This window comes from Nerophis ophidion, linkage group LG27 (assembly GCF_033978795.1).
Source record: "Nerophis ophidion isolate RoL-2023_Sa linkage group LG27, RoL_Noph_v1.0, whole genome shotgun sequence".
NCBI classification, from domain to species: Eukaryota; Metazoa; Chordata; class Actinopteri; order Syngnathiformes; family Syngnathidae; genus Nerophis; species Nerophis ophidion.
In genome coordinates, this window is record NC_084637.1 from 25,692,789 (window position 1) to 25,756,693 (window position 63,905).

General features: G+C 40.8%; 1 protein-coding gene and 1 long non-coding RNA gene across 2 annotated transcripts in view; both read right to left on the minus strand.

The window, feature by feature from the left end:
- Positions 1-14,427: 14,427 nt before the first annotated feature.
- LOC133544346 (uncharacterized) lies at positions 14,428-60,461 on the minus strand. The gene is made up of 3 exons (XR_009804635.1): positions 60,407-60,461; positions 60,190-60,255; positions 14,428-14,575 (listed from the first exon to the last, which is right to left on the minus strand). It is a non-coding gene; the product is annotated as an uncharacterized LOC133544346 (long non-coding RNA).
- Positions 60,462-62,647: 2,186 nt separating this feature from the next.
- rnd3a (Rho family GTPase 3a) overlaps positions 62,648-63,905 on the minus strand; it is a 38,338-nt gene continuing 37,080 nt past the window's right edge. Inside the window, exon 5 of the mRNA XM_061889898.1 lies at positions 62,648-63,905. This exon is cut by the window's right edge and continues 2,488 nt beyond it. The gene's annotated coding sequence lies outside the window, so the exon portion shown is untranslated.

Genomic DNA, 63,905 nt, shown 5'->3' on the forward strand with positions numbered 1-63,905 from the left:
TTCATGACTGACACAAAGGTCAAAAATTGGCTGTTTGCACAATCAATAGCCACCTCACTGCTTTCTGTGTACTAATCAATATCTTCCAGCACACATGGCCACAATCGGTATGAATCAAGGAAAGTATTTCAAAAGAAAATCAGGATAAACGCAAAGTAATGGTGATGGAATGACCTTCCCCCCCAGATGCATGGACAGCTGTGAAACACTCCTTTTGATGGGAGCAGGAGATAAACTGAAGAAAAGACGGACAAAAACCCAAGCAATTTAGCAGTGGCACCTTCAAGGTCAGATAAGCTTGATGTGTCCTTTCCGTTGACGACAAGTGAGCGTTTGCGACACACAGGAAGATTATTCCTAAAAACGGTAACAATGGCAGCGAGTCACATATTGTGGATTCAGCACACTGGGATGCGGTGATGGACGGCACGGAGGATCCTGAGGTAAATTGGCTTGGACAGCACATTACAAAGCCTTGCGGCATGTTTTTAAAAGGATGGTGAAGGACGCAGAGAGGTTTGTGGCCAGGAATGCAAGCAGAATGAACGGGTTGCCAGGGATTGAACGTTGTTTAAAGGCCTACTGAAACCCACTACTACCGACCACGCAGTCTGATAGTTTATATATCAATGATGAAATATTAACATTGCAACAGATGCCAATACGGCCTTTTTAGTTTACTAAATTGCAACTTTAAATTTCCCGCAGAGTTTCCTATTGAAAATGTCGCGGAATGATGACGCATGCGCGTGACGTCACGGACTGTAAGGAAATATTAGCGCTGCACGACTCGCGGCTAAAAATTTAACGGCATAATTACACAGTATTTTGGACATCTGTTTTGCTGAATCTTTTGCAATTTGTTCAATTAATAATGGAGAAGTCAAAGTAGAAAGATAGAGTTGGGAAGCTTTAGCCTTTAGCCACCCAAACACACGGTGATTCCTTGTTTAAAATTCCCAGAGGTGAAACTTTACTATGGATCAGAGCGGTCAAGCGAACATGGATCCCTACCGAATGTCAACCAGCAGTTTTCGGTGACAAAATTGTGGTAAAAAGTCGGTTGAGCTTGCGCCGTCCATACAGCTGCCGTCGACTTCCTTCAGACACTGGCCTCAAGACACCCGTGGCCACACCCCTCCGACTATCAGGTACTATTAAACTCACTAAAACACTAGCAACACAATAAAAAGATAAGGGATTTCCCAGAATTATTCTAGTAAATGTGTCTAAAAACATCTGAATCCGTTCCAGTACAATCGCCTTTTTTTTTTTTCTAGTCCTTTGCTATCAATATCCTCAAACACAAATATTTCATCCTCGCTTAAATTAATGGGGAAATTGTCGTTTTTTCGGTCCGAATAGATTTTACTGCTGGTGGCTCCCATTAAAAACAATGTGAATAAGTGTGGAGCTCTGCAACTCGTGACATCACGCGCACATACTTCCGGTATAGGCAGGGCTTTTCTATTAGCGACCAAAAGTTGCGAACTTTATCGTCGATGTTCTGTACTAAATTCTTTCAGCAAAATTATGGCAATATCGCGAAATGATCAAGTATGACACATAGAATGGACCTGCTATCCCCGTTTAAATAAGAAAATCTAATTTCAGTAGGCCTTTAAGGATACTTCATTGGCCGAGGAACTTCTCTGCTGATTTCATGGCACCACAAAATGAAATTACTTCTTTATCTCCATCACTATTTTAGTTGTATTGTATTGCAGGCCTCATATTAAAGATGGGTACGGAATTCGATACTTTTATAGCAGTGGCTATGTTCAGCGATGTTCGATTTCAATGATTACTTCTCAAAATACCTCCACCTTTGTCACCACATGACCATTGCTGGAGAAATACTATACAGGAGCACATTTACACTGCAAAAAGTAAGTGTTCAAAGACAAAACAAAAATACAAAAATTAGGGGTCTTTTATTTGAACTAAGCAAAATTATCTGCCAATAGAACAAGAAAATTTGGCTTGTCAAGACTTTTCAGAACAAGTAAAATTAGCTAACCTCAAAGTAGCCAAAAAGATAAGTATATTCTCACCAAAAGCAAGTGCACTTTTCTTGGTAGAAAAAAAACGTTTGCTCAATATGTTGAAAAATGTTCTTAAATGAAGTAAATGCTAGTGCCATTTTTTTTGATAAAATGATATGCGCTCAGCATCACATTTCTTGAAACCAGCAAACTTATAATTAAAAATGTATTGTTTCTAATGGAAAGGCAACAAGGCAAGTGCCCGTTACTCTCGGGGGTCTCCTCGCCGCTTAGGCAAATCATATGGTCTAAAAATGCATTTTCCCATCGACAACATGACATCATCGCGCCAAGTGAGTGCTCTTTCAGTCAATTAGTGCGCAAGGATATATATATATATATATATATATATATATATATATATATATATATATATATATATGTATATATATATATATATATATATATATATATATATATATATATATATATATATATATATACATACATATATATACACAGCCCACTCCCCGGCCAAAATGATTTTAATTGTTATTTTGAAGAATGTATCTGCATGTGCATGAACTATTTCTGTTCAGAATTGTTGGAAATGTTAAATGTTTAAATAATAACTGTCCGTTTACTGTACTGTGCCAACAATACTACTACAAATGTTCTATTGTTTCATTGAAAATAAAAACAGCAAAAGTCCATTTGGCTGTCATCTGTTTTAATTATGAGACACAATTGTGTCAAAGTCATGTTTTTTTTTTTTCAAGCTTGAAATAAGAAATATTTGCTGTAAAAAAAGTAGTTTTATACTTGTGTTGATGACATAGCTTTGCAACAGTTGATATTCTAGTTTCAAGCATGTTTTACTCAATATAGGTCATCAAATCTCAGCAATAAGTTGTATTATGTTACTGAGATCATTTAGGCCAGGGGTCTCAGACACGCGGCCCGCGGGCCAATTGTGGCCCACGAGATGTCAATTTGCGGCCCCCACCTTGATATGAAAGTTTAATGTTAATGCGGCCCGCAAATGGCGCTTGACAGCGTTGTTATTTGGGTTCAAAATGCCTCTTTCAACATTTTGGGTTGCCTACCCCTGCGTTAGTGGATAAGCGGCAAATGAGTGAAAGCGACAGAAACGTTGCCATGAAGACGAGGGTTTTCTTACATGCCTGGCTGCAGTCACACCGCGACACCTGTCCGTCAGTAATAACAGTCCCCGATAACCTGGACCAATTCAAACCGTTATTTGTTTTCTATCGTTTAATTTGCATTTACTCACACAATGAACGATTCATATATTTCTGTATGATGCCGGACAACACTACGGGAGCTGTCACTTTTTTGCGCTCGCTATCCCGGTACTATTACCCGCCGACCGCCGTGTTGCTGTAGGGAGGAAAAGCGAAACGAAACACATTGCGGAAATGACATTATTCTCCGTGAGTCGGCTAAATACAAATATATTCCACAACCCCAAACATGTCTTTTTCAAAGCCTGCAGTGAAGAGAAATGTTAGTGATGTGCAAAGACAATTCCCGGAAAAGTGGAAAAACATTTTTTAAAGAATCTTTTCCTGCGGCCCAGCCTCACCCAGACTCCGCGTCCAGTGGCCCCCAGGTAATTGAGTTTGAGACCCCTGATTTCGGCCCAAAACACTTAAAACAAGTAAAAGACTAACATAAAATCTGCTTAGTGAGAACAATTATCTTATCAGACAGAAAATAAGCAAATTTGACCCTTATTTGAGATATTTAATCTTACTTAGATTTTAGTTTTTGCAGTGTACGCACTACAAAACGACCAAAAACTGTAACTGTTGAATATAGGTATCGTTTCCCAGGTATTTGGATTCAAGCGTGAAAATAGATATGGACTCACATTTAATGCCTATTAGTTGAATCCGTACCGTCACTGCAGTGAATGCACGCTGCCTGCATGACATGGTCTGACAACATCAGGGAGCATCCAAAGTGCTGTAACAATGTTACACTATTTATTTACGTCCGGCCCACACACAAACCCGATTAGCGTTTCTTGTCCTGGTGGAAACGTGGCTAGAGAAGGCAAGCAGTGCTATTGTGACAAGGATGCTACTTGGCTAGTATAGAAAACTCCACCATCGTCAGCACTTGTGTAGCTTCAGTTAATGGACGCAAAAAAACAAGCAGCTCACTTTCTGATTCACTTGCCCTCGACGGGGAAGTGCTTTCCTTTGTCCCCCGCTGGAGGCAACAAGGTAAACACATCCACGTCTGATTAAGTGAATAAGCCTCCTCCTATATTTCTTCTTGCTGCCTTGCACCTTTCCACTCGGTATAAATACAAAACCTGTTTCCATTTGAGTTGTGAAATTGTGTTGGAGGTAAACAAAAACAGAATACAATGATTTGCAAATCCTCTTAAACCCATATTCAATTGAATGCACTGCACTACAAAGACAAGATATTTGATGTTCAAACTCATAAACTTAATTTTTTTTTTTGCAAATAATAACTTAGAAATTCATGGCTGCAACATGTGCCAAAGTAGTTGGGAAAGGGCATGTTCACCACTGTGTTACATCACCTTTTCTTTTAACAACACTCAATAAACGTTTGGGAACTGAGGAAACTAATTGTTGAAGCTTCGAAAGTGGAATTCTTTCCCATTCTTGTTTTATGTAGAGCTTCAGTCGTTCAACAGGCCGGGGTCTCCGCTGTCGTATTTTACGCTTCACAACAGGCCACACATTTTTGATGGGAGACAGGTCTGGACTGCAGGCTGGCCAGGAAAGTACTGCACTCTTGTTTTTACGAAGCCACGCTGTTGTAACAGGTGCTGAATGCGGCTTGGCATTGTCTTGCTGAAATAAGCAGGGGCGTCCATGAAAAAGACGGCGCTTAGATGGCAGCATATGTTGTTCCAAAACCTGTATGTACCTTTCAGCATTAACGGTGCCTTCACAGATGTGTAAGTTACCCATGCCTTGGGCACTAATGCACCCCCATACCATCACAGATGCTGGCTTTTGAACTTTGCGTCGATAACAGTCTGGATGGTCCGCTTCTCCTTTGGTCCGGATGACACAATGTTGAATATTTTCAAAAACATTTTGAAATGTGGACTTGTCAGACCACAGAACACTTTTCCACTTTGCATTAGTCCATCTGAGATGATCTCGGGTCCAGAGAAGCTGGGGCGTTTCTGGATGCTGTTGATAAATGGCTTTTGCTTTGCATAGTAGAGCTTTAACTTGCACTTACAGATGTTGCGATGAACTGTATTTAGTGACAATGGTTTTCGGAAGTGTTCCTGAGCCCATGTGGTGATATCCTTTAGAGATTGATGTCGGTTTTTGATACAGTGCCGTCTGAGGCATCGAAGGTCACGGTCATTCAATGTTGGTTTTCGGCCCTGCCGCTTGCGTGGAGTGATTTCTCCAGATTCTCTGAACCTTTTGATGATATTATGGAGCGTAGATGTTGAAATTCCTAAGTTTCTTGCAATTGCACTTTGAGAAACGTTGTTCTTAAACTGTTTGACTATTTGCTCACGCAGTTGTGGACAAAGGGGTGTACCTCGCCCCATCCTTTCTTGTGAAAGACTGAGCATTTTTTGGGAGGCTGTTTTTATACCCAATCATGGCACCCACCTGTTTCCAACAAGCATGCACACCTGTGGGATGTTCCCAATAAGTGTTTGATGAGCATTCCTCAATTTTATCGGAATTTATTGCCACCTTTCCCAACTTATTTGTCACGTGTTGCTGGCATCAAATTTGAAAGTTAATGATTATTTAGAAAAAAAAAAAAGTTCATAAGTTTGAACATCAAATATGTTGTCTTTGTAGCATATTAATCTGAATATGGGTTGAAAATGATTTGCAAAACATTGTATTCCGTTTATATTTACATCTAACACAACTTCCCAACTCATATGGAAACGGGGTTTGTAGAAAACAGTCATTTTAGGCGTTTTCTGTTCCCAGTTGGACACCGCCGGACTGGATAGAGCACAGGTGTTAAACTCAAGGCACGGGGGCCAAATCTCGCCTGCCACATTATATTAAGTGGCTCGCAAAAGCCTGGAAATAATATGCGTTAATAAAATGCTTAATGTTTTCTTACTAAATATATGTTTTCTTTCCCTTTTGACATTAAAACTGATGTACTGCATACAATTGCATATCTTTTCAAATTCAATATTATTAAAATCAAATTATATTATGTATTTCAAAAATATTTTTTGTTAAAATAAAGATAAATACTGCACTTAAATATCTGCTTGACTTATGATTCCAAAACAAATTATACAACAAATGGTAGACTGTAAAATTGTCAATAGTTTTTCAATGCAAAGCAACTTTGGTACTTTTTTTTCCATATATAAAAAAGACACTAAAACATTTAAAAAAAAACAAAAACATTAAAACAACATAATATTTCGGTAAAAACAAAACAAAACTGGCAGCTCTGTTGCTTGAATTTTATCGCTAAAAACAGTGGTATTGTTTTTTCATTCCATTCCATCCACTTTCTACCGCTTATTCCCTTTTGGGGTCGCGGGGGGCGCTGGCGCCTATCTCAGCTACAATCGGGCGGAAGGCGGGGTACACCCTGGACAAGTCGCCCCTCATCGCAGGGCCAACACAGATAGACAGACAACATTCACACTCACATTCACACACTAGGGCCAATTTAATGTTGCCAATCAACCTATCCCCAGGTGCATGTCTTTGGAGGTGGGAGGAAGCCGGAGTACCCGGAGGGAACCCACGCATTCACGGGGAGAACATGCAAACTCCACACAGAAAGATCCCGAGCCTGGATTTGAACCCAGGACTGCAGGAACTTCGTATTGTGAGGCACACGCACGAACCCCTCTTCCACCGTGAAGCCCTCATTCTATTCCATTTATTACATTTTTTATATGCTGTAATAAAACACTGCTTTTACTGTAAAATTCTGGTGACTGAGCTGCCAGTTTTTAACTTAAAAATTGTATATTTTTTTTGCAGCTTATTTAAAAAAATACAATGTTAATGTATTCTATATATCCACATGTATATTCATGTATTACCCATTGTTAAAAGCGGCCCTCTCAGTGCCCCCATAACTGCGATGTGGCCCTCAATTAAAAGGAGTTTGACACCCCCGGGATAGAGCCACAACTCTGGTTCCCCTGACAGACGGAGGAGAGCCATTTTATTTGCCGCTTGCGGCGCAGCTTCACTCAAGTACCTTGTGGCTTATTTTCCTGACCTTGCACAAGATAGCCGTGACCTTGCCGTCCCGCTGCGTGTTGATTTCGAAATACTTCTTCTCCCTTTGTGAGTCCTCTATCACAGCTTATTGCTTTTGGTGCCATGGTAACAATATTAATCACAGTCCAGACATATTCTGACACCCTCTTGTTGTGATACGTACTGGCACTCTCACTGCCTGGCGAACACTTGCATTATGAGGAAGGCGGAGACAGACTTGGTTCCAGGAGGAAGTCTCAGCAATGAGACCACGATGTGGGCGTAGTCATCACAGTCCATTTCATAGTGGAATATCTTTAACCTTGATTACGGGCAGCTTGGACCAATGTTGATTCCTCCACTCAGTTCTAATTTCACTTCCCTTTTTACTTTCACTTGTCCTTTGTTTAGCTCGCGCCCCCCGAAGAATCGACTTATGGGCCAAAATTAAAATAACATTTCGCCCATCATCAACAGCCCTAATGTGAGACAAAAATCCCACATATCTTTCCTTTTTATCCATCCATCCATCTTCTTCCGCTTATCTCGGTTGGTAGAGTGGCCGTGCCAGCAACTTGAGGGTTGCAGGTTCGATTCCCGCTTCCGCCATTCTAGTCACTGCCGTTGTGTCCTTGGGCAAGGCACTTTACCCACCTGCTCCCAGTGCCACCCACACTGGTTTAAATGTAACTTAGATATTGGGTTTCACTACGTAAAGCGCTTTGAGTCACTAGAGAAAAGCGCTATATAAATATAATTCACTTCACTTCTCATCTGAGGTCAGGTAACGGGGGCAGCAGCCTAAGCAGGGAAGCCCAGACTTTCCTCTCCCCAGCCATTTCATCCAGCTCCTCCCGGGGGATCTTGAGGCGTTCCCAGGCCAGCCAGGAGTAAAATCGTGTTCCCAACGTGTCCTGGGTCTTCCCCGTGGCCTCATACCTGTCGGATGTGCCCGAATTACCTCCCTGACCAGATGCCCAAACCACCTCATCTGGCTCCTCTCAATGTGGAGGAGCAGCGGCGGCTTTAGTTTTTCCCACGCCCCGCAGTATCCTTCTGTTCCCTCGATACGAGATGTGTGTCTCGTTTCCCAGGACTTCCCCTGGATCACTTGTTGCTTCCCCAGATCTCGACCTCTCGCCTGCCAACGGATTTTGACGCCTCTCTCCTGCCCCCCGGCCACTCGCCTTCCCACAGACTTTCTAGCCAGCCTCGCCCTTGTCGGATCACCACGCTCTTCTCCAAACGCAACTTCAACACTTGCCGGCAAGACTCCCCATTTAAATAAATCAAATAGTCTTGCACCTACTCTTTTGGTTGACTACACACCTCACATCACATGTATTAATAAATACACCGAAGGCTAAACAGCTTCCCTGTCTCAATGCCGTCTTCTTCTTCCCTATACTGTTACATACATGAACTCGACGGTGAAATTGTAAGACAATAGAACTTGGATAACTCCTGTACCAAATGACAATTGATTTGGTTTATTACAAATCTTTATTACAATAAACCTTATAAGGTTTTTTCAGGTGTACTGGAGAGGAGGCTATGCCGGATTGTCGAACCTCGGATTCAGGCGGAACTGGTCGTGGAACTGTGGACCAGCTCTATACTCTCGGCAGGGTTCTTGAGGGTGCTTGGGAGTTTGCCCAACCAGTCTACATGTGCTTTGTGGACTTGGAGAAGGCATTCGACCGTGTCCCTCGGGAAGTCCTGTGGGGAGTGCTCAGAGAGTATGGGGTATCGGACTGTCTTATTGTGGCAGTCCGCTCCCTGTATGATCAGTGTCAGAGCTTGGTCCGCATTGCTGGCAGTAAGTCGGACACGTTTCCAGTGAGGGTTAGACTCCGCCAAGGCTGTCCTTTGTCACCGATTCTGTTCATAACTTTTATGGACAAAATTTCTACGCGCAGTCAAGGCGTTGAAGGGGTTCCGGTTTGGTGACCGCAAGATTAGGTCTCTGCTTTTTGCAGAAGATCTTGTCCTGATGGCTTCATCTGACCAGGATCTTCAGCTCTCACTGGATCGGTTTGCAGCCGAGTGTGAAGCGATGTAATGCCATCTCCGGGTTGGGGAGGAGACCCTGCCCCAAGTGGAGGAGTTCAAGTACCTAGGAGTCTTGTTCGCGAGTGAGGGAAGAGTGGATCGTGAGATCGACAGGTGCGGCGTCTTCAGTAATGCGGACGTTGCACCGATCCGTTGTGGTGAAGAAGGAGCTGAGCCGGAAGGCAAAGCTCTCAGTTTACCGGTCGATCTACGTTCCCATCCTCACCTATGGTCATGAGCTTTGGGTCATGACCGAAAGGATAAGATCACGGGTACAAGCGGCCCAAATGAGTTTCCTCCGCCGTGCGGCGGGGCTCTCCCTTAGAGATAGGGTGAGAAGCTCTGCCATCCGGGAGGAACTCAAAGTAAAGCCGCTGCTCCTTCACATCGAGAGGAGCCAGATGAGGTGGTTCGGGCATCTGGTCAGGATGTCACTCGAACGCCTCCCTAGGGAGGTGTTTAGGGCACGTCCAACCGGTAGGAGGCCACGGGGAAGACCCAGGACACGTTGAGAAGAATATGTCTCCTGGCTGGCCTGGGAACGCCTCGGGATCCCCCGGGAAAAGCTAGACGAAGTGGCTGGGGAGAGGGAAGTCTGGGTTTCCCTGCTTAGGCTGTTGCCCCCGCGACCCGACCTCGGATAAGCGGAAGAAGATGGATGGATGGATGGACAATTCTTTAGAACTGAATAAATGCCTGATGATTTTGGCGTATTCTTTTTTAATCACTCTGTACTTAAATTAAAGATGCATCAATAATCGATTTATAATTGAATTACCGCTCCTGAAACCTAACCCTAATCGAATCGTGAGGTGGACAAAGATTCCCACCTCTAGTGTCGAGCGCAGGGGTCGGCAACCCAAAACGTTGCAAGAGCCATATTGGACCGAAAATACAAAAAAGAAATCTGTCTGGAGCTGCAAAAACTGAAATGGCGTATATGAGTCCCATAATGAAGGCAAAACATTATGTAAGTGTCCATATTAGCTATAATGGCCTACTATCAAAATGACTTTAAAAGTTTTATATAACTCCTATAATGGAGGCAAACACATGATGTAAGTGTTTATAATAGCTATAATAGCCTACTATCAAAAGGACTTTAAAAGTCATATACAAGACTTATAATGAAGGCAACACATGATGAAAGTGTCTATTAGCTATATTAGCCTACTATCAAAATAACAATATGTCGCAGGCTGAAGCAAATCTTTGTTGACAGAAATGTTGAAATTTAAAGTGTATTCTACTCATTTTTACAACATTAGAAACCATTAGTACATTAAAGGCTACTCAGAAGGTGAGATAACTCTTAGAAATGACTGTTTTTAAATGGTATAGATGTGTGTCCAAGTTAAAGGAAACGGCACGCTGTCTTCTTCTAATGGATTTATTACAATCTTTGGCAAGCTAGGTAATGTTTGCTGTGGTCTGGAACAGCATGGTACACAAACAACTATCTGAAATGCAGCCAATATTACATACAGATAATGTGTCATGAGACATGCAAAACTACATTATATACAAATAGGATAAAAGTAAAGGATATTAAATGAGGTGAAATATACCTACAAGGCGTAATTATGCAATATGTACATACAGCTAGCCTAAATAGCATGTTAGCATTGATTAGCTTGCAGCATGCACTGACCAAATATGCCTGATTAGCACGCCAACAAGTCAATAAAATTAACAAAGCGCGCTTTTGACCATTCAGGCACAGCATGAAACTTTTGGTGGACAAAATGAGAAAGAAGTAGAGGAAGATTTGACATGCAAACAAACTGTTGCATCACAGTTTACACTGTGGTGAGTTCAAGAACTGCCAAAATTAGTTCGACAAAACGATGTTCACCAAATAGTCTCATCAGTGAAGCATACACACAAACATATTAAACAGTGGGCTTTCTAACAATTGGGAAGGTTTGTGTCATGGTTGTCCTCAAAAAAAAAAAAACATACTAAAACAAAACAATTATGTCCTCCCCAACTTTTTCCATTTTCAATCCTTTTTTTAAAAAAATGCTCCAGGGAGCCACTGCGGCGGCACTAAAGAGCCGCATGCGGCTTGAGAGCCGCGGTTTGCTGACCTCCGGTCTACTGGGACAGGCGAAAGTTAAGTCGAGGAAAATGTGGTAGTTTATAAATTACTTAATGTTTCTGTTTGGCACGGTAGTAAAAGTGTCAAAGCCGGTGGTCGAGAGCCACTGACTTATACGGATGGATTCCATTGCATAGTTAGATTTTTTTTCTCTCATCTGCATTTAATGGGAAGATCTAGGCTCCTTGCTTACTCAGATAGTCGTTAGGTGGCCCACCGCTTGGTTTAGTTCAAAAGTCACGTGACTGAATACAACCTATCAGGGTTACAGTGTGTTACAGACCCGAAAATGTACAAACCCCGTTTTAATAAGAGTTGGGAAATTGTGTTAGATGCAAATATAAACGGAATACAATGATTTGCAAATCCTTTTCAACCCATATTCAATTGAATGCACTACAAAGATATTTGGTGTTAAAACTCATAAACGTTGTTTTTTTTTTTGCAAATAATAATAAACTTAGAAATTCATGGCTGCAACACGTGCCAAAGTAGTTGGGAAAGGGCATGTTCATCGCTGTGTGACATCACCTTTTCTTTTAACAACACTCAATAAACGTTTGGGAACTGAGGAAACTAATTGTTGAAGCTTTGAAAGTGGAATTCTTTCCCATTCTTGTTTTATGTAGAGCTTCAGTCGTTCAACAGTCCGGGGTCTCCGCTGTCGTATTTTACGCTTCATAATGCGCCACGCATTTTCGATGGGAGACAGGTCTGGACTGCAGGCGGGCCAGGAAAGTACTGCACTCTTTTTTTTACGAAGCCACACTGTTGTAACAGGTGCTGAATTTGGCCTGGCATTGTCTTGCTAAAATAAGCAGGGGCGTCCATGAAAAAGACGGGGCTTAGATGGCAGTATATGTTGTTCCAAAACCTGTATATACATTTCAGCATTAATGGTGCCTTCACAGGTGTGTAAGTTACCCATGCCTTGGGCACTAATGCACCCCCATACCATCACAGATGCTGGCTTTTGAACTTTGCGTCGATAACAGTCTGGATGGTTCGCTTCGCCTTTGGTCCGGATGACACGATGTCGAATATTTCCAAAAACATTTTGAACTGTGGACTTGTCAGACCAGAGAACACTTTTCCACTTTGCTTCAGTCCATCTGAGATGATCTCAGGCCCAGAGAAGCTGGCAGTGTTTCTGGATGTTGTTGATAAATGGCTTTCGCTTTGCATAGTAGAACTTTAACTTGCACTTACAGATGTAGCGACAAACTGTATTTAGTGACAATGGTTTTCGGAAGTGTTCCTAAGCCCATTTGGTGATATCCTTTGGAGATTCATGTCAGTTTTTGATACAGTGCCGTCTGAGGGATCGAAGGTCACGGTCATTCAATGTTGGTTTTCGGCCCTGCCGCTTACGTGGAGTGATTTCTCCAGATTCTCTGAACCTTTTGATGATATTATGGACTGTAGATGTTGAAATCCCTAAATTTCTTGCAATTGCACTTTGAGAAATGTTGTTCTTAAACTGTTTGACTATTTGCTCATGCAGTTGTGGACAAAGGGGTGTACCTCGCCCCATCCTTTCTTGCATTTTTTGGGAAGCTGTTTTTATACTCAAACATGTCACCCACCTTTTCCCAATTAGCCTGCACACCTGTGGGATGTTCCAAATAAGTGTTTGATGAGCATTCCTCAACTTTATCAGTATTTATAGCAACATTTCCCAACTTTTTTGTCACATGTTGCTGGCATCAAATTCTAAAGTTAATGATTATTTGCAAAAAAAAAAAAAAATGTTCATCAGTTGGAACATCAAATATGTTGTCTTTGTAGCATATTCAACTGAATATGGGTTGAAAATGATTTGCAAATCATTGTATTCCGTTTGTATTTACACCTAACACAATTTCCCAACTCATATAGAAACGGGGTTTGTACAACCTACTGTAACTGTTACGCTTGTGTGGCATTGTAATGCCGGATTCGGTCCTCCGTGGATGCGTCAGCAAGAACACAGCAAAAAGGTAAGAACTAAGGGATTTATTAAACAAAAGGAGCTTTGAACAAAAACACTGATACAAAGAGAAAAACGCAAATAAAAGCGCTAGCATGGAAAGCTAGGACAAACAAACCGAAGCACAAAGGTACACAAAAGGAAACACAAAACAACTAGCGTGAAAGCTAGGAATAAAATAAAGCTTAGCGTGAGAGCTAGCGAAAACGAGAGTGAGAGACAAGTCATAAACAGATGTATGTGAACAAACTAAGATCCGACAATCAGTGAACAGAAAACGCTGGCTTATAAACAGGTGGTGATTAGTCAAGACAGGTGTGCTGGAAAAGAGAGTAGCAGCTGAAACTAATGAGTGACCATGGAAACGAACAAAACAGGAACTAAGTATGTCAACCGCAGAGTGATATAAAAATGGAACAAAAATAACAATATGGTGATGATCCGACCATCGGATCACAACAGTAACGACTGGTTGGCATAGTGATGCCAAATTGGTGCCTTCGTGGATGCGTCGACATGAACACAGCAACGGTAAGTTTAAATGATTTATTAAACTTAACAAAAACAGACTATGAACAAAATCACTGGAGCTAACAGACAAAAATAAACCAAGGGCGCTAGCATGAAAGGTAGGAATAGAAAATACAAAAACTATACTTGGCACGAAGGACACAAAAGAGTAAACAAAAACATTCAGCATGAAAGCTGGAATATCAAGTGGCTTAGCGTAAGAGCTAGCGAGAAAATACATACGGGTAGTAGACAGTCGTGAATGTTGCTCGAAGGCAAATTAGAGTCCCAGAAAGAATAATGAAAAGGGACGGGCTTAAATAGGGGAGTAATTAAAAAGTGACAGGTGTGCAGAAACCGTGATTAGCAGGTGGGATCAATGAGCAACCATGGTGACTGACTAAACAGGAAGTAAGAGTGTAGAACAACAGAGTGATACAACAACTGGAAGTATAAACCATATGTGGTGATCCAAGTAGCGGATCGCAACACCTACCAAGGTTACAGACCATAAAATGTATCATATTCATTGGATAGGAAGGAAAACGCATAAAAAAAACATCGCTGTCCTCATTATATCAATGATGTTACAGGACAATGGCCGGGATTCACACTCACATGAAAGTAAATATGCAACTTGACTTCATCAAGAGTCTGCTGTGCTGGGAAGATCCGCCCGGCGCCGTGATGAATTGGCTTGATGAGACGCTGCTGTGGCTCACTAAAAACAGATGTTGCAAACAAACAAGAGAAAACGAGTGTTATGTTCTTCCACTGCCTGGGGGGATGGGGGGGTAACAAGAATGCAGAGAAATAAACACTTGCCACTCATGTTATTGTTTTCATGCACACAATGCTCCGGTGTCATTGGGGTGTTTACAAAAAAGTCACATTGTCTGTGTCTCGTGTAATCTTATTTGGGTCAAAATATTAAGAAATAAAGTCACACGCTGACTGGATGTGCTTTCTTAGGAGCACCTCACATTATTCCTCGGTAGATAGCTTCGGGCTACAGCTGAACTCATCATCACAAGTGACACTGTCATGATGAGCAGTGACACTCACTGCTGCATAATGAGCGACAGTAAAGCCATATTTACCACGTCAGCGACACCCGCGTCACTCTGGGGGTATATCGTTGTGACACCACGGATTGGCACCCACACGCCACGGTGTCACCTCCAATTAGCCTGGTACAATAATCTGCTATTTGGATATTTTACATTTGCAATCATCACAGTCATTGTGATATAATTTCTGGCCTCTGGGAGCGCAGGGGATTTTTATTCCACTTTGATGAGAAAAAGGGGAACATCACATGCATACTTGCCAACCCTCCCGGATTTTCCGGGAGACTCACGAAATTCAGCGCCTCTCTCGAAAACCTCCCGGAAGAAATTTTCTCCCGAAATTCATCTGGAGCTGGAGGCCACGCCCCCTCCAGCTCAAACATGCACAGTTCAAAGCTTGAAAAAGGAGGATTGCAGGCGGATCTGACGGCATTTAAAGTCCACCCATCCATTTTCTACCGCTTATTCCCTTTCGGGGTCGCGGGGGGCGCTGGCGCCTATCTCAGCTACAATCGGGCGGAAGGCAGGGTACACCCTGGACAAGTCGCCACCTCATCGCAGGGCCAACACAGATAGACAGACAACATTCACACTCACATTCACACACTAGGGCCAATTTAGTGTTGCCAATCAACCTATCCCCAGGTGCATGTCTTTGGAAGTGGGAGGAAGCCGGAGTACCCGGAGGGAACCCACGCATTCACGGGGAGAACATGCAAACTCCACACAGAAAGATCCCGAGCCTGGATTTGAACCCAGGACTGCAGGACCTTCGTATTGTGAAGCAGACGCACTAACCCCTCTGCCACCGTGAAGCCCGGCATTTAAAGTAATTTTTAAAAACGACAGCTAATCCTCCTCCTTTTCGACCGGACGACCGCGGAGAATTAAAGTAGGAACACTCCGGAGGCAGAAGTTCATTAAAGGGGAACATTATCACAATTTCAAAAGGGTTAAAAACAATAAAAATCTGTTCCCAGTGGCTTGTTTTATTTTTCGAAGTTTTTTTCAAAATTTTACACCTCCCGGAATATCCCTAAAAAAAGCTTTAAAGTTCTTGATTTTCCCTATTTGCGACGCAACTGTCAATTTCCCTGTGACGTCATACAGGGCTGCCAATACAAACAACATGGCGGTTACCACAGCAAGATATAGCGACATTAGCTCGGATTCAGACTCGGATTTCAGCGGCTTAAGCGATTCAACAGATTACGCATGTATTGGAACAGATGGTCGGAGTATGGAGGCAGATAGCAAAAACGAAATTGAAGAAGAAATTGAAGCTATTGAGCGAATAGCTATTGACGCTATTCGGCCATAGCATGGGTGTACCTAATGAAGTGGCCCATAGCATGGCTGCCTTATTAGCATCGCCGGTAAAATGTGCGGACCAAACGATCAGGACTTTCGCATCTTGTGACACTGGAGCAACTTAAATCCGTCGATTGGTAAGTGTTTGTTTCGCATTGAATGTGGGTATCTAGTTTCAGATGTACATACAGCTAGCGTAAATAGCATGTTAGCATCGATTAGCGTAGCATGTTAGCATCGATTAGCTGGCAGTCATGCTGCGACCAAATATGTCTGATTAGCACATAAGTCAACAACATCAACAAAACTCACCTTTGTGATTTCGTTGACTTAATCATTGCAAATGCATCTGCAGGTTATCCATACATCTCTGTGCCATGTCTGTCTTAGCATCGCCGGTAAAATGTGCAGACACTCCGGCAAATTCAATGGGGGTCTGGCGGCAGATTTCTTGCCAGTGGTGCAACTTGAATCCCTCCCTGTTAGTGTTGTTACACCCTCCGACAACACACCGACGAGGCATGATGTCTCCAAGGTTCCAAAAAATAGTCGAAAAAACGGAAAATAACAGAGCTGAGACCCGGTGTTTGTAATGTGAAAATGAAAATGGCGGGTGTGTTACCTCGGTGACGTCACGTTCTGACGTCATCGCTAAAAGACCAATAAACAGAAAGGCGTTTAATTTGCCAAAATTCACCCATTTAGAGTTCGGAAATCGGTTAAAAAAATACATGGTCTTTTTTCTGCAACATTAAGGTATATATTGACGCTTGCATAGGTTTGGTGATAATGTTCCCCTTTAAGAGGGGCGGACTCACCGGCTCTCAGCCATGCTTCCGTGACACAGAGAAAGTCAAGTCCGCGGGAAGTGAATAAATCCTTCAGGATAAACGTTTTGTTCGTCGAAGATCTTGCGTTCACGAGACCGAACCTGGCGGGGGCCAGCACGTCCAAGGGCGCAGCTAATCCAGGTGGGGCCCGACACACAGCCCGCAAGTGGCAGGGGAGAGGAGCCACGAGGCGGGAAAGTAAGGCAGGAATCCGGCCAGGTGAAAAAGCTGCCTGAGACGTCGAAAAACCAACGTCGAAGTTAATCATATCAGTGGGAGAGGGTCAAAGATCCAACGGTGTTTGGCGGTCATACACAAGCAGTGAGCTGACAGAGACCAAAATAGACGCAAACAACACAAAAACGAACAGAGCCGACAGCGATAGACGGCAGGGCAAAGCACATACTGGCGCCATCTTCTGGAAACTCGGAAGTGACGTTACTCAAATAGTGAAAAGTAAGTCTTGTTGTGTTTTTTTTTAGTAACCAGCAAGCACAGTACAGTTAGTAAAACAACTGTGTTTTTATTACTGTGTATTTGATAGGTGCCGTCTGAAATTAAACTATTTATTTTATTTATATATATAATAAAATAAATATATATAGCTAGAATTCTCTGAAAGTTAAGTATTTCATCCATATATATATACATATATATATGAAATACTCAAGTTGGTGAATTGGCTGTAAATATACACCACACCCCCGCCTCCGCCCCACCCCCGACCACGCCCCCCACCCCCCGAAATCGGAGGTCTCAAGGTATGCTCACATGTCATTAAATCAGGAGAGAGACGACACAAAGTTCTGCCGTTGGAAGATTATTACACAAGTGGAGGTAAAAAAGATCCCCAAAGCTAATAGTCAGCCATGCTGCAAAAGTCGTAGGCATCGTAAGTGCAGACCTGTCAACTAGGGTTGGGTATCGTCCAACCTGTCATGTGGTGTGGCCGTCAACTGACCAAAAACTGTTTTTATCATCTCAGAAATATTTCTAAAGTGAGAGATTGGTTGTCAAAATTGGATCTCGAAATGATCATTCACTCGTTCATTTCATCTCATATTGACTAGTGCAGTGGTTCTCAAATGGGGGTACGCGTACCCCTGGGGGTATTTGAAGGTATTCCAAGGGGTACGTGAGATTTTTTTTAAATATTTTAAAAATAGCAACAATTCAAAAATCATTTATAAATATATTTATTGAATAATACTTTAACAAAATATGAATGTAAGTACATAACCTGTGAAAAAAGAAATACAACAATGCAATATTCAGTGTTGAGAGCCAGATTTTTTGTGTGGACATGTTCCATAAATATTGATGTTAAAGATTAAGTTTTTTGTGAAGAAATGTTTAGAATTAAGTTCAAGAATCCAGATGGATCTCTATTACAATCCCCAAAGAGAGCACTTTAAGTTGATGATTACTTCTATGTGTTAAAAACTTTATTTATAATTGAATTACTTGTTTATTTTTCAACAAGTTTTTAGTTATTTTTACATATTTTTTTCCAAATAGATTAAGAAAGACCACCACAAATGAGCAATATTTTGCACTGTTATAGAATTTCATGAATCAGAAACTGATGACATAGTGTTGTATTTTACTTCTTCATCTCTTTTTTTTCCAAACCAAAAATGCTTTGCTCTGATTAGGGGGTACTTGAATTAAAAAAATGTTCACAGGGGGTACATCACTGAAAAAAGGTTGAGAACCACTTATGTAGAGGACGTTAAAGGCAGTGCAGTCACGGCAGCCCTTGATAATGTCGGCCGGGTGAAAATTGGGACATATTCGGGAAAATGGTTGCACCGGTAGATTGTCGAGAGGTGCACTGACATTCAGGAGTCTCCCAGAAAAATCGTGAGGGTTGGCAGGTATGTTGCTAGAGCGGGAAAGCCATTCATAGAAGGTGAATTCATTAAAAAGTGCATGTTAGATTTTTTTAAAGAAATCTTTTCTTGCGGCCCAGCTTCACCCAGTTTCTGCATCCAGTGGCCCCCAGGTAAATTGAGTTTAAGACCCCTGCATTAGAACAAAAGAACATGGGAGGACTTTGCCCTTTAAAAAGAGAGGATCCAAACTGCTACATTGGATGTAATCTTCTATTCTAGTCTCCTTGCCTTATTCAGACAAGCCATTAGAACAAAAAAAAACATAGGGGGACTTTGCACTTTTAAAAGAGAGGATCCGAACTGTTAAAACTGGGGCCGATTGGATGTATCGCCAAATTCTTTAAAATGCCTTTGGAGATGGGTTATAGTTGACATTTAAACATTCAATTAATGGTCATAGTTCCAGTAGACAACAATTATGAGTATCATTGTGGTGTGTGATAAAACTGCACATTTTGTAGAGGCCTTTTTTAGTGGCCAACCTAAGGCACACCTGTGCAATAATCATTAAGTGCAAAGTAGTTATTATCTGGATTGTCGTACATTTCTGCCAGCATGTTAAGCCACTGAAACCGATACAAAGTCAGTGTCTTTTGGCTTTCTGGAAGAAAACTAGCAGTTGAATTAATTTTGTTCAGAACATCTGGAATAGAATTCTGCAGGTTTCATGCTAATTGTCGACTAATCCTCCCGCTCCGCTGCATCATGTGTGACAGGAAAGTATAAGCTTGGAAATGTCAAAGGGTGAACTCATCTCCTTGGTTAAGGTAAAAAAAAAAAAGCAGGGATATTTCAGGCACTTCAAGTATACCCGATGCTTGGTTCATACTGAGCTATGAGGTCTCTGAGATTAAAGTGAAAAAACATAAAGTCACTACAACAAAAAGAGAGCAGAGTTGCTAAAAAACAGTGAACTGGCAATACTTTTAAGTTAGCACGTACCTCGTAGACGAGATAGCCGGATGTAGCTAAAAAAAAAGATTCCTGTATTTCCCGATTTGCTTCCTTTTTTAACGGGGCGGCATAGCACGGTCGGTAGAGCGGCCGTGCCAGCAACTTGAGGGTTGCAGGTTCAATACCCGCTTCCGCCATCCTAGTCACTGCCGTTGTGTCCTTGGGCAAGACACTTTACCCAACCACTCCCAGTGCCACCCACACTGGTTTAAATGTAACTTAGATATTGGGTTTCACTATGTAAAGCGCTTTGAGTCAATTGAGAAAAGCGCTATATAAATATAATTCACTTCACAACAGAAAAATGTCATGTGGTAAAAAGTCACATTCGTAGTCCGATCGCCATAAGCTCGGCCAATCATTCTCGCTAGCTGTTGCCGCCAAGGAGCTGTCATACGTGCTGGCATCGATTGGTTTAGCCTTAGCCTGCGGGAAATTGTTGTCAAAGCTGTAATCAATGAAATGTATTGATATTTTATGGATAACAAAAATACGGGACACAACGCGTCCCTTGACAGCTTAATTATTATCCTCTAAACTAAAGGCTTAGTGGCAACATGTGTGGACAGCACTATTTAGCTCCTATTTCCAAAATTGTGTACACTACTGAATTGGGGTCTTATGGTCGCTTATGTGGACACTTATACTGCCATCTGGTTGTGTCAGAAGAGTATAACATACAATGGAATTTGGAAAAAAAGTGTAAAAATAATAATGTGCATGTCACTTAACATGAAGTACACGTTTGTGTACTTATGGACTAAGTCCATCATATCAAAAGTTGATTCCTAGTTTTTATTCTAATTAGGGTCCAACCATCCATCCATCCATTTTGTACCGCTTATTCCCTTTGGGATCGCGGAGGGCGCCGAAGCCTATCTCAGCTACAATCGGGCGGAAGGCGGCGTACACCCTGCACAAGTCGCCACCTCATCACCAGCACAAATAGACAGACACCATTCACACTCACAATCACACACTCGGGCCAATTTAGTGTTACCAATCCACTTATCCCCCAGGTGCATGTCTTTGAAAGTGGGAGGAAGCCGGAGTACCCGGAGGGAACCCACGCAGTCACAGGGAGAACATGCAAACTCCACACAGAAAGATCCCGAGCAAGAACCCAGGACTACTCAGGAACTTCGTATTGTGAGGCAGACGCACTAACCCCTCTCCCACAGTGCTTTAATTAGGGTCCAATAAGCCCAAATAGCAAAGAAAAATAAAAAAGCATGTAAACCAGGGGCGCTCACACTTTTTCTGCAGGCGAGCTACTTTTCAATTGACCAAGTCGAGGAGATCTACCTCATTCCTATTTATAATTTATATTTATTTATTTATGAAAGAGACATTTTTGTTAACAAGTTAATGGTGTTTAATGATAATACAAACATGTTTAACACACATAGATTCCTTTCTTTCATGAAGACAATAATATAAGTTGGTGTATTTGATTCTGATGACTTGCATTGATTGGAATTAGACAGTGGTGCTGATAACGTCCGCATTTTCAAATGGAGGGAAAAAAAGTCCTCCTTTCTGTCCAATACCACATGAAAGTGGTTGGATTTGGCATCTCATTTGTTCAACTTGCATACTCGTTTTTAAACACTTTGTTATGAGAGTAGCATATGTGTGTGGCCCTTTAATGTCTGGCAGCAGGTGAGTGACGTCAGTGAGTGTGCGGGTGGGCAAGCAAGTGAGAAAGCGGTCGCTGAGGGCGGGGGAGAAATACATTGGCATCAAACTCCGTAGCTTGCTAGCTTGTGCACGCTAGCTTTCTGAGACTCTTATTTTGTTAGCATAGGCAGGATGAAACAGGTCTTTTATGGTGAAGACAGGAACTGTGCAGTCGGTCTTTAGAGTTTTGACAGTAGGTACGGAGTCTCTAGAAATAAAATGTGTTTCTCTGCGTCCGCCCTGTTAGTGATTTTTTTCTTAAATATGAGCTTGCAGCAGCCAGCGTCATCTCACAAGATCCTCGGGTGCCGAGAAAGTCAAACAACTGACGAAAGTGAAGTCTTGGTATGATTGATGATTGCTCATTTTTATGTCTATTTTTTAATGCCTGGCTTGAGATCGACTGACACACCCTCCGAGATCGACCAGTCGATCGCGATCGACGTAATTGGCACCCCTGATGTAAACAAACAGCTTAGGCCTTAAGAGGTTTAATACGGAACGCATAATTTGGTCTTAAAAACCGGAACGATTCCGTTTTTCTAAGGACAGTTGGCAACCCGAGCAATAATAGACCTCTGAAATTGCCCTGATTGTACGAAATTGAAAAGACCAGGTCCATATACTGATATGATAAAATTGAACACAAATCAGACGTCAGTTTTGCCGTGATGTGTTTGAAGGACTAATGATATCACATCAGCTATTACGGCGACACATCAATTCGTATCTGTCATTTTTCGCAATGGCTTCTGTGTGCCTGTGCTGAATAGAGAATTACTGTACGGCGCAGTAATGTTCCCCCTGTATGAATGTCATCAGTATTCCGTGAGAGCACAGGAAGTGACAGGGGGCTCTCTGCAGCGACAGTCCTGTCCACACGCATCAGCTGCAATATTCCCTGCGGCGGCCTGCCACCATTCTGCCTCTAACCACCTGCTCGGCAACAACACCTGCTCACATGTGGCCTCTGCGGCCACACCAGTCACCGTGTTTATGGGTCACAACTTGACGTGCGCTCATCGCTCTGATTGCTGGACTCAAATGCTGTAAGGCTGCCAGAGAGGCAAAATTGTTTTGGTGAGCGTTTCTGACAATTGTGGCTAAAATGTACTCATTGAAACTGGATGGGGATCTTGTACAAACCTTGTACGAAATGTGCAGTTGTATTACTTGACAGGGAACCGGGGAATTATAAAAAACAGTCAATATCTGCTCAGACCACAATTTGTAAGGGTGTAGAAAAGGAATCGATTTGTTACATTTAGCTTTATTATCAAGATCCTGAATAGAAGCAACATTTTCCAGAATTGATTATTAATAATACTGGGGGTGCACAAAAAAATCGATTCACATCCGAATCGCAGTTGGTATTTTGCCTGAAGTTAAATCAAATCAACTTTATTTATAAAGCACATTTAAAATTTACCACAGGGGTAGTTAAATCGATTCATAATTTCAAAAAATATTTATACAGATCAAAAGTTTGGACACAGCTTTTACTCATTAAATGCATTTTCTTTATTGTTATGACTATTTCACATTGTAGATTGTCACTGAAGGAATCAAAACTATCAAACATGTTTTATATTCTAGTTTCTTCAAAATAGTCACCCTTTGCTCTGATTACCACTTTGTACACTCTTGGTATTCTCTTGATGAGCTTTAAGCACACCTGTGAAGTGAAAACCATTTCAGGTGACTAACTCTTGAAGCTCGTCGAGAGAATACCAAGAGTAAGCGAAAAAGTAATCAGAGCAAAGGTTGGCTATTTTGAAGATGTCACGCTTGTCCCTGACAGTTTTGGTCTATGTCTTAGTTTTTCCTCTGCATTTGTCTTTAGTTCCTGTCAGCACTCTTATTTTGGTTCTGTTTCCTGTTTGTCTCCCTGAGTGCTGTGTAACCCTCAGCTGTGGCTGATTGGCACCTGGCCACACCTGGGATCAATCAGCCAGCCACTATTTAAGACCTGTTTTCTCCTCCAGTCGGGGCTTGATTATTGTCGTGTCAATGTCATTTTCTACTTGTCATTCCTACTGGTCGTGTGATTGCAGCGTAGCGGTAAGCTATATTTGGTAGATGTTTTGTAGTTTACTGTTTTTGTTCCCTGCTTCTAATTTGTTTGTTCATAGCCCTTAGTTTGTTATATCCGCCCACGTGCGTGCTTTTTGTTTGTTCTAGTTCTAGTATTTTAAATTAAACTATGTTTTCCTGCACAATGTCTCCCTCCTTCTCTGCATCTTGGGGTTCGACACAAAATAACTCTGACAGAAGAAACTAGAATATAACACATGTTATCAGATATTTCATATTATTTATTTTTGTTGAGTATATAACTCCACATGTGTTCATTCATAGTTTTGATGCCTTCAGTGACAATGTAAATAGTCATGAAAATAAAAAAAAACACATTGAATGAAAAAGCGTGTCCAAACTTTTGGCCTGTACTGTATATATTATAGTGTTGTCCCGATACCATTATTTAGATACCTGTACCACAATTTATTTAGATACTTTTCTAAATAAAAGGCACAGCAAAAAATTGCATTAATGGCTTTATTTTAACAAATAAATCTTAAGGTAAATTAAACATATGTTTCTTATTTTATTATTATTATTTTATATATGTTTTTATTATTATATTTTATTATATTATTTTATTATATTTATTTATTATTATTATTCATTATCTTGGTTTGTCCTTAAATAAAATAGTGAACATACAAAAAAATCTTGTCTTTTAGCAGTAAGTAAACAAACAAAGACTCCTAATTATTCTGCTAATGTATGCAGTAAAATATTGTTTCATTCATCAATCTATTATTTTGGCAACAATAAACAAGTGGTAGAAAATGAATTATTAATCTACTTGTTCATTTACTGTTAATATCCGCTCACTTTCTTCTTTTAACATGATCAATCTACACATCTGTTAAAATGTATGAATCACTTTTTCTTCTGTTGTTTGGATGCTTTTCCTTAGTTTTGGATGATCCCACAAATTTAAGTCATTACAGGATCATACAATGGTCATAATTTAAGTCATTGTGTGTCCAGGGACATATTCCCTGAGTTTATAAACATGATATAAATACAAAAAAAAGAAAGAAGATTTAGTGATGCTAAAAAATACTGATGTAATCATAGTAGTATCCACTAGATACGCTCCTGTACTTGGTATCATTACGGTGGATGTCAGGTGTAGATCCACCCATGACGTTGTGTACATTGTGACGCCGGTGAAGTACGGTGTGTAGTGAAACATGTTCAGCTACTTTATTTGTCGCCATTAAGGTGATGATTAGTGATTTCGAAGTAGCTAAAACACTGCAGACTGCGGATGGACTGTAGCCGCTAGCTAGTGAGCCATGTCTTAAAGCACCTCTTCCTGATGGCGTTTCAGTGTTATAACTTCCTTTATCGTTAGTTTTCAAGCCAAAATGTACTCAGTGAATGTGCGTTGCCGAATATGCTCGTCTGCTCGTAAAACCAGCAATGTGACGATGACGCGCCGTCATGCCCGTAATAAAAAAATGGGGAAGGGTTGGGGAAGACCGGTACTTTTTACAGGGGGTATAGTATCGAATATGATTAATTAGTATCGCGGTACTATACTAGTACCGATATACTGTACAACCGTAATATATTAAAACTAAGGCTGGGCAACGATTAAAAAATTTAATCGAAGTTAATCGCACTATTTCTCCGATTAATCGTGATTAACTGCATTCTATACGCAAAGCCCAATAATGAATTCAAAAGTAGTGTGTAGTGCACCTTTATTGGAATATTCTCCCACATGAACAAAAGCGCCAAAACATTTGTTGTGCCAACACAATTTAAATCAGTCCTTGTTAAACAGTAGCAGTTAAATAGCATATTTTATGAAAATCAACTCAAAAAATGTAAATACAAACATTTAAGTTTATTGCCACTGCCAGGGTATTTAAGTTATCCTGTTTGTTATGGAAAATAAATATAATCTACATACAAATCTCTGAGCCACAATCATAACATCTGAACAGGCAATTTCTGAGGTAACAGCAAAAACATTTTTTTTATCAGGGATCTTATGTTTAAAAAACCTATATTATAGGTAGTGGGCTGTTTTAGGGAATTTTTGATCAAATTATCCGTAGTAGCAATATTAATAATGTTGTGTTTATTCTGCGTAGTGCACTTAAAATAATTATGACCATATCTAGGAATTGATATGATGAGAATTTTCCGATTGTTTGCTTGGTGCTTTGATAAACTCAATGCATCATATACATGGTACTATATTGTGATGTTATGAGCCAGGGAAAAAAAGAACTACCCTAACCAGCATGCAACAGGAGTGACGAGCATGCGCGGTAGCCCGGTATAGGTTGTGTCGCCTTGACGGCATCTTGTATGTTGTGATATGCACGCTCTGAAAGCAAACGTTAAGAACTCAGCCAACACGCCTCGTCTGCATTATTCATAAATAGACAGACAACACATATACTCCGCTGCTTCACAGGCCGCTGGATGTAGCCGGCAAACTATTACCATGCTAGCTAGCCGGTCTAGCAAGCACGCGTCATTCAGTCCAAAACGGCCCGATCTATCCACATTCAGAATTGTCTGGCGGTCGTAAGTGATCCCGGAGTGACCACGCTGTAAGCCAGCCATTAAATTTGCAAAATAGTCCGGTATTTTTGACAAATGTTCCATCTTTACCAAGAGTCCCTCAACGCCGAAGCCCATCCGGGCGACGCCATCTTGTTAAGAAAAGGCATTAACAAAATAAAAGCATGTAAACAACATACGCAAATGTGCGATAAAATAATTGTCGGCGTTAATAGATTGATGAGTTAACTCGTAATTAACGCATTAATTTGCCCACCCCTAATTAAGACATTTAATAAAAATATGTTTTTAAGCCGTCTACATTGATCCAGAAAGAGATTTTCTAACCTGTAACCTGTTTGTAAAAAATTACAATATAATTTTTTTAAACAAATCGTCACCCCAGGAATCGGAGTAAAAGCGAATCTCTAGGTTTTTAAAGAGATCACACCCTTAGAAAAAATGTTTTTCAAACCGTATCGGCATTCGGTAGCTAGCTACCTTTAGATCAGGGGTATCAAACTCAATTGCACAGGGAGGGGCAATATTCAAAGGCACTTTAGATCACAGGCTGAACAGGATTAATTGAACCCCGGAAGAGTTGGCATGCATCTGAGGCGCAAGCGTTTTCCAGCATGCTTTGTTGTCATTACAATGATCACTTTTTTAAATGTGTTATCAAGCATCTTTAATGTTATATTTTCTTTATGTTATGTTGTATTTTGATGTCGTTTTTAGTCTTGTACAGTTCAATTATGTTATGTTCACTCTTCGTAAGTGAATCCATCTACAATGCAAAATGGCTCCCCCACACGACCTAATACACGCTGTCTTCCATTTACCATGAAAACTGAAAACAGGTATTCATCCGTGAAGAGATCACCTTTTCAAAATGCCGTACGCCATCGAAAATGAGCATTTAATGAGGTCGAGACCCCGGTGTAAACGATGAGCATGCAGATAAGATTGTCTGAGATGGTTTCAGACGGTTTGTAAAGAAGTTATTTGGTGATGCAAGTGTTGTCAATTTGGTGGTTGTGGCAGCAGCTATTGGTCCAAGATGATCGTGGAGGTCCTGGGCGGCTGTGGTTTATTTAGGGCAGGGGTCGGCAACCCGCGGCTCCGGAGCCGCATGCGGCTCTTTGATCACTCTGATGTGGCTCAGCTGCCAAATTGCCGACCCCATCGATTATTCTGAGAGGTTTCCGGATTTTAGTGCCTCTCTCAGAAATCACCCGGGGACAACATTCTTTAACTTTCACCTGGAATTCAATATTGAGGATGTGCAGTGATGGCAATGCCTCTAACCTCCTCTACAACATGTCGTCGCGCCGGCTTTTACACCACGCGATCTGCGTGCCGACAAGTCACATTTTATATTCAGCCTCTGTTAACACACGAAAGCGGCTGCATCGCATACTTAGTCAACACTGAGGGTTGTAATATAAACAACTTTAACACTCTTACTAATATGCACCACACTGTGAACCCACACCAAACAAGAATGACAAACACATTTCGGGAAAACATCTGCACTGTAACACAACATAAACACAAAAGAACAAATACCCAGAATCCCATGCATCCCTACTCTTCCGGGCTACATTATACACCCCCGCTAGCACCAGACCCCGCCCCAACAACTCCACCCACCTCAACCAACGCACAGAGGGTGGGGGGATTTGGTGCTAGCTGGGGTGTATAATGTAGCCCGGAAGAGTAGAGATGCATGGGATTCTGGGTATGTGTTCATGGGATTCTGGGTATTTTGTTGTGGGACATGCGTATTCTGCGTCTCCCTCCGCGGCGGGTCCAACCTGAGGACCCGCTGACAGCGCATTCCAGACACGCCCCCGCAGTCATCAAGCAGACCGTGCCCACTCTCCGTCGCAGCCGGCCGCAGTACACACCTGTGACTGATGACGTGCAGCTGCTTATGACACCAGTGGACCCAGGGATCCTCGCGGGAACTTAGTTCTCTGTTGAAGTACAGTATGCAAATCCTACTTTCCCTGTGTTCAGTCTCTCCGTAGTTCTAAGTGTCTTCTCCCGTGTCCCCGCAGAACTCTCCGTCGCCTGCAAAGTGAGCTGTGCGTCTCACTCTTCCCCGGATATCCTTCGTCCTCGGATTGCCTCCTTCGTCCCTCGACTCCTCGCTTCCTTCCACGGACTACCCTGCCTGTCTTGCCCTTATTGGACTGCATCACGTCTCTCAACACGCACCTCCAACACTTTGGTAAGACACTGCAGCTAATCTACACACACATAGTCTTACAACACACACTCTTGGGTTTTTGACACACACACACCATTCTCTAGTTTATTCGTATTGTTATTATATATATATATGTATATATATATATATATATATATATATATATATATATATATATATATATATATATATATATATATATATATATATTTACTTTGTATAAGAATAAATCTTTGGACATTACTGCCACCTGGTGTCTGTTTGCCGTCACGTCCTTAGTAAACCATAACATATTTGTTCTTTTGTGTTTATGTTGTGTTACAGTGCTGATGTTCTCCCGAAATGTGTTTGTTAGTCTTGTTTGGTGTGGGTTCCCAGTGTAGCGCATATTAGTAACAGTGTTAAAGTTGTTTAAACGGGTACCCTCAGTGTGACCTGTACGGCGGTTGAACAAGAATGCCTTGCAATCGTTTGCGTGTGACTGCAGAAGCCTCATACAACATGTAACTGGGCTGGCAAGCTGATTTAACGTGTTGTAGAATGCGCCAAAGGCAGCGCCTTAATAGGATGCCCTTATTATTGTTGATTGAGGGAAATCCTGTAAACATTTGCATGAGTAGTTGATCTGACATTCGATAGTCTCTCGAAATATTCGGGTGGGTTGGCATTCATATAAAACTTGCGGGCCCTATTATCATTAAATTTTCATATTAAGGTGCGGGCTGCGTCTGAGACCCCTGGTCTATACATAGCACAAAATGCAATGTTATTTCATTTTAAATTTCAAAAGAGTTTTGTGGCTCCCATTGTTTTCTTTATTTTGTGAACCGGTTTAAAATGGCTCTTTGAGTGGTAAAGGTTGTCGACCCCTGATTTAGGGGAACATTGTCCACCTTAAGGGAGAGTGGAATGCATAGGGAGTCTCACTCACTGTTCACTTCATTCTGTTCAAGAACAAAACACAATGAGCACACCCTGTGTTTTTATCTTTGTAAATACACACACACAGTATCTTATTTGGTTTTGATGGTGAGAGGAGGTGCCAGGAACGAGACGGAGCGAGATTGGGCGAAAGTGTATCCGTCCAAAACACACGCTTACCTTAACTTTCAGTTTCATTGGACAACTACGCCAGGAAAGGGCATCAAGGAGTACAAAAGCACATGAACTGAGGGACAATCAGACTTTTTAGTGTACAGTCTTCTCTCCAGCGCTGGTATTGCTACGGTTTGTACATACTCCAGTTGTAGAATAAATTGTTAATCTTTTATTCTAGTCTCCTTGCCTTATTCAGACAAGCCATTAGAACAAAAAAAACATAAGAGGACTTTGCACTTTAAAAAGAGAGGATCCAAACTGTTACAACTGGGGCCGATTGGATGTATCGCCAAATTCTTTAAAATGACTTGGGAGAAGGGTTATGGTTGACATTTTAACATTCAATTAATGGCCATAGTTCCAGTAGACAACCATTATCAATAGCATTGTGGTGTGTATTAAAACTGCACATTTTGTCCCGGCCTTTTCTAGTGGCCAAACTAAGGCACACCTGTGCAATAATCTTTAAGTGCAAAGTAGCTATTATCTGGATTGTCGGACATTCCTGCCAGCATGTTAAGCCACAGAAACCGATACAAAGTCAGTGTCTTTTGGCTTTCTGGAAGAAAACTAGCAGTTGAATTCATTTTGTTCAGAACATCTACAGTAGAATTCTGCAGGTTTCATGCTAATTGTCGACTAATCCTCCTGCTCCGCTCCATCATGTGTGACAGGAAAATATAAGCTTGGAAATGTCACAGGGTGAACTTATCTCCTTGGTTAAGGTAAAAAAAAAAAAAGCAGGGATATTTCAGGCACTTCAAGTATACCTGATGCTTATTTTTGTTCAAGTTAACATACTGAGCTATGAAGTCTCTGAGGTTAAAGGGAAAAAATATAGACTCATTACTATTAGTCAATGTTTTTCATTTTAAAAACATTTAAAAACTGGACTCACCTAAAACTTTCACATTAAAAAGCTTTGTTATAGTCACACATTATCATATAATAAAAGCAAATGCATTCTTCGTCATTCATGTAAGTATAATGACCACAAGGCACGCAAGTGTGTGTGTGTGTAAGTGTGTGTGTGTGTGTGTGTGTGTGTGTGTGTGTGTGATCGTATGCAAACCGGGGATGAGGATGTCACGCTTACACAACCTGACAAGGAAATCCTTAGCAGAGGAAAAATGTTCATCCATTTGAGGACGAATACGCAGCCTTGGAATTTGAAAAGATAAGCGTTCGGGGAAAAAAAGCCACATAGAAGTGACAGATCTGGGTCTCCACCGGTGTGGAACAATTGTCTCAGATTTGTCCAAGAGGTGCCACAACAACTCGAGATGTCTGGAGGTTTTACTCACTCCCCATAATAGCAAGTTATAAACTCTCCAGTGTTGGTGAATTGTAAGTTATTTTTACTTGTTGATTTGAGTCGATAGAACAGAGTGCATGCTTGTCACACCATGAAAATAATTACAAACCCTGTTTCCATATGAGTTGGGAAATTGTGTTGGATGTAAATATAAACAGAATACAATGATTTGCAAATAATTTTCAACCCATATTCAGTTGAATATGCTACAAAGACAACATATTTGATGTTCAAACTGATAAACTTTTTTAAAATTTGATGCCAGCAACATGTGACAAAGAAGTTGGGAAAGATGTCAAAAAATACTGATAAAGTTGAGGAATGCTCATCAAACACTTATTTGGAACATCCCACAGGTGTGCAGGCTAATTGGGTGCCATGATTGGGTATAAAAACAGCTTCCCAAAAAATGTTCAGTCTTTCACAAGAAAGAATGGGGCGAGGTACACCCCTTTGTCCACAACTGCGTGAGCAAATAGTCAAACGTTTCTCAAAGCGCAATTGGAAGAAATTCAGGGATTTCAACATCTACAGTCCATAATATCATCAAAAGGTTCAGAGAATCTGGAGAAAACACTCCACGGAAAGAGGTTTCCATGGCCGGAAACCAACATTGAGTGACCAAGACCTTCGATACCTCAGACGGCACTGTATCAAAAACCGACATCAATCTCTAAAGGATATCACCACATGGGCTCAGGAACACTTCGGAAAACCATTGTCTCTAAATACAGTTCGTCGCTACATCTGTAAGTGCAAGTTAAAGGCCTACTGAAACCCACTACTACCGACCACGCAGTCTGAGTTTATATATCGATGATGAAATATTAACATTGCAACACATGCCAATACGGCCTTTTTGGTTTACTAAATTGCAATTTTAAATTTCCCGGGAGTTTCTTGTTGAAAACGTCGTGGAATGATGACGTGTACACGTGACGTCACGGACTGTAAGGAAATATTAGCGCTGCACGACTCGCGGCTAAAAGTCGTCTGCTTTAACCGCATAATTACACAGTATTCTGGACATCTGTGTTGCTGAATCTTTTGCAATTTGTTCAATTAATAATCGAGAAGTCAAAGTAGAAAGATGGAGTTGGGAAGCTCTAGCCTTTAGCCACATAAGCACACGGTGATTCCTTGTTTAAAATTCCCGGAGGTGAAGCTTTACTATGGATCAGAGCGGTCAAGCGAACATGGATCCCGACCAAATGTCAACCAGCAGTTTTCGGTGAGAAAATTGTGGTAAAAAGTCGCCACTTACCGGAGATCAGCTGAGCCTGTGCCGTCCATACAGCTGCCGTCGACTTCCATCAGACACTGGCCTCAAGACACCCGTGGACACACCCCTCCGACTATCAGGTACTGTTAAACTCACTAAAACACTAGCAACACAATAGAAAGATAAGGGATTTCCCAGAATTATCCTAGTAAATGTGTCTAAAAAAATCTGAATCCGTCCCAATGCAATCGCGTTTTTTTTTAAATTGTTTTTCTAGTCCATCACTATCAATATCCTCAAACACGAATCTTTCATCCTCGCTCAAATTAATGGGGAAATTGTCGTTTTCTCGGTCCAAATAGCTCTTTATGTTGGAGGCTCCCATTAAAAACAATGTGAGGATGTGAGGAGCCCTCAACGGGTGACGTCATCGTCTGCGACTTCCGGTAAAGTCAGGGCTTTTCTGTTAACGACCAAAAGTTGCGAACTTTATCGTCGATGTTCTCTACTAAATACTTTCAGCAAAAATATTGCAATATCGCGAAATAATCAAGTATGACACATAGAATGGACCTGCGATCCCGGTTTAAATAAGAAAATCTAATTTCAATAGGCCTTTAAAGGTCTACTATTCAAAGCGAAAGCCATTTATCAACAACATTCATAAACGCCGCCGGCTTCTCTGGGCCCGAGATCATCTAAGATGGACTGATGCAAAGTGGAAGAGTGTTCTGTGGTCTGACGAGTCCACATTTCAAATCGTTTTTGGAAATATTCGACATCGTGTCATCCGGACCAAAGGGGAAGCAAACCATCCAGACTGTTATCGACGCAAAGTTCAAAAGCCAGCATCTGTGATGGCATGGGTAGCTTACACATCTGTGAAGGAACCATTAATGTTGAAAGGTATATACATGTTTTGGAACAATATATGCTGTCTTTTTCATGGACCCCCCTGCTTATTTCAGCAAGACAATGCCAAGCCACATTCAGCACGGGTTAAAACAGCGTGGTTTCATAAAGAAAGAGTGTGAACACTTTCCTGGCCCACCTGCAGTCCAGAACTATCTCCCATCAAAAATGTGTGGCACATTATGAAACATAAAATACGACAGGGGAGACCTCGGACTGTTGAACGACTGAAGCTCTACATAAAACAAGAATGGGAAAGAATTCCACTTTCAAAGCTTCAACAATTAGTTTCCTCAGTTCCCAAACGTTTGTTGAGTGTTGTTAAAAGAAAAGGTGATGTAACACAGTGGTGAACATGCCCTTTCCCAACTACTTTGACACATTTTGCAGCTATGAAATTCTAAGTTAATTATTATTTGCAAAAAAAACAAAAAACGTTTGTGAGTTTGAACATCAAATATCTTGTCTTTGTAGTGCATTCAACTGAATATGGGTTGGAAAGGATTTGCAAATCATTGTATTCCGTTTATATTTACATCTAACACAATTTCCCAACTCATATGGAAACGGGGTTGGTATGTCTGATTAGCAGTCAAGTCAATAACATCACAAAACACACTTATGTGCATTCACGCACAGCATGAAAATTTTGGTGGACAAAATAAGACAAAGAAGGAGTGGAAGATTTTACATGTATATGGTGGGTTCAAGAACCAGCGAAATTAGTAGGATAAAACGTAGTTCACCAAATAGTCTCATCAGTGAAGCATACACACAAACATATGAAACAGTGGGCGTTTTAACAATTGGGAAGATTTGTGTCATGGTTGTCCTCAAACAAAAAACATAATAAAACAAAGAATATATTTTTCTCCTAATCATTTTCCATTTTCAATACTTTTTTAAAAATGCTGCAGGGAGCCACTAAAGAGCGACATGCAACATTGTGATTAAGCCCAATTAAATATTTGTTTTAAAATATTTATCATATATCACTCAGTTTTGAGTACAAGCTAACAAGTAATAAATCGCAGCACAGATGTGACTTTTGAGGTACGTCATTGAGTTTATTTTGAGGTGTGAACATCCAGGATGTTGAACAATTCTGACCCTTGCGGATGTTCTGCTTCCAGGCAATTGGAGGGACAGGAAGAGGAAAAGGATGTGAAAGGAAGTGCGCTGAGATCATACTGAGAGGACTCTTTGCTTGTTCAAAATGAATCTTTGAATATTTCATTGTGAACTTGTGCTTTTTAGAGGCTTTTAGTGCTTTTACACGTCGGCTCAAACATCACCACACTTTTGAACTATTGGAGCACTTGAAAATTGGACCAAGAAATAGTCATCTCTAAGGAAAAGTTATAGTCTTGCCACTTCATGCACTTTCTCTCCTAGGTACCAAAAGACACCAGCCGGGGGGGAACAGTGAGGTTAATGTTGTCATTTAATTACTTTTGTGCCCGTCCAGCTGGCGATGATGGAGTATTAAACTGCAGTCACCTTGGAAGGCTTGGAGCTTGCGAGCTATTGATAAATAGTAAGCGTGTGCCGATATCAAACGGTATTAAGGCCACGGTATGATATTATTGTACTTCGTAAAATTGTCGTAGTGTGTAAAATGAAGTGGCATTTTACACACTGTGTAAAAATGCCACAAACATATTTAGGACAGGGTGCCCACACTTTCTCTGCAGGCTCTACTTTTCAATTGATACTTTTCAATATCAAGGGGATATACCACATTCATATATATCAGGGGTGTCCAAAGTGCAGCCCGGGGGCCATTTGCGGCCCGCAGCTAATCGTTTACCGGCCCACCACACATTCTGCAAAAATTGCAAAATTGATAGTATTGCAAAAATTTTAAAAAACATTTTAAAAAAGTGGAATGAAGTGCGAGTGAGCTGAGCTGCAGTTTGTTTCTAGAATGTCAACGGGCTAATAGTGATGATACTAGTAGTTGACTGGGAAGTGTTTATTATCATTTGGGGAGAGTACGCTGCCTTATGCTCACCTGCTAAACACCAATCTGCTTGACCCTGAAGCGCTGACTACATGCGCTCTGAATACGCACTGCTGATTGGTTGTTACTGCTCTGAATACGCACTGCTGATTGGCTGTTACTGTTATGGTTGCAACCAATCAGATGGTTGTGTGGGTGGGACAATGCTGGGTGCTGTGTCGGAGACAGAGGCAGTAAGCAGAGCAGCTTGTTAAAGGGGAACATTATCACCAGACCTATGTGAGCGTCAATATATACCTTGATTGTGCAGATTTCCGAACTCTAAATGGGTGAATTTTGGCAAATTAAACGTGACGTCTCCGAGGTAATACAGCCGCCATTTTCATTTTCAACACATTGTAAACATTGGGTCTCAGCTCAGTTATTTTCAGTTTTTTCGACTATTTTTTGGAACTTTGGAGACATCATGCCTCGTCGGTGTGTTGTCGGAGGGTGTAACAACACTAACAGGGAGGGATTCAAGTTGCACCACTGGCCCGAAGATGCGAAAGTGTCTGCCGCCAGACCTCCATTGAATGTGCCAGAGTGTCTCCACATTTTACCGGCGCAGAGATGTATGGATAACCTGCAGATGCATTTGCAACACAACGAAATCACAAGGGTGAGTTTTGTTGATGTTGACTTATGTGCTAATCAGACATATTTGGTTGCGGCGTGACTGCCAGCTAATCGATGCTAACATGCTACGCTAATCGACGCTAACATGCTATTTACTGGCGGTGCTAAAGCAGACATGGCACAGAGATGTATGGATAACCTGCAGATGCATTTGCAACTATAAAGTCAACGAATTCACAAAGGGGAGTTTTGTTGATGTTGACTGCCAGCTAATCGATGCTAACATGCTACGCTAATCGATGCTAATATGCTATTTACCGGCGGTGCTAAAGCAGACATGGCACAGAGATGTATGGATAACTTGCAAATGCATTTGCAACTATATTACGTTTACTTCCACCCACATTTAATGCAAAAAAAACACTTACCATTCAAAGGATTTAAGTTGCTCCAGTGTCACGAGATGCGAAAGTCCTGATCGTTTGGTCCGCACACTTTACCGGCGATGCTAACGCAGCTATTTGGCCATGCTATGGCTATGAATAGCGTCAATAGCTATTCGCTCAATACCTTCAGTTTCTTCTTCAATACTTTCATACTCCAACCATCCGTTTCAATACATGCGTAATCTGTTAAATCGCTTAAATCGCTGAAATCCGAGTCTGAATCCGAGCTAATGTCGCTATATCTTGCTGTGGTATTTGCCGTTGTTTGTTTACATTGGCAACACTGTATGACGTCACAGGGAAATGGATAGTCGCATCGCAAATAGCGAAAATCAAGCACTTTAAAGCTTTTTTTAGGGATATTCGGGGACCGGTAAAATTTAAAAAAAAATAAAAAAAAATACAACAAGCCACTGGGAACTGATTTTTATTGTTTTTAACCCTTTTGAAATTGTGATAATGTTCCCCTTTAAGACTTTAGCTTAGGCGGCTACTTCATATTTTCGTGTGGAAACTCGTTCGGTAAACCTCTGCATCGAATCGAAACCCCCGTACCGAAACGGTTCAATACAAATACACGTACCGTTACACCCCTAATGTTTACTGTTGACTAATACACACAGTACTTGTGATCGTTATGTTTTTGTGCATACGGGTCACTTCATGAGCACATTCCATTCATACTAGACATGAATATTTATTTTGGTAATGTGAAGGACGACGTAAAAAGATCGGATTTGACAAAATAATCCAAATTGGAAATCATACCCTGCAGCGTGAACGTAGCTAAAGTGGTTATTTTTTTACCCAAAATCTCTTCCAAAATAAGATAATACAGATAATGTTGTGAGTGTGTGTACAAAAATGTTTGTGTTAGCACATTTGTGCTGCAAGAATCTAATTTAGTGTCTGCAGCATGGCAACACATTTTATTCAGTAATCGCATTTTAATCACACTCATTTCTTTAATGTTGCCTGAGGGGGTGTTGAATTATTTTGCAGCTGCAATATTTTGGACAGGATGAATGTTTCACAGTCTATTTGATGTTCCTCTCCCTCTAGGTGAAATTTTAAGTGTTTTTTTTGGTGAGTGACCCACAAACGATCTTTCGGCTGTTTCCCAACGGGATGATACAAGTTGTTCAGAAACACCGTCGGGATTTTTAGTCTTGTTATTCCACAACGTTCCAGATGGTTGAAGCAATCCCGTGAGTTTACTGCAGAACGATAGAAGAGGAGCAACTTCCCCCTCATTTTAATTGAATTTCAGCTTTTTTGGGCCCCAACCTTGCAAGACCTGAAGTCCTCCATGACCTCCCTCAGGGTTAATTGCTTCTGGCAGTCGAGTAGCTGTATGGGACCACAAAGGGGGGCTGGCTTACTGTAAGGCGTGTTCAGGATTGGAGGATCTTGATTTCCCCTGGTGGATGTCTAATAGGTTCTGAAGAAGAGAGTCATGGAGAAAAACAAGAGCAGAAAGATGGCGATGAGAAGTCTCCTCCCCTGCACAACGTGAGATGAAATGGAGCCAGAGCTCAAGCCAAAACAAAATGCACAGTGGGAATTCCGCAACACTCCGGGAGAGGACTGATGGCCCTGGTGGGGAGTGTTGTGCTTGGGGGAGGTGTCAGGGTGTGTTTCCTTGTGTCCACGGGTGGTTGGCGTGACATCTTAAAGCTGATTCATGCTAATCAAGACAGCTGGGAGAGTCCTTGTTTGCCTTCAGCAATCTAAACTTTCACACTCTGGTGTATTTACAACAACGCACTGAGTGGAATGCGTTTGTTTTCTTTCATTTTTCCGTAGTATGATGTAGCAAAGTAACGATATAAAAACTTGATATCATGGTTATCGTGACCAAAAAAAAATCATTGTTATCACTGTATTGTTTAATGTGCTCAAAAATGCTGAAATCTTTTGACCAAGGTATTATTTTTCTAAAGTACAGTAACTAAAATAAACAGACACACTGTTAAAAAAAACACTATTTTGCATGTTTTGTGTTTTAGACTTAGTATTTTATCTGTTTTGATCGCTTAGCTTTTATTGTTTAAAATATTGGTTTGTACTGAAGCAGTTGACAAATAACACCTACTTTTAATATTTATTTTTTCTGGTGGGCATTTTGGCATCCTACTCTGTTCAGTGGTCCTTGAACGCTCCGTAAAAAAAAAACCCTCAAAATTCCTCTGAGTATAGGACAACTACTTTGTGCTATGAGAGTACAGCTTGTAGGTTCATTGTGCACAATTGAATATCTCAGTTGCTCAGACAGTAATGTGTTAGTATAAGTTCAGACTGGGGTATGTCGTTTCTTAATGGGAAAAGAGATTGTTTCTTGTTTTCATGTTAGCAAATCCCATAGGGGTGATGAATGGATGGTCAGCGCCTGAGAGCTGCGGCCTACCATCATGACTCCGAACTCCCTTCCCTCTGTTGCTAGATATCTCGAGATGTATGTTGTAATATGTATATGTGCTTTGCTATGGAGATTTTTTTCCCACTCCAGACTGGGACCCTTAGGAGCCCAGTCTAGATTATTTTTTTTACTCATCCTTCCCCAGCGTTTACCGTTTTCCCATCTTTTATGGGGCGTCTTGTGGCGACCCATCAGCGTTCCTGTTCTGTAACCCTGTACACTGTTAGTTTTTGTCTAATCTTGAACGGGTTTGTGCTGAAAACAAAGTTTCGTTGGACTTGTGCAATGACAATAAAGACCTGTCTGTCCATCTATCTATCTATCTATCTATCTATCTAAGCCAGCGAGCTGGTGCCAATCAATCCATGAGTTTATCAGAGTGCAGTTCTCAATCCTGGTTTTTCGATCATTTTAATTTAAATAGGTAATACTTACCATCAGGAGTTTTACCGCGGATATCATCATTGCCGTTTATTGTTAATTTCTTGTTTAGTGTTGCGAAAAATGGCAGAAAAAAAATAATATACCCAATATAGGTAATTTTATTTCCAGATAAAAATATATATCACGGTTAGTATTTCTTTTTTAAAATCATATACGCACATTAAAATAATGACATTTAATTTGTCCTTTTACAAGTTAAAAAAGACGATTAAAAAAAATATATATATATGTTTAGTCTCCAGCCCTTCTTTTCAACAGTGCATTCTAGGGCAATGTCTACAAATATGACTTTAGAAATAGAATCTGTAATTTCTCGCTGTCTGCGAGACTGTTTGTCATAGACGGTGCCTTTGAACAATGACTCTGTTAGGCTCGTTTGGTGCTTTTCTTTCAAAACTTCCTGGTTTTGGGGCAACGTTAGTATTTTTAACACTGTCTCGTTACTGTTTTTTATGTCGTGTCATTAAGTCACGGAAAAGAATAAACGTTCAAACAAACTTATCCAAACAGAGGAGTTCCTCTTCTCCCTTTTTACCCCAATTCCTCTTAGTTTTTTTTTTGGATGTGTCAGAGCTGTAAAGGTTTTTCGAGTGACATAAAGCAGCAGTTTTGGGGAAGTTACATTAGCCACAGCCCAGATGTTAAAATTACGTTATAAGCAATTGAGAACTATAGCGTACAATAGATATTTTTATATCGCACAACGATATACCAAGTGTCCATAAAGTCTCTTTACAAGGAATGTGAATCTCACAACAACTAACATCCTATTTCAGAATCGATTTGACACAATTCTCAATTCAAACTGATTCTTGTAATGAATTATTTGGTGTAGAAATGATAAAGCCTTTGCAAAACAGGTTTCAAAAGATCCTCTTGCCTCCTGACGTACACACAGCGGGGTAAACGCCAAGATGGCTTAAAAATATCTCCTTAAAAATGTATTCTTAAAAATCCTTAGAAGAAAAACCTTGTATCTCTAAATAAAATGGCCAAAAATATTCTTGAAATGTATCAATCCTTAGAATCGGACTAAATAACAATCACGATTTGGGTGTGAATACATTTTTTTCAGCACCCATGCTCTTTGAAAAAAAAAAACATTACAAAGGCTACTGATTAGAGATCTTAATGAATGAGATTTATTCTATTAAGTTTATATTCACTTTGAATCTGTATCTGACTAACATACGGTACATACTGATCTGAAGCAAATTATTATTGATGCCATTTTCACCATCGATGATGCTATGCTACAGCAAACAATGTGTCTTGATGTGCTTTGTGCAAAGAATGGTGCATGCCAACATACAGGTGTATTAAATAAGGTAAATAAAAAGAGATATATCTAATTTCGATTTAACAATATATTGCACATATTTATCTTTAGATTTACTTTTGTATTAACATTTTCAAATGGTAAAAGTGTTTGATGGACAATTAGTAGTATATCGTAATATCATACAGAACGTGTTTCTGTCAATCATCATTGACTCCACATTCTACGAATGTTAAAATGTTACCTAAATCCTTGCCTGTTCCCTCAAGAAAGCTTTGTTTTTTGGTCATTCTTTTTCTTTTCTTTCGTGTGTAAATGTGTCTTATTGTATACATATAACATGATCATACAAAATGGTTAATTGATTTGATTGATTATATGACCGAAATAAACTTATTTCATTCATTCATTCAAAACAAGATCACTTCATTCAATTCTTAAGGTACTTTCTTGTGGTTGTAAATCTGACCCAACCACCATTTGGCCATCTTCCGCGATTCCAGGGTAGCTAGAGTAAGAGGAAGACTCTCCCATATTTGAGCTAAATCAGTCAACGCTTGGCCTCTGACCAAACAGGCCAACCCACGGAGCAGATGGCAAGGAGAGGAACTGGACCGAGACCGCAGTGCAGATCAGACATTTGGCAAAGCAGACCTTGCAGAAGAAGGTGATGGTTACATAACACTGATCATTAGATTGATAATATGTTTGCTTATTTTGATTCATTCTGCTGCTTTGGTTCTGAAGGGACTGATCCCAGAAACATTCCTACAAACACCAGACTCAATACAAAGAAGGGCCAATTAAGTCCCCTTTCTACCAGGATGGAAGAGTTTGTCACTGTACCGGTCGGACCAGATTTATAAATTAACTTGACTCATTTTGAACAATGCGTTTAACTCCTACGTTTCATTGTGCCAAGAGCATGACAACTCTGTTGACCAATCGAAGGAGTCATAGACTTACAGATAGCAAAAAAAAAGCTTTGGCTGAATGAGCATGTATCAAACACTTTGGTCTCCCTGGACGGATTCTCACTTATCCGCGCGGACCACACATTATCCGAGAGCAAGTGGGCAGACTACGACGGAGTCTGCTCTCTTGGTTGCTTTGTTGGGTCTGCTCCCTGTGCAGAATGTATTATTTATTGCTCATGTTTTGGTTTTTCAGTGTGTTTTACTTTTGTAGCTGTATGTAGAGATAGCACAATTGAAGTAGCAGCGGGTTGCATCAATTCTGTGCTCTTTCATGTCCTTTATGGTCTTTAATGTTTCCCAATGTGTTTTACCTTATTTGTTGTGGACTTGTTGTAGCTGCACTGCAACCACACAATCTCCCCATTGTTGGATAAATAAAGTCGGTCCTAATCTTTCCTAAATTCTTACACGTTTCATGATATAAATAAAATATAAATAATGTTAAAGTCAAACCGAAAGCACACAATGTGTGTAGTATCGTAGTTTTGATCTTTTTCAGCATTGGGGCTACTTTGTGTACATTTCGTCGTTTCTTCGCCATGACCAGCGCAAGACCAGAATACGCTAAATGGCTGACTGAATTATTGCGTTTGATTTAATGTGAACAATTTCACTGGTCCAACATAACCTGTTCAGCAATTTAATTGTTCTGATGTAGGGATGTAACGATATGAAACTTTCATATCACGGTAATCAAAGCCAAAATGATCAGGATTATCATTAATACAGTGGGTTTTTGAATGAGCTCAAAATTTACTTATACACACACAAATATTTGGCCCAATTTATTTTGTAAAAAAATATTAAAGTTAATAGACACACTGTTAGAAAAAGACACAATTTTGCATGTTTTGCGTTTCTTATAATTGACTGACAGTGTGTTAGTATGTTATCTGCTTTAAAGGCTAAGAAGCTGTTACTGTTTTAAAGATTGGTGTGTACTCTAGCACTTTAAGATTTATTTAAATGAAAAATGCATAATAATATATTTTATTAAAATGTAATTATTTCTGGCGGGCGTTGTGGGATCCAACTCTGTTGAGAAGTCCTTGAATATAAATGGCCACTCTGTTCTTGAAGTGATATCACAAGCAAACAAATGCTAGGAGAGGGAGGAGGAATCGCACCATAGCCCAGCACAGCCGGCTCAAACAATTGGCGGGAAAACGAGCGTATTTGTAGCTGGTCATGCTCTAATTTCCCATGTATGTCTGATAGAAGGCTCCACTTTTCAAAATGCGCTACCTCGATGCTAATTTACATTGGATTTTCCTTATACATGTTATCGATTAGCATTAGCGCTTGGTGATTTCAACACTTCTAATTTGTTAATGAAAACTACAAACTAGGATGCATGCTAAAAACAGCCCATGTGTAATAAACACAATACTTACAGTAAGAAACATTTTGTAGAACTCAAAAGAAAATACCGGCACTTTCAACTAAATGGCAAAGACTACTTCCTGACTACGGCAACACACCCAGGACAAACTGAAATGAATGCAAACTTGCCAATGATACTCAAAAGTACACGAAAACAAGACAAGAACTGGACAGCACAGTTATTATTATCATCTCAGTTTTAAATGCTAAACAAAATAATGCTATTTTACTATTAAAGAAATAAACATGTATTACCACATGATCATGCAAAATAAAAATAAAAAAACAACTGGTACCGTTGAGTACCAGAATCGATTTCCAGAATAACGGGAATCAGGACCATATGGTACACATCTCTTGCTATGACTTTTGAACCATGACTTTCATATCAACAATACATAAATGTGGTTTTATGCTCAATGCTGTGTGATTTTTTGCTTCTAATATTTATTGCTTCTAAAGTTCCATTAGGTTTGAAATTAGCAGCAGCAAATGGTTTTAAACACTCATGCAAATGTGCAGCTTGAGTGCATGCAATCAGTATCACCAGCAGACTATAGAGAGTAAAAAAAAAATAATAATAAAAAAATCACTTTGAGGGAGCATTTTATGTGAAGCCAAATGTGTTCTGTGCTGCACCAGCAAAGGTTGCTTGCCTAATTCTTCACTTCATCCTCTTTTGTCAAGCCTTTCATCCATTGTTGTTGTCTCTATTTTACAGCTGTGCATGACTGATTGCATGCGGAGTAGGGAGGGGTTTTTTGGGTTGGGGGACAACAATGCACCACCGGTTTGGGTCTATAGATCGATGCATTCCCTCCCAGCTGCTCCGGCAGGGAAACAACATAATGGGATGGGGGATGTGTGCAGATATGAATGCAGTGACCTTAACAGCTCACTTGAGTTCACTATCACACTTTGCCTGTGTAATTGGAGCAATATCAGATTGATGGATGCCTATTCTCACTTCTATTGTGGTGTCACATGTATCACACAGCCCAATTTAAACTCATTTCTTGTTAATAGAACACAGCATCTCCTTGGTGGGGAAGAAACATAGTGATGGGGAGATGCATGCAGGGAATTAGCTCAGAGATCCACTCAATCCTGCCCTCGAACCATCTCAACTGAGAAAATGCATGCAAAACAAACCATTGACAACATGTCCTGCAGGTTAGCAGCCTACCGGGCACAAGCAACTCAAACAAAGGAAATGTATCCATAAAAATAATGACAAACCGAAAATATTGTGTTTGAAAATAACTCGATAGAGTTACCTTCGGTACACAGACATACACATTACTTGTTGTCAGCTCCGACCTCTTCGGTCCGTCACTTAAAAAATAGGCTTGTGTGCATAAAGAACAATTTCTTCGTTCCCATTGTTACACAATGGAGAGAGAAGCAACCCGTAGTAGACACCTACAAAAGTGGGCTCGCCATGGTAAATGCTGAATAATATTATTCAATTTTTTCATAAAACCATTGTAGTTGTTTGTTAAAGGTGGGAATCTTTCGGCACCTAACCATTTGATTCTGAGTCCTGGGGTGACTCTTTGATTCAGAATCAATTTTTTATTCAACACAATTCTTGTAATGTATTATTTGGCAAGTAAACTATCATAAAACCTTTAAAAAAATAGGATACATGTTACAAAAGCTCCTCTTGGCTGCAGATGTACGACTTATATGTGCATTGAGGGCCTAAAAAATGTATTTAAAAAACGTTATTTTTACAATTTTATTTACAAAAATCCCAGAATGTTAATTTAATAAAAGAAAATAGAGCTGTTACGGATCACACACCTCCCGTCTCATTCTGCTAAGCGTACCTTGGGACACGCCCACGGGCGTTCCTCTCCGGCTGCGGTCGCGCCTCCGCGTGGCCGCAACCACTCTGCAATCAACACACCTGTCACTGATGGGAGACCTGCCTTCATAAGCTAGCGCATCTTGAATTCCAGTGCCAGAACATAGCTACTTGCACACGTACAGTAAACATCATTACGTCTACAGCAGGGGTCTCGGACAGGCAGCCTGCGGGCTAATTGCGGCCCGCCCCTAAATGTGAAAATTTAATGTTGGTGCGGCCAGCGAGTTTTATATGAATGGCACTTTACAGCGTCAGACTTGCATACCCTCGATTTTTCCGGAAGACTCCCAACTTTCAGTGCCCCTCCAGGCATAATTATCCTCCCGAATTTTACCCAGTCAACAATATTAAGCGGGCACCGTGGAGACACTGCTTTTAGCATCCTCTACAACCTGTAAGAACAGCGTGCCAGCCCAGCTACATGTTTTATTTGGCTTCTGTAGACGCAGTAAGCAACTGCAAGACATAGTTGATCAACAACCACACAGGTCACACTGAGGGTGGCCGTATAAACAACTTTAACACTGTTACAAATATGTGCCACACTGTGAACCCACACCAACCAAGAATGACAAAAACATTTTGGGAGAACATCCGCACCGTAACACATTATAAACACAACAGAACAAATACCCAGAATCCCATGCAGCCCTAACTCTTCCGGGATACAATATACACCACCCCGCCCCCCTATTGTAGCCCGGAAGAGTTAGGGCTGCATTGGATTCTATGTATATGTCTTGCAGCCACTTCCGCGGGTCTGCCGAAGCCTTATACAATATGTGATTGGGCCGGCACACTGTTTGTATGATGGATAAGCGGACGGGACGACAGGTTGTAGAGGACGCTAAAGTCAGTGCCATCACGGCATGCCCTTAATATTGTTGTCTGGGTGATAACCGGGAGAATGAATGCCCCGGGAGATTGTCGGGAGGGCCACTGATATTCGGGTGTTTCCCGGAAAGATCGCGAGAGTTGGCAAGTATGTTGCTAGGGCGGGAAAGCCATTCAAAGAAGGTGAATTTGTTAAAAAGTACATGTTAGATTTTTCTGCATCCAGTGGCTCCCAGGTAAATTGAGTTTGAGACTCCTGGTCTACAGCGTTCCGTGCCTATGTGCTTTCTTGCTTTTTGTGTTCTTCCAGCAACCCGTCTTTCTTCCCTGTTGTCGAGCTGTGCGTCTCATCTTGCCGGATCCCCTCTGGGCTCTCTGCTGTCTTTCTGGATCTCGACCGCACGCCTGCCCGCTGACTACAACGTCTCACTCCAGCCTTTGACCTTCTGCCTGTCTTTGGACTTCCGAGCCTGCCTTGCCCTATCTGGACTTCCGCCTTGATTTTAATGCGCACCTTCAACACCCCCTGGTAACAACCCTCGCATACTTGTTACACAAAGTCACACCAGATTCATTTGGATTACGTACACACTTTACACACATGTTTATTTTAACAGACACGCTGCCAGCTAATGACGCCACTGTCTCCGTGCCATCTCCTTCTCCCACTGTACCGTTACAAGATCTAAACCCAACTCCAACCCAATCCCAGTTTTACGATACTTAGGATAAAAACATACTAAGTAATAGAGGAGACATACAAATACAATTCTCTAAAGTACAATACAAAAAAATACAAGCAACAGTATAAATAATAATAATAATAATAATATCAATTAAAGCGGAGAGCAGCGTTAAAGGACCCTTGCCCCGCTTGCACCGTAGAATATATGCTAGTCGGCAGGCCCGTATGATGCATGCGGTTAAGTCCTTCCCGATGCCCTGACACACCACCAAAAATTTCAGGAGGGTCAGAGCATGTGCAAGAAAGTGTCATATTTTACCATAAGGCACCACCATGACCCACCATAAGAACATTTCAGAAGGATTGGAACATGTGGAAGGACGTTGTGACAGTTATACATTTTCACCACTGGGGGGAAATATTGGCACCACAGTAGTAATGCAGTAGCGGTCCCCTCCAAAACCCTGACCCACCATCAGAAATTTCAGAAATATCGGAGCATGTGTAAGGAACTTATGTCAGTTATAGCATTCCACCACAAGGGGGCAATAAAGGCGCGTCAGTCGTCGTTCAGTTGCATCCCACTCAACACCCCAACCCACCATAAAACATTTCAGGAAGATCAGAGCACATGTAAGGCTGTTATTAATTTCTATCACAAAAGGGCGATAATGGCGCCCCTGCAGTAATGCAGTTGCATTTCACCCAATACTCCGACCCACCAACAAAATTTTCAGGAAGACTGTAGCAAGTTATGAATGTTGTAGATTTTCACCAAAAAGGGTCAATAAAGGCGCCGCAATAGTCATGCAGTTGCGAGCCACCCAACACCCCAACCAACTGTCAAAAATTTCAGGAAGATTGGAGGATGTGTAAGGAAGTTATTACTTTCACAGATGTTTCACCACAAGAGGGCGATAAAGGCACCACAGTAGTTATGCAGTTGCATCCCACCCAACACCTAGACCCAAATTTAAATTTTTGGGACACCAAACATATTACAATTTTCTGACACACCTTTAAAATATGGGGACTTTCCATGCATGTTAAGGGCCTCAAAAAGGCATCCAAACGTATAGAAGAGAAAACAGCAATTTCAATAGTGCCCTTGCACGGCCCCTGTGGAGCTTGCTGCCACTGCTTTTTAATCCAAAAATGTTAGTCTTAAAAAAAAATAATAATAATAAAAATAAGGAAATGCCAAAAATACCAAATTTGATTGTATTTTTCAAAAAATAATTCCCCAAAATCAGGCATCCCTTTAAGAATGGAATAAAAAATTCTGAATTTGGATTGTAATCAATTTTTTTTGTACTACATGCGATTGTAATGTTTTTCCAACAATATTTTTTATCCAAAAGTTAGTTTTTCTTTTTAAAAAGCATGTTACGTGTTAAAATTGTGGTGTTTTGGGTTAAATCGATTTCAAATAATTTCAATGGGCTGGTTTAAAATATGAGTGTTGTGAGTTATGAACTTGGTTGTGGAACGCGATAGCAATGGTTCGTAAGTTGAGCTATGCATTTGTGACATCACTATTGGCAATGTATGCTACAGTAGACGTTGGTGGTGCTTAGGACTGGGCGATATGGCCTTTTATTAATATCTCGATATTTTTAGGCCATGTCACAAATCACGATATACAGCTCGATATTTTGCCTTAGCCTTGAATGAACACTTGATGCATGTAATCACAGCAGTATGATGATTCTATGTGTCTACATCAAAACATTCTTGTTCATACTGCATTAATATATGCTAATTTTAAACATTTATGCAGAGAGGGAAATCAAAACTAAGTCAATTTACCAAAACTGTATTTATTAAACAGTTATTAAGCAGTGGCACAAACATTCATGTCATTTCAAAACAGAAAGTGCAAGATTGTCAGACATTTTAAAACAAGCTATTAGTGCACTTTTGTGCATGATGTCACTAAGATGACGTATCAAAACAACACTAAATTAAAGTGAACTTTTTGTACAGAGCACCTCTACTGTACAATAGTTTAAAACATATAAAGTGCACTTTTGTGCATGATGTCACTAAGATGATGTATCAAAAAAACACTAAATTAAAGTGCACTTTTTGAACGGAAAGCTACTACAATAGTTTAAAACATGTAAAGTGCATTTTTGTGCATGATGTCACACAAGCTATTTCAACAACTGTCAAATAAAATGAGCTGCAGAAAAGGAAAACAAATAGTGTATGTTTTTCGCTAAGTGGTAAGTTACTGTTACTGACGTTATGTCCTTCTGTTGTTGACTATATTTTTCATACGGTGTTGATGTGGAAATGGTTGCTTGGGCATTTTGTTGAGTGTGGCACCGGCCGAGATGTTGGCATGCGGAGTTTCAAGCACTTTTCATTCTCTAGCAGGTGACTTTTCAAATGGTGCTACAAATTAGCAGTGGTGCTACTTTTTGTAGCAACGCTTTTGCCGCATACTTGTAAAACATCTTCCCACTTAAAGCCAAACCACCGCAAGACGATGGACCCTGTGCTGTTTTTCCTGGGAATTGATTATTCCTTCATTTGTTACTAGAGCCGCACCTTCTTTCTCTCGTATTACCACTCGCACCGCTCCGTTAGCACCTGCCACTGCCAACGTTACCCATGTCGCTACCTCTTTGCTCTGAGAGGGCGTGTGACGTCGCACGCGCGTCAGTATGTGACGAATGTAAGAAGGTGCGCTTGTTCTATGTCTCTGTGAGAAGCAGATACAATAAAGAGTAATAATAGCCTGTAATGTAATGCCCGTAGCTAAAAGTAACTGTGTGAGGACATATACTCGAATATTACGATAGTTATTTTCTATATTGCACAGAGACAAACCCGCGATATATCGAGTATATTCGATATATCGCTCAACCCTAGTAGTGTTCTTACAATTTGTCACTGCAAGGAATCATGCGCTTCTACTTCCTCATAGCGAGCAATGCACAAGCACTTAAGTAATTACGTTTGCTTCCCTGAATAATGAAGGGCTAAAGTAGCGTGAAGTAGAAAAGTCACTGATGAAAGCAAGACTAAGTATTGGCGTCTTTGTGCAGAACTCTTGACCAGCAAGTGGCACTCAGTCATGTGAGATATGTCGTGTTAACACTGACCCTTTTCCTCCATCACCTATCATTAGAAGCAGCTGTGCATCACAAGACAACCAAACAGCTGACAGGACCAAGCAGCACATTTGCAAAAAGGGTTTGTGGCCAGGAAGTTCTCAAATTCATCCGCTAACGGTCCCGGTAAGTATCCAATCACAGGACGCGTAAAGGTCACGTTCAACGTGAGGCCATCTGGAAAGCCTTACTGACAACAACTCGTGATCTGATTGGCTATAGCAACTGTCTATCACCGGTATGTGCTCGTTCACTGATGCCTGCATTGTGGATTTTGAAGGCGTCTGGCAGATTTGGTACAGCATGGCAACATAAACTAGCTAAATTCTGATTGGACAAAAACTACAACTAAAATTAACACTACTGGAATGAGCATACTATGACATCAAGAGAATATGAATAATTTTAGATATTTAGGGAAAGTAAATTAAAAAAAGATTGTATCTTTAATTATGATCATGATTTGGGGTTATGTTAGGCCAGCATAGAAGGCCTTGCTGGCCCTAACTGCCCACCACTGTTAAAATCGTAAAAAAATGAATACAAATTAAAAAATGACGTGTGTTCTTGTCTCTTATAATGATTGTGACTGATAGGCAAAATTGAAAAAAAAGTGCAGGTTTCATGCTTGTCTCCGAGCGCTTAGATCAGAGATTTTACATGAAAGCTGATATAATCTATGTTTTTTTGGCTGATATCAATTGAATCGGGACACCTCAGCCTATTACAAGGCAGAGTCATTAGAACACAGCTGCAGTATCTGGATGTTTCAAGACTTTATCTTTACTTGATCAAATCCAAATGAAACTTGATATGACACATCCAGCATGGATTACACATCAAATATTTGGTTGATGTAAGTTTTTTTTAATTTAGTTTACTCATTTTATCTTATCTACGCATGGATTTATAACATAATGTAATAGGAGAATTCTTTGTCGAACCTCTATTATCTGCTTTTATGTGCAGGAACTCCTGTCATGGGTCCCATTTGTTTCCACACCTCCCAAAGTACAATAGCCACAGGAAACCTGCCTGTGTTGCACATTAACGGTAAAAAAAGCAAAAATAGAAATGATGCAATCTGCCTTTCCCAAGTGATGAAAGAACACCAGCTATGTCTCTCGTCTTAGCACGACACATTTTTGAGGCTTCGGTCTGGGTGGAGTAAGTTTCAGATGTTCTACATATTGCAAAACTCCCTCATGAGTCTAATATGAGCGATGGAAGGAGGCTTAAAGGGCCAGAATGCTGTCGCACAGGCATTTATCATAAATGTGGTATTGGTAGATTGGAAATACACCATATGTATTTGTGGAAAACAAAGTTGTGCCTCGCATTTCTTTTTCAGCCTGACATGCTAATACATCTCAGACCTCATGTATGTGATGAGGTCACTGCATTAAGTGTCAGCTTTCAGCGTATGGGGAACTCAGCAAGCATGCTTGGCATGCATATGGAAATGAAACCTTATGTTCTTCTATTGCCCTATTATCCTTTTACATTACATTAAACAGATGTACCTAATAAAGTAGGCATTCATAAATTTGGATTGACCATCCATTCATGTAATGCTTGTCCTCATTACACCTTGGACTGGTTTGGACTGATACTTTGTATGAAATTGGAATGCAATCGTGAAGGAAAGACAAATACAATCCACACCCAGGAAACTACTAAGCGCAAGTTCCAAGTGGATGCAACCCAAAGCCCATTCATGAAAAACATGTGACTCCATGCTTGCCTTTTGTTAACAAGAGGAAACAAGAAAACCTAATGTCTGCAGCGTGGCTGAGAGGTGGGCCTTAAATAATCTGCACCTGCACAATCATGACAACGTCAGGCTTTTTCCAGAAAAAGAATAAAACATTTTCGATAGACGGGAAACTCCTGAGCTGAATGAATAAAAATAACCACAAAGGCCCAGTCCGCAACTATTTCCCGTCATAATTGAAAAATAATCAGTCACTTAAAAGGGGCTTGTTTTTCATTACAGTGTTGACACAACCAAATTAGGTTCGGAAGTCTTTGGTGGTGACAGATTACGGTGGAAATCTTTGGGCACCTCATGATTTGATTACGATTCAGGGGCTATGATTCACTTATAAATACATTTATTATTACTAGGGGTTTAACGGTTTTGTATATACCGGTATTTCGGTTTGAAAGTCTTAACACTAATACCGTGACACGTGACGGTTTTAAACAAAAACTTGGTGTGTAGATTTTTACTGCTGCTTTAGCGTTGGCCGGGTCTGAAAACAATCTACATCTACCAGAATCAAATGCACAGCGCCGGACTGGCAAGGGGAGGGCTCGGAATGCCGTAAGCAGGAAGTGAAGTGCGTTCATAGTAGATGAGGAGTATTGTTGTTTTCAGGCATTTTATCAAAATCTGTCCATAATTTTCTGAGTTATGTTGCTAACAAACAGGCAAACAAACCTGGCAAAGACATAACCTCTTTGGCGGAGGTAAGAAAGTCTGCATTCTCCAAAGCAAAGCGCATGGCATTTGTCTCGGGCGTTCCCAAGGCGACACAGCCAGCCAGTCGCAGCACACAGACGGAAATCACAAAAAAAAACAGTAAATCGCGGGAAATAAGATAAACTGAAAACTTCTTGATGAATCCGCAATCCATCCATCCATTTTTTCCACCACCTTGTCTCTCTTCATGTTGCAGGGGAGGCTGGAGTCTATCGAGCTGTGCTCAGTCAGAAGGCAGGATACACCCTGGACAAGTCGCCACCTCACAAACCATCACCCAGAAAAGAGATTTCAATCAAAATTCATTTATTTAGCCCTTAATCACAAGTGTCTCAAAGGGATGCACAAGCCACAACGACATCCTCGGCTCAGATCCAACATCAGGGTAAGAGAAAACACAACCCAATTGGAACAACGAGAAACCTTGGAAGGGACTGCAGATATTTGAAGCTAACGAATCCAAACATCAGATTGCGAGGTATTTACATTAGTAAAAGTAAAAAATTGTTTGTTAACTTTTCTTAGAAACAGCATATTCCAGAATGATATAAACAAGTCCAATGCAGAGGACGTGTAAAATTTGAAAGAGAATAAAGTGAACATTATTGTTTCACACTGAAAATTTACATTGCCACTTTGAAGACGCTCAATGTGCGTTTTTGTAATATTTGCTTGAAACAGTGGACGTTCTCGTACGATTCTTTGCACTAAAAAAATACATGTTTGTAGTAATAAATATGAGCATAACATTTTGGCATTATGTTTGTGTTCAATTACAGTAGGTATGTTTTTCCTAAACATTTATACCACTTCATTTTACACACGGGCATTTTTAGGTCTATTTTTTGGACATTTACCACAATAATCTCCTACTGTGGCCTTGACACCGTGATAATATCGTAACGTGGGATTTTACATTCGTAATTATGACTATACAGTATTTTGATAGTTTATTGAATATTAGTATTATTAAATATTCTAAAGGTATTACATTTAATTATTAATAATATGTCTTCAAAGCTTTAGCGACTGACAAATGCAGTATTGCATCATTTCCGTATTTTGGATTTAGTGCACGTTGCATGGATAGACATATTGAAACTGTTTCTATTGGGCATTGTACTTGTTTTTAAGTTGTTTTTGCTGAAACATGTTGAACATTGTTTCGAGCTACTACATGTTTTTTGTTAATATATGTAAGTAATTTATTTTCAATTGTGATGTGTGACTGTGTTTCTTTTGTTTTCATATGTATTTCTGTAACCTTGTTTTGCTGTCCTTTTGGCCAGGTCACTCTTGGAAAATAGATGTTAATCTCAATAAGGTTTTAGCTGGTTGAATAAAGGATATTGATTGATTGAGCTTTCTTGCCTTCTAAAACCTCCGAAAGTTTAGGCACTTTGGCCCATAAACTTGCGTCTCAAAGACATGTGTCATCTATCCGTTCATTCATATCTATGGCTGACAGACGTCCAAATCGGCCGTTTTTGTCAAATCCGATCTTTTTATGTTGTGGTTTGTATTAAAAAAAGAACGCAATGTCTAATGTGCACGCAATCTGACCCGCATGCAGTCAGGACATGATGTCATGACATCACATGTGGTGCAGTGTAGGTCTCAGTCCTGCCGCAATTTAAGTCAACATTTTCTGAACCTAATTATTGCACATAAAAGATTAGGAAGGAAGTGAGCAAGCATTTTGGCTCTCGCAGTTTGTGTGGCATTTTTGTGGGCGAGCAGTCAGAGCCAGGAGAGGCGGGACATTGACGTGAGTTTCTAAAAACTTTATTTTCGCTTGTTTTCTGCTCATTTGTCAACTTTTTATTTTGGTGAATTTGAATTATGACGCTTATCACTTTTTGATGACTCAATACGCAACTTGATCGTTCAGACTGTAGTTGCAACGGATACATATCTGATTTGTATCCACATAAGAAAAGAGGCATTGACTATGTCTAGCATTAAAAGATTACAGTTGGTACAAAATGCGGCTGCTAGACAACAAGAAGGTTTTATCATATTTCGCCTATATTGTATATACATTTATAAACCTCAATACATAAATACCTATACTGACTCACCTGCACTGGCTTCCACTGCATTTAAGATACAAATTTAAAGGTTTACTATCAATCAATCAATCAATGTTTATTTATATAGCCCCAAATCACAAATGTCTCAAAGGACTGAACAAATCATTACGACTACAACATCCTCGGAAGAACCCACAAAAGGGCAAGGAAAACTCACACCCAGTGGGCAGGGAGAATTCACATCCAGTGGGACGCCAGTGACAATGCTGACTATGAGAAACCTTGGAGAGGACCTCAGATGTGGGCAACCCCCCCCTCTAGGGCACCAAAAGCAATGGATGTCGAGCGGGTCTAACATGATACTGTGAAAGTTCAATCCATAGTGGCTCCAGCAGCGAGAGTCCCGTCCACAGGAAACCGTGTCAAGCGGAGGCGGATCAGCAGCGTAGAGATGTCCCCAACCGATACACAGGCGAGCGGTCCATCCTGGGTCCCGACGAGCGGTCCATCCTGGATCTCGACTCTGGACAGCCAGTACTTCATCCATGGTCATCGGACCGGACCCCCTCCACAAGGGAGGGGGGGACATAGGAGAAAAAAGAAAAGAAGCGGCAGATCAACTGGTCTAAAAAGGAGGTCTATTTAAAGGCTGGAGTATACAGATGAGTTTTAAGGTGAGACTTAAATGCTTCTACTGAGGTAGCATCTCGAACTGTTACCGGGAGGGCATTCCAGAGTACTGGAGCCCGAACGGGAAACGCTCTATAGCCCGCAGACTTTTTTGGGGCTCTAGGAATCACTAATAAGCCGGAGTCTTTTGAACGCAGATTTCTTGCCGGGACATATGGTACAATACAATCGGCAAGATAGGATGGAGCTGGACCGTGTAGTATTTTATACGTAAGTAGTAAAACCTTAAAGTCACATTTTAAGTGCACAGGAAGCCAGTGCAGGTGAGCCAGTACAGGCGTAATATGATCAAACTTTCTTGTTCTTGTCAAAAGTCTAGCAGCCGCATTTTGTACCAACTGTAATCTTTTAATGCTAGACATGGGGAGACCCGAAAATAATACGTTACAGTAATCGAGACGAGACGTAACAAACACATGGATAATGATCTCGGCGTCTTTAGTGGACATAATGGAGCGAATTTTAGCGATACGTATAAAACATTTAACGGTCTAGCGCCATCCTATCATGCGGATTGGATTGTACCATAAGTACCGGTCGGAAATCTGCGTTCTAAGAACTCCGGCTTATTAGTGATTCTCAGAGCCCAAAAGAAGTCTGCGGGCAATAGAGCGTATTCTATTCAGGCTCCAGTACTCTGGAATGCTCCACCGGTAACAGTGAGAGATGCTACCTCAGTAGAAGTATTTAGGTCCCATCTTAAAACCTATTTTTATACTCTAGCCTTCCAAAAGACCCCCCTTTTAGGCCAGTTGATCTGCCGTCTCTTTTCTGGTTTCCCCCCCTCCCCTGCGTGGAGAGGTTATCAGGTGACCACGGAGGCGGCGTTCGCTGTTGAAAGTGGACCACTCTTCTGTGCATCAATTAAGGACGTCTTTGTGCTGCTGACTTGTCTCCACTCAAGATGATCCCCTGCTGGCCCCACTATGGACTGGACTCTCACATTATTAACTAGATCCACTCGACATCCATTGCACCGGTCGTCCAGGCGGTGGGGGGTGCCCACACCTGCGGTCCCCTTCAAAGTTTCTCATTGTATCCCACTGGGTTGAGTTTTTTTCTTGCCATGATGTGGAATCTGAGCCGAGGATGTCGTTGTGGCTTGTGCAGCCCTTTGAGACACTTGTGGTTAACTCTTCTATAAATAAACTTTGATTGATTGGTCGGATTTGAAAAATTCGGAATTGCAGTGTTCATGCTGCCATGAAAAAATACGATACAGGTCGCATGTGGGCAAAAAAAATCGGACTTGACCTGCAGTGTGAACAAGACCTTGGTGTCATCTTCCGCCCATTTTCCCAATGTGACAGTAAAACATTTCACAACCTGCCATATCGTAGTATAATGTTGACAAAATACAAGCACACTAAATATTAAAAACATTTTCCTATACATGTGTTAATTTAATTAGCAAAACCATTTGGTCAAAGGCAGTGGTGTGCTGTCAGGGTCAGCAAGGCCTTCTCTGCTGGCCTGTCATAACCAGAAATCATGATCATAATTAAAGACAAAAGTACTTTATTTACTTACCCTAAATATCTAAAAGTATTCATATTCTCTTCATGTCATATTATGCTCTTTCCAGTGCTGTTGTTTTTAGGTTGTAGAATGTTTAGCCAATCAGAATTCAGCTAGCTTATGTTGCCATGCTGTACCAAATCTGCCCGAAGCCTTCAGAATCAACAATGCGGGCGTCTCGTGCACTGTAAGTGAACGGGCACATACAGTTGATAGACATTTGCAATAGCCAATCAAATCACGAGTTGTTGTCAGTGAGGCCTTCTAGATGGCCTAAGGCAGATATACATTGTGATGTTATGAGCCAGGAACATAAGAACTACATTACCCAGGATGCCACAGTAGTGAAGAGCATGCGCAATAGCCCCGTATAGCCAGCAGAACGTTTTTGATGAGTACCATGAGAAGTAAACTTTAAGAAGTCAGCCAACACGCCTCGTCTGCATATTTTAAACATTAAACAAGATTAAACAAGACAACACATATATTTGAAAGGCCGTTTTCAAGAAGGATATTTAAAGAGAAACAACATCTTGTGAGATGATGTCGGTCAACCCTGGAAGCTCGAATGGGTTCTACAGATTGTGAGTTCAGATGTTTTATTTCTTTATTTTTTTCACGTTTAATATGTTTTTTGCAATTTTTATTTTGACAGTACAACATAAGATATGTTATAATTGCTGATGTGGGTTTATTGATATTTAAATGCGCCAGAAAATAAATGGGTTATGGTAAATAGTGGTTAGAGTGTCTGTCCTGAGATCAGTGGGTTGGTCATACCAAAGACTATAAAAATGGGACCCATTACATCCCTGCTTGGCACTAAGCATCAAGGGTTGGAATTGTGGGTTAAATCACCAAAAATGATTCCCGGGCGCAGCCAGCACTGCTGCTCACTGCTCCCCTCACCTCCCAGGAGGTGATCAAGGGTGATGGGTCAAATGCAGAGAATAATTCATCATTGGTACTTTACCTTTTTAACTTTAAATGGGTTATACTTGTATATAGGGATGGGCAATGTATCGATATACTCGATATATCGCGGGTTCGTCTATGTGCAATATAGAAAATGACTATGTCGTGATATTCGACTGTACATTCTCACACAGTTGCTTTTAGCTGCTGGCATTACACTACAGGCTCTTCCCACTCTTTGTTGTCTCTCCTTCTCAGAGACAGCAAGCGCATCTTCTTACATACATCACACACATATGTAAATGCCCTCGCAGAGCAGAGAGGTAGCAGCATGGGTAGCGTTAGCTGTGGTGCGAGTGGTAATATGAGAGAAAGAAGATGCGAATCTGGTATCAAATGAAGGAAGAATTAATTCCCAAGAAAAACAGCAGGGGGTGCATCATCCGGTGGTGGTTTGGCTTAAAGTGGGAATATGTCGAACAGAACATCGTAATTTGTCAAGTGTGGGGTAAAAGAGTTGCTACAAAAAGTAGCATTACTGCTAATATGTAGCATCATTTGAAAAGTCACCTGCTGTAGAATGAAGAGTGATCACTCTGCAAGTCAACATCTCCGTTCGGTGCCACACCAACAATATGCAGAGTAAACCATTTCCACATCAACACCGTATGAAAAAAATAGTCAACAACATAAGGAGATAATGTCCGCAGTAACCTACCACATAGCGATTTGATTTCCTATTATGCAGCTCATTTTTATTTGACAGTCATTGAAATATCTTGTGTGACATCATGCACAGAAGTGCACTTTATTTGTTTTAAAGTATTGAAGTTGTGTTCTGTACAAAAAGTGCCCTTTAATTTAGTGTTGTTTTGATATGTCATCTGAGTGACATAATGCACATAAGTGCACTAATAGCTTGTTTTAAACTGTCTCTGACAATCTTGCACTTTATGTTTTGAAACAACATGAATGTCTTTGCCACTGCTTAATAACTGTTTATAAATAAAATTTTGGTCAATTGACTAACCGTATTTCCTTGAATTGCGGCCGGATCGCTAATTAATTTAAAACCTCTTCTCACTCCGGCGCTTACCAAAGGCATGCGGTAAAAGCAAGCATGCGCTAATTATTTCAAAACCTCTTCTCACTACGGCACTTACCAAAGGCATGCGGTAAATTTATGTCCGCGCTTAAAAATTTGAGTGTGATGTAAGGATACATAATGAAAATCACATTTAATTAAAAAAAACGTTATTATGGTCTTACTTTTACTTATAAATTAAGTCCATGCGCAGCTCCGTCTGATCAAAAGCATCAATAACTTGTTTATAGAAGTCTTCCTTATCTTTCTTCAGTTTTAAAAGTCTGTTTCAATGGAGATCTTCCTTTATTACCTCCCGCTTCGATTGAAAGTCCAGTTTAGAAAACTGTTTTATTTTAGATATGTAATCCTCCGTGTTAAAAGTGCAATCGAGAGGAAAAAATAAACACACGCTGCTCACTCTTGCTGGTCCAGTTCATGGTCGGTAGGTGTGTAGCCATAGCGCGCTCTCGTTTGGGTTTCTCCCGACGTGCAGACCGCTGCTATCAGTTAGCTCGGCTCCTCACATGTAGTGCGGGCGACGACAGAATTATCCTCGGACAACTCCCCCCACTCGTTCAGCTCCATAGGTGATCTCTTTATCCCACCGCTGCCACCATGAAGTGTTATTGTATAAATAATACACAGGGTATTTATGACTGGAACATGTTTTATTTCAGCCGGGTTGTTTACATAGCCAGCATAGGAGTAGTGGTGTTACATCCTAAAAGGTCCGTCGTGCACCCCCTGCGTCATATCCGTTCCCAGCACATATCACTACACTTGTCACTTCTTCTGCAGCCGAGTAGTCGCAAGAAGGATCACTATAGTCCCCTCTACCACCAGGAGGCGGGAGTCATTTAATGACTCATATTTGACACAGGAGGTACGGTGTATTAACAAAACATAGCTGCTTACTGTTCTTTTTAGCATACCGGTATACAATAGCTTGGACCTTAAATGATAAAATGGGTTGTACTTGTATAGCGCTTTTCTACCTTCAAGGTACTCAAAGCGCTTTGACACTACTTCCACATTTACCCATTCACACACACATTCACACACTGATGGAGGGAGCTGGCATGCAAGGCAATGGGTTGTACTTGTATAGCGCTTTTCTACCTTCAAGGTACTCAAAGCGCTTTGACACTACTTCCACATTTACCCATTCACACACACATTCACACACTGATGGAGGGAGCTGCCATGCAAGGCAATGGGTTGTACTTGTATAGCGCTTTTCTACCTTCAAGGTACTCAAAGCGCTTTGACACTACTTCCACATTTACCCATTCACACACACATTCACACACTGATGGAGGGAGCTGCCTTGCGAGGCGCCAACCAGCACCCATCAGGAGCAAGGGTGAAGTGTCTTGCTCAGGACACAACGGACGTGACGAGGTTGGTACTAGGTCCGTCTATGCTGTCTTGGATCCGCTTGAACTGAATTCTCGCGGCTGTGTTGGAGCCACTATATATTGAACTTTCACAGTATCATGTTAGACCCGCTCGACATCCATTGCTTTCGGTCCCCTAGAGGGGGGGGGGTTGCCCACATCTGAGGTCCTCTCCTAGGTTTCTCATAGTCAGCATTGTCACTGGCGTCCCACTGGATGTGAATTCTCCCTGCCCACTGGGTGTGAGTTTTCCTTGCCCTTTTGTGGGTTCTTCCGAGGATGTTGTAGTCGTAATGATTTGTGCAGTCCTTTGAGACATTTGTGATTTGGGGCTATATAAATAAACATTGATTGATTGATTGATTGATTGATTGATTGATTGATAGGTGGGATTTGAACCAGGGCCCCTCGGGTTTCGCACGGCCACTCTCTCACTGCGCCACGCCTTTCCTATAAATCCTACTGAATAGCTCTTAATCTTCTTCCTTTTATGCGATTTCAAATTACCGGTATTGAAATCAGCCTCCTCCATTTTGAAAATGACAGGGAAAGTGTCACTCGTGACGTCACGAGTTTGATCCGGCGGTTATTCAAGGCAGGCGCATACTATATGCCCGGCGGCAATTCAAGGAAACACGGTAGTTGTGATTTCCCTCTCTGCATGAACGTTTAAAATGAGCATATATTTACGCAGTATGAACAAGAATGTTTTGATGTAGACACATAGAATCATCATACTGCTGTGATTATATGCATCGTGTGTTATTTCAAGGCTAAGGCAAAACATCGAGATATATTTCGTGTATCGCGATATGGCCTAAAAATAACGTGTATTGTAATTCCCCTCACTTCCAAGAGCTATGATAACATGCAGTAAAAGTCAATGCATCACACATCACGTGGTTAAGATACAGCTGTTTGTAATTTATCATTTGGCCAGCAGGTGGTGTTTGGGGCCGAAGCGGGGAGAAATTCTCGAACAAATTGGCTCAAACTTCAAATCGTCATGAGGCTTCATCTGACCATCGCTACTTTGTACTTCCATCCCCAAAGGAAAGGACTTTAACCTTACCTTAGTTAGTATCATCCTCCATGTTGACTTGTTTGCGTCTGAGTGACGTGGCGGCAGAAAATTCACCTACACAAAAACAAATCCCCACTTGACATGAACTCCTATATTTCTTCCCTATCGTCATTTTTAGAATGTTACTAACTTACTAACACTAATAACGTCATTTCCCCATCTTTACTTGCTGTTAAAATCAAAGGGAAATATTCACAATTCTTACCTGTAATGTGGTGTTCTCTGAAGCCAAACACTTCCGGCTTGATTAACACAGCCCGCGAAAAGTATGTTAATCACGTGACTGCAGTGTCACGTGACATAAGATGCAAAATGACCATCGTTGTCATTGTGCAAGTTTTGCAATTAATTTATAAATAATTCATCATAATAAATTATTAATTATCCATCCATCCATTTTCTACCGCTTATTCCCTTTGTGGTCGAAGGGGGTGCTGGCGCCTATCTCAGCTACCATCGGGCGGAAGGCGGGTTACACCCTGGACAAGTCACCCTCACAGTTAATATTATTTATAATTATTTATAAATTAATAGTCTGGCATATTGGGTCTATTTATACAAGAAGAAAATAGATTAGTGTTTAGTATTCACACACAGTAGGATGAGCCTGTGATTTATATATTAGATATGGATCAATTAACGGCTCCTTAAAAGAGCCGTTCAAAAGTATGCGCCTGTCTTGAATTACTGCCACGCTTCCCAAAATAATTAGCGCATGCTTAGTATTACCGCCTGCTCAAACTCGTGACATCACGAGTGACACTTCCCCTGTCATCATTTTCAAAATGGAGGAGGCTGATTTCAATACCGGTAAGCAGAACAGTAAATAGCTATGTTTTATTAATATACCTGTGGAGCCGACAGACACTCAGGGCACGATGGCGGCGAGGAGACGGCGAACGAGCGAAGAGATGGCGCGGAAGAGCAACCTGTACTGAGGTTTTATTGAAAAAAACAAAACAAAGTCAAACTGCTCAAGCCATGTCCTTCCTTGGTGGTCCTGGGAACCCGCAGGACGACGGCTTGAGACCGTCACAATACCGTAGCTGCGTCTGTCAAATGTGAGTCATTGAATAACTCCCGACTCCTGGTGGTAGAGGGCGCTAATGATCCTTCTTGCGACTACTCGGCTGAAGAAGTGAAATGAGTGATGTGATATGTGCTGAAGGAGGTAATAAAAGGAAGATCTCCATCAAGACAGAGAGACTTTTAAAACTGAAGAAAGGTAAGGAATACTTCTATAAACAAGTTATCAATGCTTTTGATCAGAAGGAGCTGGCATGGACTTCATTTATAGGTAAAGGTAAGACCCAGTTTTTTTTTTTAAATTATTATTAAATGTGCTTTTCAGGATGGTATCCTTACATCACACTCAAATTTTTACTGCATGCCTTTGGTAAATGCCGGAGTGAGAAGAGGTTTTAAAATAATTAGCGCATGCTTACTTTTAACGCATGCCTTTGGTAAGCACAGGAGTGAGAAGAGGTTTTAGAAAAATTAGCACATGCTTACTTTTACCGCATGCCTTTGGTAAGCGCAGGAGTGAGAAGAGGTTTTGAATTAATTAGCGCCCCGGCTGCAATTCAAGGAAATAGGGTAGTTTTAATGAAACAATAACTGGTATAAGTTTTACGATAAAATGTGGATCAGAATATTTTAAAATGTACACAATTATTGGTTGGAATTATTCAGAAATGTATTTTGTTTTCAGTGTAAACATCTTCCTCTTTTCTTTCCATTCAAATGGCATCCTGGCCAAATGCCTGAACCACCTCATATGGGTCCTCTCGATGTGGAGGAGCAGCGGCTTTACTTTGAGCTCCTCCCCGAAGACACCCGAACGGGAAATGTTACAGGCACGTCCGACCGGTAGGAGGCCAAGACGAAGACCCAGGACACGTTGGGAAGACTATGCCTCCCGGCTGAACTGGGAACGCCTCGGGATCCCCCGGGAGGAGCTGGACGACGTGGCTGGGGAGAGGGAAGTCTGGGTTTCCCTGCTTAGGCTGCTGCCCCCGCGACCAGACCTCGGAAGAAGATGGATGGAGAGTGTAAACATTTTTTAAAAAGTAGTGCCATATCCCAGTACTTTGACCGTGGCTTTAATATTTTGACCTAAAAACAGAACCTTTGTAGCACAAAAGTATTTTAACAATACAAAAAAAAAAATACAAGTATTTATAGGTATTTGGGACAAAAAAAGTGAAAAAGCAAAAAGCTTGAATTGCTTTACGTTTTAGAATAAACTGAAAAAGTGAATCAAAAAGTTTATATAAAAAAATTGTATTCTTTTTATTTTTAAGAGAATCCAAATGCTACATTTCCTTTGAGCCAATTTTGTAGTCCAGCATTAGCATGTGCATAAAAAAAAAACAGCTCCTAAACAAACTGCAACTGCGAATAATTTCTCGTTTACTAAACAAAAGGAACCGTTCAAAAGACTATGTATTTTCTGCGTACGGTAGTTTATTTACAATTCACTTCCTGTGTCACCGTTTTACCAAGTAAGAAAATAACTGGAAAATGTATCAATAATTTGAAATATGTGTAATAGTCCTAACCTCATCCAATAAAACACATTTTCCTTCAATTTCACCTGCATTTATTTGAAAGAAAAAATATAGAATTCAATAAATATCGTGGCAAGGGGGACACATCGACGTTAAAGAACACACAAAAAGTACACAGGCAAGAGACAACATGAAAGTGATTTTTTTTTGGCACATAATTCCATTAGAAGTGCATCATCAGCACTTTAGCAATATTCCAACACGGGCCATCAGCACAAGAAATTTTTTTGGACCTATACTTTTGACACGGATTCAAAAGGTAAAAGAGTGAAATAAACAATTACGGAGTTTCCCCCAAATTGATGACACGTTTTGACTAATCCAGTTAACATGCTGACAGTGCGATAAATTAAGGCAACATTTGTACTATAGCTGCTATGTCCTGGATCCATGATGCATTAAGCTTAATTTGACTCAAATTTTTAAATCCAAAACATATATACACAGACTTTGTTCGACATAGTCTACAAAGGAAAATATTAAAAGATGCAGCTTTGTTTGGGTTCTGTCAGACGTCAAAAAGCCATTTAACCTGACAGTGAAAGTTTTGTTCTCACACCTCCTAAACAAAGCGCTTCTTGACTAAGAGTTAAAGGCTAAATTGTATTTGTTTTATCACAAAGTAGTCAGCAATCACTCCCATTGTGTAGAAGGACTAAAACTGGTCCTTAGACTTGGTGTGCTCACTGTGCAGTGCTGCAGAAAACACATTAAAGGATGAACGTGATAAATATTTGATTGTTGAACATTACAGAGTATTTTGTTGGTCACTAGCGTGTAGCCGTACAACTTTATTCACTTTTGATACGGTACTGATATTAGACTATTGAGCATTGGCGGCTACTGATATTAATCTGATACGATATTCGCAAGAGTCACGCTTTTCATTGTTCTGTAGTGTCAAAAATGGTTCGATTCAGAAGGTACGGGAAAAACTAACATTCATTAACCGTCGGGACAATAATTCCTTAAGATGCGGACACGTTTGTTACTGGATACTTTCTGATATGCTTCTAGAATTATTTGATACTTGCTCGTTGACAAATGTGCTATTTAAGACTGTGATATTGTACTAGGAGCGCAAAAAAAAAAAAAAAAAAATTACATCCCAATCGTGATACTTATTCACCCCAA